Below are 72,089 nucleotides of genomic sequence, written 5' to 3'. Positions count from 1 at the left end.
AACCTTTTAGCATTTACCTCATTTACACATTTTCTTCCTTGATCAGTGATTACTTTTTTTGGTGGACCATACATATGAAAAGTGTTAACCAAAGCAGTAGCTAAAGCAACAGCAGATTTTTCAGGCAATGCCCTAGCAACAATCCATTTTGTAAATAAATCTGTTATTGTTAAAACATACTTATTGCCGTTTAATGTTTCTGTAAATGGACCAATTAGATCAAGTCCTAAAACTGCGCATCTTTCAGAAACCTGAATTGGGTGTAGTTGTGGTGCAATTGTTTTTATTTTTTCAAATGACTGACATTGTTTACATGTCTTGATCTATAATATAGACTATCTATTACTTAATTAGAAAAATATAATTTATACAACTTAAAGTGTACATTATTAATGTAGGTTACATGTCTATTTTCTTGATATTATTAGGAAAATAAACAGGTAACCTACGTAAAAAGCAAGTAATAAACATGTACTTAACCCATGCTTCCACATCAGATGTAATTGACATCCAATAGTATAAAGCTTTAACTTTACTTTGTGTTCTTACTATTCCTTGATTGCCCCACCAGTATCATTATAAGACAAGTCGTAGAGATTCATCTCTATTATAGTACAAACGTCCATCTGAAAATTTAACCATTTTTTAAACATAATTCAAACGTATATAAAAAGCTTTAACTTAAGACTAAATATTTTAAATTGAATGGAAAGTTCTCAAATATTAAGTTATGAGTACTGACTTACATATTCCTGTAAAATTCTTTGCAGATAATCTTAGCCCTCGTTTTTCACTGTTCAAAACAGTGTTTGCATACTTACCCTCTATTACGTAATGCCTTATCTCTTCAAGACGTAACTCTTGAGTTTTAGCATTGATCTTAGGAATTGTTTAAGAATAAATGTAAAAATAATATATCAGAATTTGCCAATTTATTTATTTGATAACTTTTAATCAATATCGGAATTAAATTTATGGGTGTTGTTGTTTAGTTTATATGGGTGCTCTTTAGTTTTCGGGCGGACCTCTTAAGCCAATCGGCGTGCGACTCGGAAATAAATTTATAGGGGAAATAAATTTATACAACACCGGCACTAAGTTTTTTGCTTACTCTCTTAAAGTAAAGGGTTTGAGGATTTCAGCAACTTCCTAAAGAATTACTTTTAGTTTCCGGTACCGGTATCTGCGGTAACTTGAGAACAACTAAAAGTAACTCAAGAGAAACTTATAATATACTGAAAGTAGCTTCATAACTTCTTCCGGTAATTATGTATGGTAACTAGAATCAAATTCCGCGTTAGCAATTCGTAATGTTAACAGTAACTTGCCAAATCTTAGTTCTAACATAGCATCTAAAAAATAATATGCAAACAAACAGGCCTGAAAAGAGGCTGGGAAAGATTCATTGGGTGTGTGTTTGTACAAACAATATTATTTTCATCTTACACTATTTTTGTATATTTTTTCTCTACTTTTACTATATTAACATAATTTTTCATTTCTTTAGTACTTTTATAAATAATAAATAATCAAAATTAAAAATTTCTTTTTTCGATATCCCACTTAATTTAAATCCAAAATATTGTTAATTAGCTTCTGTATTTCTGGGTTTACAAATGATCATTTAACGAGGGCTCGTCTAAAAAGGTTACTTAAAATATTTCCATACAATGCCGATTCGATATACAGTGCCGATCCGTTCCGTTCTTTAACTAGGGCTCTAAGGATAATTAAATTGTGAGACACTTCATATTTAAATAGTATATTTTAAAACTTATATTTACTTTTATTTTACTATTTTAACTTATATTTATTTTATATTTATCAAGAAATCAAAGGGACTTTTTGACAGTATTAAATCTTAGGGACCTAGCAAAATTTATCCTGCGTGGGGTTCATATTGTTTTGTTTCCTTAATATCTTAGTTATATAATTTAAAAATATATAAAACAAACATAAATTACTTTATTTTTTTTTATTAATCCCCCCCGACCCCCCCGACCCCCCCGACCCCCCTCCGTAACATTTCGACTAAATTGACTTTAATATAAGTTCAAAAGTCGACTTCGTTCGACTTTTGAAAATATATTAAAGTCGATTTAGTCGACAATCGAACTTTTTAATTGTCGTAACTACACTAGTTTATGCTATAGTTTAACTATAGTTTAAAGTAGTGTTGTTACGACAATTTTAGTTTTGAATTTGATTTTGAATTAGAAGTTCAAACTTTTCTTATTCAATATTGAATGAAGATGCTTTTAAGCATCTTCATTCAATAAATAATAAGTAAAAGTTTGAATAGTAAAAACTTAAACAATTCTACGTTTAAAATTTACATTTTAAATTGTAAACAAAAACACTTAAGTAGCTTTTGCTGTAGGCAGGTTTTATTCACTTTGAGAGTGCTAATATTTTATATGAAACATTTCATCGTGTAGATGTAAGGGGTTATTTGCAAATTATGTCACGCAAAAAACTTTTCAGATCCCTTTTCCATAAAATGTCACAAAATATCAACGCCCAATCTTATAATGAGGGTTCTAATCCCTGTAAAAGAACCTTTGTGGTTCTAATCCCTGCAAAAATATTTCGAAGTAAATTTCAGAATTTTGAAAGTGAAAAATTGTTTCGGTATTATTTTCAGAATTTCGAACTCGCTAAAATATTTCGAAACAAATTTTAGAAATTCGAAAGTAAAAAAAATGCTTTGATTTTTTTTTTTTTTTTTTTTTAATCGAAAATTCAACTTTTGCTTCCGTGAACGACCTTACTAAAAAAGTAAAACCAAGAACTTAAGAACTAAAGAATGTTTAACGCATTGCTAGGCACTTATGATTATTTAATGACAGTATACGTACTTACGATCGTTTCAAAAAAGAATAAAAAAGTTAACCCGTAATTTTAAACCTTCTGGGATTTTAAATAATTTTAAAAATGAGTCAAGTAATAACAATGATATATTATATATACTAGATTACTAACTTGCGAAATTTTATTAGACGAAAAGTGAAGCCGCTTTCTTTGTTTACAAATTGAATCTGCCATTTGTTATAAGGGCAAAAGCTATATCCGACGTGCGAAATAAAACTGAAAAATGCATGTTTTTGCCCGAATTAGAAATGGCTTCCACGGCTTCACTTTTCGGATCGAAGTTAGACATCTAGTATATACAATATATCATTGAGTAATAATGAGAAGAGTTTCATTAAAGAGTTGTTAAGAAATCAGAATTCAACAACTTTATTTTTATATATTAGGTTTTTAGTAAAAACCTAATATATATAAAACCTAATATGTAGGGGAAAGGTGCCTATGATGGCATACTTAACTTTACCGTTTCTTTGAGTCATTACCTGAAAACTTAAAAAATAATTTTTGACATGGGTGTATTTCCTTTAGCATGCAGAATAATAATGAACCTCAGAATTTTAACTACTTTGCTTTTTTATAAGTTTATACCATTAAAAAAAAAAAAATACAAGTATGCCATCATAGGCAACTAACTGCTCCTATGATGGCACACTTTAAATAAAATAGACAAACAAGAATTTTTTTTGTTTTTTATTAATCGAAACACAGCTTATCAAAAAAACAGAGTTAATAAATATTTGGTCTATAAGCATAGTTCACATATAAATTTTTTTCTACTTCTATTTATGCCTGCACATAAAAAATGACACCAAGATCTGCATTTTTGACAACAAATCCATGGTTCTTTAGAGCAAGACAGCGTATAAAGTTCATAACAATACAAAAATGCTGTATCAGATTTGAAATTCATATTATTATTACTTCCTTTAATCTCCTCACTGTAGTATTTTTCTTCAACAGTCGTCTTTCTTTTTGTTTTTCTAACAAATTTTTCCTTTTTCTTTGTTATCTTTTTCTTTTGCCTTATCTTTTAATTCTTGGATATCCGGTGTGGTATTCAGAGGTCCAGTTTTTCCACGTTTTCGTGCCCTTTTAAATTCGATTTTAGGGGTTGCTAAAGGCACCGGACACAACTTTTGTATTACAGATCTTATTCTTTTGTTGAAACAGAAGATCCAATGTATATGGAAGCTTGTGATGGGGGAGATTTCATTTCCAAACGTGTTGGTTTCTCAAACTCTTGTATTTCATCTTTGTTCTTAGCCTGATCACCTTTTTATTAGCATAAAAATTTATTTCAGGCATTTTTTTCAATTCATTTTGCAGACTTTTCAATGTTGGCAATTCCTCGGTATGCCATCATAGGAAAGAGTCACCATATTTACTAAAACAAGCTGTGTCTACCTTATTCTACACATAGCATTAAAATAAGTATTCTAATAAATGTACAAAGCCTGCAGATGAAATGCATGAAAATTTCACTTCTGTATGATGTATAATAAAATCGTAATCCTGAATATATGAGGGCATTAAAACTACAACACAACATGCGAAAATTTATGTTCGTTGATTACAAAAGCATTATTTATGACAGAGGGACGAATTTTTACCAGAAGTAATGAATTACTAATATACACATGTTGGTCTAATCACTTACGTACCAAAACTAATATTTTTGGAAATATGACCAGTATGCCATCATAGGCACTATGCCATCATAGGCACCTTTCCCCTAATATACATTGCTTGAGTAAAAAGTTTTTACTCAAGCAATGAGTTTAAACACATGATAGAATAAAAAATATTTTAAAAATAAGCAACAAATGTTTACGAATTTTCGTATATTTATAATCTGAAATACAACAATCCAATACGTCTCAAAAATAGTTGCATTTTAATATCAAAACTTATGATGACAATTACAAAAATTATAAAAGCAAATGCGACGTAATGTCACAGTATCCTCGATTATAAACTGTGCCGAACTTTCGCCAATTTTCTATGAAAGAGTTTCTATGTGGAAGTTTCGCCAGAGCAAACGATATATAAATCATAGAAACATAGAAAGCAGATAAAATCTTTCAAAATGCGTTTAATACTGGATTGAAAAATAGTTTTTTAAAATATTATTGTATAGAGGAACATGAATATATTTTGCTACAAAAATTATTTATAAAATGTAATAAATGTTTATAAAAGTAATATTTAATAAAAAATGGTCACAACAAACTTTAATAATTTTTGTTTAAGATGTTTTTTCGATGGATGGTTGTTTGTTTTTTGTATTGGGCAGCTTGGAAATGTGAAGCTGGGCACTGGAGAGCTCCTGTAAGTTTAATGCATTATTTAAAACAAATTGAAGCTTAAATATAAAGTATAAGTTTTAATGAACTTTATAAATTTCATATACTTTACAACGATTTTTCCTGTTCACAAATGAGATTTTCTAATCAAGTATTCATGATAAGATAGCGTCATGTAGTGTCGTGTCATGATAAAACAGCATTTTGTCAAGACGCTCGTAGCCAGAAATTGAAGCTAAAACGACGCGACTCGCCTAAGAGTAAAGAGGATTTTAGTATTTAGATAAAATCAGGAAAAACCTTAAAAGATATATTTTAAATGTTATTGAATACTATATTTATATTCAATATTATTTGAAATAATGATAATAACAACAATAATAATAATAATAATAATAATAATAATAATAATAATAATAATAATAATAATAATAATAATAATAATAATAATAATAATAATAATAATAATAATAATAATAATAATAATAATAATAATAATAATAATAATAATAACAATAATAATAATAATAATAATAATAATAATCATAATAATAATAATAATAATAATAACAATAATAAAAATAATAACAATAATGATAATAACAATAATAATAATAATATTAATAATAATAATAAAAATAATAATAATAATATTAATAATAATAATAATAATAATAATAATAATAATAATAATAATAATAATAATAATAATAATAATAATAATAATAATAATAATAATAATAATAATAATAATAATAATAATAATAATAATAATAATAATAATAATAATAATAATAATAATAATAATAATAATAACAATAATAATAATAATAATGATGATGATAATGGTTCATACTCAGGCAGTTGAGAATCTTACTAGGAAATCAGAATTAATCATTATATAACTTGTTTAAAAAAGGGCAGGTTTATTTTAATGGGTATCTGCTAAAAGTTTAAATTGATCTTCCCACGGACTTAATAAGTTTTTTTTCTCTCATTTCTGAGGTAGGCAATAAGATCAACAACATGGCAGACTTTCTCGTCCTACTTTTTGTTCAACAAAATGATTTTTTTTAAAACTTAGCTTTTACTACACTTGTTACTTTCGAATGCCGTAAACTTGAACCTCAATTATTGCGAAAATAGGATAAGGTTTTATTTGTCTAAATCTATGATCTACTACTTTGTGAAAATATTAAAAAGTATGTCAAACACAATATTTTTCAAAAAAAAGAGAACAAAATACGCAAGTAATAAAAAATGATATTAAAGTGAGAGAGAAATTTTCAAATAAAGTAAAGTAATGTAAAAAAGAGAGAGAAACATTCAAATAATGTAAAGTAAGAGAGAGAGAGAGAAACCCATACAACGTGAAATAATATTAAAGAGAAAGAGAAATTATAATGTAAAACAGAGAGCAGCCATTCTTGTCAAAGTTTCAATTCCTCCGGTGAAGTGCTATTTATCATGCAAAATTTTTCTCCGATTCTAACGAGTTTTATCCGGTTTTCACTATTTTCAACATCATTTACCACTCCAAAGAGCAGCTTGCTTGAATAAATTTGTTAACGACGTATTAGAAAGGGTTCCTTAATTATCTAGAATTCCAAAAACTTTGATATGACTTATATTTGTGTTTAGTTACATCTCAAAAACTAAAGGTAAGTTAGGCCATGACAACTTGATATTAAGTTAAGTAGAATTTTTGTGAAAAAAAGAAATTCAATAATTCTTTACTTTGTGCTTTATAGATAAGGGTTTAACAAAAAATTTTTTAATTTTTATTTTAAACCTTTTTTTTTTCTTTAAAATAAATATAATTATCATCATATAAATCGCTCACCGCAGAAAAGCAACAAGTCCACACAGAAAAGCAACAAGTCCACAGTTGAAAAACCCAAGTTTGAAAAAATAGTGTCTAAACAGTTTTTTTATCTTTCCTGTAGAATTAGGGTTTGTTGCCTTATACCATGTTTACACGAGCGACGTTTGGTAGAACATTATTCAGGAAGAAGTGTTACCGGAACAAAATATTCTTCAAAATTTTCCTTGCAGCGGCGTACACACATGGTATTTCACTGTAGATGGAGTAGATTTTACATTGCTAGTATAAAATATATCATTTCCGTTGATACTGGAGTAATTTAATGTGAAATAAAACTCATCATCCATGATTGGTTTATGATTTTTGAATTTCTGACATAATTGACTGCACTTAGTTCTAGCAACTGCTTTTTGTTGGTCAAAAATGTTTTGGAAATGTCATTTTTTTTCTTGGTTTAATTTTTGTCTTTTTTTAAAAACATCTTACAAATGTGTTGCTGAGTGCAGTTGAACTTTTTTTACCTGCCTGTCATTGAGAAAGTCCATATTTATGGTCAAACATAAGTTTGAGCCTTTTAATGTTTGTCTAGGTCATTTTCTTAGCCTTTCCTCCACTTCCTTGAACCAGATTCACTTTCAGCACATTTAGTTATCTTGTAGATGGTACTGTTAGGTATATTCTCAGTTTTAAAGCGGTCATAAGAGAACTTTTTACCAGCATTTTCTGTAATTTAAATAAAATTCATTCACACATTTTCTAATCTCTTCTTATCTCTTGGTTTTTTGTTCATTTTTCTATTACTATTATTATTATTATTATTATTATTATTATTATTATTATTATTATTATTATTATTATTATTATTATTATTATTATTATTATTTAAATAAAATTCATTCACACATTTTCTAATCTCTTCTAATCTCTTGGTTTTTTGTTCATTTTTCTATTACTATTATTATTATTATTATTATTGTTACTATTATTATTATTATTATTATTATCATTATTATTATTATTATTATTATTATTACTATTATTATTTTTATAATTATTATTATTATTATTATTATTATTATTATTATTATTATTATTATTATTATTATTACTATTATTATTTTTATAATTATTATTATTATTATTATTTTTATTATTATTATTATTATTATTATTATTATTATTATTATTATTATTATTATTATTATTATTATTATTATTATTTAAATAAAATTCATTCACACATTTTCTAATCTCTTATTGTTTTGAACTTTGTTTTTTAATCATTTTTCTATAAAAAAAAAAAAAAAAACACATAAAATATCTAATAACTAGAATAAAAATACTTTCTAAAACATTTTTTTCTTTTTGCTTCATATCATACCTTAAAAGAGATGTGTCTTTAAATCCCGTCTCGCTTTTCAGTTATTACTCGTTGTTATTGTTTATTATCTGTTTTATTTTATTGTTTAATAACATATACGTACTCTCTTTTTCTGAATATACATTAAGGAAGGTTAAAATTGGTATCAAGTTTTTTTATACGTTTAGTTAACAAAGAAATATTCCAGAACATTTATTTGTTCTGGGTTGGCGGTACGGTACAAAAGTTTCTTTAATATTCCGTGAATTTTTGTTCAAGTTGCGTTCACACGAGAGTATATTTGTTCATGTTTAATGCTCCATGATATATAGGGAAAAGGCGGTTCTGGCGCATGAGCATAAAATGCATGAACAACGCATCAATTTTTTTAATGAAAGTAGTGTCTAAAATGCATATTTTTCAGTATTCAAGGATGATTTTGATGAATTTTCAGTTTTAAAAAGCCTTTTAAAAGTGAGCTTTAATGTTGTTATGAAGTTGTTATCTTGTAGTGACCGATGGCAAGTGTGTGAATTCCGTCATCTAAGATAATTCTTTTGTCATCGTTAGCGCTGAGTGCGACCTTGTTGATTTCTTCGGTGTATACGTCATGATCATGGGATCGGAAAACGTTCATGGTTGCAAGCTTTTCTTCCTTATTTATTAGGCAGTCTACCACAAGGTGTTAATAATGCTTTGAAAGTCAAGACCTTCCTGTAAATTTTTCAAGACGTAAAGACACAAATGGCCACAATAAGAAGTGTCACCAAACTGAACTTGCTCGCTGTTGTAATAAACAGGGCTTTTCAAGTAGTCTACCAGCTCAACAAGAGGAGGCTGAGCATAAGAGTCGAAGCTGTATTTTTTGTCAGCGTCTTTATACCAGCACACCCAATGAAATCCGCCTGTGACTGAGTCTCCCGTGTTGACAATCCCACATTCTTTTCTTCTCGGTTTTTTTGATAAATCATCCCTCACAAAAACACCTTGAAAGTTTTTCAATTTTAACTGTTTAGCAGCCTTTATCAATTGAAAGTTAGTTAAAGCTTCATTAGGTAAAACAATTCCTTCTACGTCAATCCATTGAAAGTCGATCATTTTTTTAATTTCTTAAAAAGTTTAAATTAAATCATTTTATGATTCATGGAAAATCTGAGATTTTTTAGAGAATAGATCCTAAAATGGGTATGCTATTGAAGGGTGAATTGGGACCGAGCAGTAAACCAGAACCGGAAATAAGAGTGGTTGCAAGCGTACCGAGCAAGGGGAGTAGAGCACCGATGAAACCTCCTGTTATTTCATGTCCTTTTCCAGTTTTAGCAAAGAGTCCTTTTCCAGTTTTAACAAAGAGCCCATCGCCTTGAGTGTTTCCATTCCAAGGTTTTAAGAATAAGCCAGAGCCAAATTTGGTTATTTTTATGCCTTTTCCATCTTTGCTCAAGTAAAATGTTTTGGGTTTTTTATGATTAACACCTCGTCCAGCGATAGAATCAACCATAGCTGAACCGGCAGATGAAGCAAGTCCACCTAATAAACCTTTTGCAAGTACTGGAGCTGCACGGGATGCAAGCGTACCTAGTAAAGGTAAAAGGGCACCGATGAATCCACCTTCAACTTTTGCGTTGTGCATGAGTTGTTTTTTGCTGAGTTTGAGCGTGACGCCTTTTCCAGCTTTATAGGCTTTTGCAATTTGGTTGAGTTGGGTTTGCGTGACAGCAAGAACATGTTCACCGTTCAAGTCTTGATGAGTGAGTTTTATGCTGGTTGCAGTTTTATCATGCATCGCTTTTTTAATTCTGTCAGCTTGTCCTTGCGAGATGTTGAGTTTAATGTTTTGAAATTTCAGGAACTTGAACAGGAAGATAAATTAAATGCATAGGCCTTTCGATGATTTTGTAACCAGGGTCAACTTGTGGGTAAAAGGAGTAGATGCAGTTTAATTGCTTACCATTAACGTAGGATGATCCGATGACGTTATTAACAATTCTAATGGTATTGATGCTTAAAATTTTAGCGATATGATCTGACTCGTGTTCTGAATTGGAGTTTAATTTTCTTTTAGTAAACCCTAAAACTAAAGCAATGCTGTTATCCACGTTAAAGTCGATTATATAATTCGCTCCAAGTTTAATGGTTGATTTTAAGGTGTTGACATTTACTGCAATTTGAAGGTTGCTTGATGAGTAGCTAATTTTATTCGCAATAATATAACTTCCACGTTGAGCCTTTTGTATGGTGGATGAAATTGACCTTTGCATAAACTCATTGATGTCTTTTATTTCGTAGCTTCCGTCAGGGATGATAACGGTTTCCCAATGAGCACCATTGTTCATGCTGTATTTGATTGAATTATTTTTGCTGTTTATGTTTGGAATACTGTTATAGGTCTCAAGTCCGAGAAAAGCCATTTCGTAGCTTTTTCCTTTTTCAAAGACGATTTTGTCTAAAAAATTAGTCGTGATAACACTTGATTTATCATCTACATCGATTATAGTACCTGACATTTTTTAAAAATGGACGAAATTTTTTTAGATCCTTTTGAAACCGTGGAAATCACTAGTGATTTTTAGATCCTTTTGGATCCGTGGAAATTCTTCGAATTTTTAAGTTAGAAAAAGGCAAATTCATCCAGACCTCTTCTGTATTTTCTATTATCTTTTTCAGAGGATAGATCAATGACGGCAAATCCACGAGGTTTAGACCAGCAATCTCTACAAAACTTTCTAAATTCTTTTATGTCCATATCACATGAGGCGTGTCTTTTATAAATTTCACCAACAGTTCCATCGTCTTGAGGGAATAGACAAATAAAGTTGGCATTGGTTCTAATGGCATGTCCGTCAAGATCGAAAAAATTTTGAGCGAGATAAAAGCAGTCTGCGTTAGAGTGCCTTCCATGCGTGTAGTATTTTTCACACATGCTTTGTTTTTCTCCTCTTAAATCGTCGAAGATCATCAGATTGTTTTTTGTTCGATCAAGTTCGGAAGGGTTAGGAACGTCTTCTTCATTTTCGAAAAAATGACACTCTATACACTCGTTTTCAGAATAATTTTTTGAAAGTTCATCAATCACATCTTTAGGGTTTAAATTCAATTTTTTCATTTTGTTTTTATTGAGCAATTGGAGAATGAGTTCTTTTGGTAGTTTCTTCTCAAAGGCTTTTTTGAGTATTTGATATTCGGGTTGGAAAAGAGATTTGCCAAAGACTTGCAAGTGGTTATAATCCAGCCATCCAGGTCTTAATAACAGGTTTAACATCGATGTTGTTTTTCCACAGCCAGACTTTCCAACGATGAGTCCTCGAATGTCTCTTGGAAATAATTTGTTATGATTTCTTGTGCTTTCTTTATCATATGACAAATCAACAATGTCCATTTTTATGTTAAAAAAACTTATTTATATATGTTAAAATGTATTGTGTCAAATGCAAAAGAGAAACTGAAACCATTCACTTGAAAAAGGAGATGACAAAAAACAATAGGCCTATGTTGAAAGGGACTTGCGACTCTTGCGCAACGACCAAATGCCAATTTATTTCTTCGCATGCGCTCGATGGATCATCTTCTTCGACAACGAAAGGAAGTGATTTAGTCGAATCGATCAATAAGCTGTCGAGCAAAGTGAAGCTTCCATGGGCAAAATTTCCAGGAGAAATGCATATTCCTGGGATGAACTTTGCAGGACCTGGAACCAATTTGGACAAAAGGCTCACATCCACCGACATGTATCAAGATTGGAGCAAGCCGGTAGACAGTGTGGACAATGCAGCGTATCACCATGATTTGGCTTATAAATATTTTAACGACCGACAAAACAGGAATGTGGCTGATCAAATGATGCTTGAAGAAATGAACTCCATTCCAAACCCCACTCAAAGAGAGATGAATGAAAGAAAGCTCATTGCGCCTGTGATTAAAGCCAAAGCTAAATTTGGATTGGGTGTAAGTGATTTGAAATGGACAGACCAGCTTGCAGAGGAGCTTCATAAACCTGTCATTCATCATTTTAAAAGAAGAAGGGTGATTGTGAACGACATTGATGAGATATGGGCTGCAGATTTGGTGGACATGCAGTCTTTTTCAAAATTCAATAATAGAGTGAAATATTTGCTCATGGTGATCGACGTGTTTTCAAAGTATGGATGGATTGTTCCGTTAAAAAGTAAAACAGGTCTTGAAGTGGCTGAAGCGTTGAAAAAGATATTCCAAGAAAGAAAGTGCATGAAATTGTGGGTAGATAAAGGAAAAGAATTTTACAACAAGCATGTGAGAGCGTTAGGTGTTCAATTGTACTCTACTGAAAAGGAGGAAAAAAGCTGTGTCGTTGAGCGATGGAACAGAACGATGAAAGAGAGGATGTTTAAATATTTTTCAGCCAACAATACCAATAAATACGTTGACGTTTTGGATGAGATGGTGGAAAATTACAACAACACAAAGCACTCTTCCATCAAAATGACTCCAGTGGAAGCCAGCGATGAAAAGAAAAAAGGTAGGGTATGGTGGAATCTGTATGGAAAGGATCAAACATTACCAGCAAAACCGAAATTTTTAATGGGTGATCAAGTGAGGATTGTAAAAAAGAAGTCTCATTTTGAAAAAGGGTATACGCCAAGATGGACTGAGGAGGTTTTTACCGTATCAAATGTTCAGCATACGAATCCACCCACGTATAAAATCGCTGATGCTAACGGTGAAGAAATTCAAGGTACTTTTTACGAGCAGGAAATGCAAAAGACGCGTCAAGACATATTCAGGATTGAAAAAATCGTTCGCAAGACGAATAAAAAATCATTGGTCAAATGGTTGGGATATCCAGACTCGTTTAATTCGTGGGTGAACAACGATGAATTAATCAGTTTGCAAGATCCAAAAAGGATTTAAAATTATTTTCTTCATCTTGAAAATGCATGCTCCTCACAAGTTTTTTAGAAATGTTGCCTCAGCTGAAGTTCACAGTTTGGAATTGCAACTAAAATTTTTAGAAGAGAGGATTAGAGAGGTGGAAGAGAGAAGACCGAGTAACATTATTTTTTATACGAAAACGATGGATCATCCACCCTATTATAACGACAAAGGACAGTATGAGATTTTTGCTCAGAAAGATATTAAATTTGCTGCTCTCTCACATACAACAATAGCTTTATTCATTGGGTTGAAGTTTGAGAAAGGTATTGCAGTGATAACATTAATGAATAAGATTACTGAGCAGTTGAATTATAGAAAGAACGAAGTCATTATTTCAGAGTCTTTAGATGAAGTCATTATGGACGTGAACAGCAACAGCAAAGAGGACGTGATTGTTAAAAAAGGTGAAAAGTTCTGTACGATTACATACATTGATTTAAAATAATTTTTCTTAGTGAAAAATGGAGATATTGAATGAAAAAATTTATCCAGTTCTTCCATCAGCTCCTGTAGATGAAGGGCATCGTCTTCAGAAGATCGGCGAGATTCAGAAAGAAATAGAAACTGAAAAAGTGAAAAGAATGGCTTTGAGCAAAAAGTACCATCGCGTTTTCAGGATCATTTCGAATGTGGACAATACGATGCAAGGTTTATGCATAGCATTGGGTGCGACTGGAATTGGTCTTTTGTCTACGATTATTGCAAGTCCTGTAGCGATTGCGTTTGAAGGTGCGGCTATTGGAATGGGTTTTTTATCGATTGTCGGAGGTCAAGTGAATAAAAAGATAGCATTGAAAGCGGAAAAGCATGAAAAGATAAAAGTGCTGGCAGAGTCAAAATTGAACACGATCAGCGAGCACATTTACAAGGCGTTGGTAGATGGAAGAATAAGCGATTCAGAGTTTCAGTTGATTCTGGGTGAGCTTCAAAAGTTTAAGACCATGACGGAGGAAATACGAACCAAAACCAAAAAGGGTATTGATGAAGTGATGAAAGAGAACTTGATCCAAAAAGGTCGAGATGACGCGATTAAAGCGTTCAACAATTTTTATAAGAAATCTTGATTTCCCACGGATCCAAAGGATCAACGTAGTCGTAAAAACCAACTTATGATTTTTTTCTCACGTATTTTAAAAAGATGTTTTTCTTTAAAATACAAGACCCGAACAAGAGAGATGAGATTGTGAAGGAAGTGAATGACAGAAGAAAGGGGATTTATCAAAACAGCATCAACGACAACATTTTAGATGCTGATTTTCAAGCTAATGCGAGCAAGCTGTTCAAGCCGCTCATCGAAAGCAACGAGAAGATTTTCCATGGATCTAAAAAATTTGTGTCAAAAATGCCTTTTGAAGTGAATAAGGTTGGAGATAAAATGTTTATTGGTAAAATGGAGGTTGAAATGGATGGAGATGACATTATTGTCGGTGATGAAAGGTATGAAAGAACAAAAGGTCTTTGGGAGCTCATGACAAAGTTTGAAATACCAAGCGAGTATACGGATGAAGATTTGGAGAATTATGAAAAAATTTTAATGGACAGCGATGCTATAAGATCTGATACACAACCTCACAAACCGAAAGCTTCAAGAAGATCAAAGTATCAGAAACTTATTGCTCCTATTTGGGAAAAAATGGTGCGTATTGAGAAAGGGAAAAAAGGTCGTGGAGTGATTATTCTTCCGAGCGATCCGAATGCGTTGGTTGAAAAGCTTGAATTGAGTATTGCTGCTTGGCATGCTGGAAATACAGCATCGAGAAATGTAGCTGTGAGCATTTGTGATGAGTTGTTGAGACAAAAGGAGATTATTAAAGGGGAATACAAAGCGATAATGAAGACGATTGATAAAATTTAATACACACCACGGATCCAAAGCATCAAGGGATTTAACATGAAAGGATCTTAACGAAAAATGCTCATTGTGAACAAAAGAAGATATGTGAAAAAGAACGTTGTTGGAGGAGGTGGCATTGTAGACTTGATTAAAAATTTCATCAAAAGAGCATCTGCTTCAAGTATGTCAAGAGCAGCGTCTAATTTGGCTGGCAAGATTGCAAAAAGCGAGTTGGGAAGAGAGGCGATTACAGCTGCAAAATCTGCTGGAACAGAGTTAGCCCTTTCTGCCATTTCTGCTGCTAAAGATGTGGCTGTTGATAAAGGTAAAAAGACCATTGAGAAATTAAAGACTGGTTCATCCATAAGTAAAATGTCGAAACAGAATGCGATTCGAATCCAAGACTTAGTGAAGATGGGAAGAGGCATGAAGATCGCATAATTTTAAGTCTTGAAGGATGAGTGTGAAATGATATAAAAAAATTTTTTCTTTCTATAAAATGATAACTACTGATCGATTAAGAGTGAGTGATAAATCAGAGAATGACAGTGGCATTGAAAAAGTGGATTTTTTTGAGTACCTTCCAACCAATCTTGATTTAAATTCTTCAGGCACGATTACTTTTGAGATTGACTGTCAATCTATTAAAACATTACCATCAGAGGCTTACATTCTTATTGAAGGAGTGTTAAAAAAGAGTGATGGAACCTTTTATAAAGCCACAGACAAGATCGCCTTGGTGAATAATGCTTTGATGTATTTGTTCAACGACGTGACTTATGACTTGTCTGGAGAGCAAGTGGAAAGAGTTATTTATCCAGGTCATGCCACCACCATTCTTGGAATAGTGAAATACCCTCACGGATTTCAGATGACAGATGGTATGAAGCAAATGTGGTTTATGGACACATCAAATCTTGTTGAAAATGAAGGATTTAAAGTTAGACGAGACCATTTGTTTGCAGACACTACATCCGTTGGCGCTTTTTCGTTCAGGATACCTTTAAGACACATTTTTGGATTTTGCGAAACCTATGATAAAGTTGTTTATGGGTTTAGACACACCATCACCTTTACAAAGAAAGAATGTGATGATGCGATTTACAGAGCGGAAAGCGCTAGTATAGGAATGATTGATCTTAAAAAATTCAGGCTTTATATGCCACGCGTTGAATTGAGTGTTTCTAAAAATGCTGAATTCATGAGTTTAATAGCTCAAAAGATACCAATCGAAGTAGCTTATAAATCAAACAAATGTGAAAGACAGCTTATTCCTGCCGGTCAAACAGAATTTACCTGGTCGCTTGGAAGAATCACCGACAAAAGCGTTCCGATGTTTGTTTTGTTTGGACTTCAGACGAACAGACCATCCAGTCAAACTGTTAATCCGTCACTATTTGACCATTGCGATATTAGCAATTTTTACGTGACCGTCAATGGAATAAAGTATCCAAATTTTAATTACGACTTGAATTTTGGAGAAAAGAAAGTGACCATGGCTTATGCAGATACGTTTTCTTTTGATGAAAAATATTACGGCACAAACGAACTTGTTTGTCAATCTGGGTTAACCCTGTTTCATTATTTAAAATTGTATCCCTTGTTCTTTGTTGATATCAGCAAGCAAAAAGAAAGAGTGGCTTCAGAAACAGCTGAATTGGTGATCAACCTTAAATTTCGAACTTCAACTGTTGCAAATACCGTTATCTTTGCAGTGGTGATTTCTGATAAAATGCTTAATTTTGTTTCAAATGGAACTCACATGACTGCTGTTTATTGAGCAAGATCCATGGAAACTTTTACCGTGTTAAAAATTCGAAGAATTTCCACGGATCCAAAAGGATCTAAAAAATTGAATTGACTTAAAAAAATCACGGCGTAAATAAAATGTACTACACAAAAAAGTTTTTGAAAGAGTTGCTGAATGAAAAAGGTATTACTAAAACATCTAAAAATATGCCAACGTTGTTGATGCTTGCGATTGAAAATAACTTGATTAGTAAAGATGATCTTTTGGAGAGAGCCACAGAAAAGAGAACACGTCGACCAAGAATACATGAACCTAAAGAAAAGAAGATTGCTGATCCTGTTAAGAAAATCACTGTGAGATTGACCAACGTTGAAACGGGTGAGGTGACTGAGTACAAGTCTATGTACAAAGCGGAGAAAGAAACTGGTCATGGATGGAGATATTTTAAGCTTCGAAATGGAAAGGTTGAAAATGGAATCAAGTTTGAATATTTACACCCTTCAGAAAGGATCATGAAATGATCTAAAAAATTTTTTTTTCTTGCGTAAATAAAATGAGATATACAACGTCGTATTTGAAAAATTTGCTTAGGGAAAACGGAGTCACCAAAACCTCAAACAAATTATTAGGTCTGTTGATGCTTGCGATTGAAAATAACTTGATTAGTAAAGATGATCTTTTGGAAAGTGTGAAAGAGTGCAGACCAGTTGGTATTCAAAAATGGGAATGGCTTCGTTCAGCAAGAAAAAATCCAATCACTGTGAGATTGACCAACGTTGAAACGGGTGAGGTGACTGAGTACAAGTCTATTTACAAGGCAGTGAAAGGAACTGGACATAAATGTGAATATTTTGCTAATCGAAATGGAAAGGTTGAAAATGGAATCAAGTTTGAAATTCTTTACCCTGGTTGATTTTTTTAGCTTTTACCGTGTTAAAAAAATCTTGGTGCAAACAAAATGGGTAATAATCAAAGCAAATGTGTTGTTGAAAAAGAGTTTGGTACGAACATCGAGTCTGAGCTGTCTTCAGATCCAACAGTTCGAAAAATTCAAAGAAGGATGCGAGGACTTTCTTTGGAAGCTAGAAACCATATTTTAAGATGCTGTAAAGATTGTTCTTTTGAAGTTCTTGACATGATTGTACAACTATTTATTGATGGTGAAAAGCATGATAAGATTGATAATCTTGCTCAACTTTTTAGTTCTCGAAGATCGTATTCTAAATGAGATTCTTTTTCAAGTGAAAAAGTTTGCTGAAAAAGTTTGCTGAAAAAAAAAATTGAATTCGAGTGAAAGAAAAAACGCAGCAAGAAAAGATGGATGCATTAAATGGGCAATACGTGACAGGTCCCTCTGGTGAGCAACTTTGGGAAAGTCGATATGGGTTTAGTCTTCCTTATGAGCTTGACTCTTTCGGAAAAAGGGTCTTGATTCAAACGGATGAGGCTGGGCATCAATATGTCGTTCGCGTTGACGACTTGGGTCATCAGTATGTGGAAATGCTCCATGGTCATGTCAGCGAAATCACTGTTTTTGAAGATCCTGAATATGAATTTGAGTTTGACGAAAATGGTGAAAGGTACGTCTACTTCGACGATGGAATTATTGAATATATGATGGATAAATATGGTCATCGCTATCATCCATTTGATGGAACAAAAAGGCTTGTCGTTGAATACAGAGATGGTATTCCATATGCAATCGTCTTGAACGAATCAGGAGATCAAGTTGTTATTAATGTTCACAGTTTAACTGGAGATCCAATGTTCGGAGAAGAAGAAATTAATATTGAGTACAGAGATGGCAATCACTATCTTGCTAGTTTCACAGCTGAAGACATTGATTTGATGAACAGGATTTCCAATGAAGCAGCTGACGAACCTGAAGATAAGTCGGAAAATGATATTATTGCAAAGAATGGGAAAAATTCTCTTCGTCTTCTTGGAGAGCGGGTCCATTTTGCGCTCCTGCTGCTTGAAACATCTGACTGAGATCCTTTTTTGATTCTTTTTGAAGAATTGAAAAAAAATTGAATTCTAGTTAAGAAATTTCTTGGTATTTAAAAAAGATGCTTAGTATTGATGAATCAGGTTATCTCATTGATGTTCTTGGAAATCGATATGTGTTTGTTGACCATTATGATGTGATTGATGAATATGGCGCTTCTTATACACTCGGCTTTGATAAAGATGGAAATCCTCTTTTGGTTGATTTTGATTCTGGTTTTGAAGAATGGGAATACGATCAACAGTTTGAAAAAGATCTTTGAGACTAATGGTTGTCATGGTTTCCATCATATTTTTTTAAATTCTTTTCGCGGGGAATTAAAAAACGATGCCGACAGTTTGCCGAGATTTTTTAAAAAATTGAATTGACTTAAGGAAAGTAACGGCGGATATAAAATGAGCCGCCAATCTTCAGAAAAATTTATCGCGAAAGATAAAAACATCGAAAAATTTTTTCTTCCGTTAATAAAAATGGAAAATAAATCAAAAGTCTCAATGGCATCATTACGAAGAGATGCTAAAGAAAGGCACCTCAAAGGCTATACCAAAATGACAAGGGAACAGCTCGTTGAAGCTATAAGAACAACAAAACCTGTCATTGGTGTCAAAGAGTCTGTTAATGATCGAAAAGATCGAAATAAAATAACTGTAAAAGAATTAAGAGAGATGGCTAAAGGTCGTGATGATATCAAAGGTGTCTCAAGAATGAAAAAAGCTGAGCTCATTGAAGCTATAGGACCCATCATTGGATCTGGTCCTGCTCCTCAACATGTTGCTCGTAGACGCACGACTGAGGCGAGACCTTTGCCTGCTCTGCGTCCTGTTTCCAATGACTTGATTTCGTTTGGTCCTGCTCGCTTGCAAAATCAGGTAGCAAGAGCCAATATCGCATCCATCCTTGACACACCTGTTGCCGATTCAACAAACGTCATTGCTCCAAAACCTGTTCCTGCTCCAAGACCTGGATGGCTTTCAAGAATTGCAACGACTGTCTCCAACGGTTTTAACCAAGTGCTCACTGCCATTGATCCCTACGTTCCAACTACGGTGAAAAATGCAGTAAGCAGCGTAAAAAGCGGAGTTGAAAAAACGATCAAGTCTCTCAAAGGTGTTGCATTTGATGCTCCGGTTCCAGCTTCAGTGTCTACAAGTGCTCCTTACACCATAAAGTTTAATATGTCTAAGCATTCAGCAGAGCGTTCAACCAGAGTATTTTCTTACGAGCCGTATTCTCGGCAACAAGATATTGTTTCTTTCTTAAACTTGGTGAGAGAGTCTGTTATTCAGACCATGCAAGGAGAAAGAAACACAAAGATGAGAATGACTCTTGTCTGTGAAATGACTCGCGTAAGCATCTTAACAGGCGAAGAGACTACTCAGCTGGCAAACTTTTCATCCTTCATGGAAAGATTACTCAAGGGTACAGATGTGAGAGCGCTCATGAGTCAAATGGAAGAAAAAATCTTGGAAAGCAGTGCCAATTACAACAAGATGGGATCCAATTGCGTCTTGTCTAAGATTTTAAGAATGGACATTAGCTTTACTGATCATGAGCCTTTTAATGGATCTTCTTACATGGAGCTACCTGTCAAGTTGAAAAACAAAAAAGCCATCATCAACATGGAAAACAACGACAATGAATGTTTCAAGTGGTGTGTCACCAGAGCTCTTAACATGAAAAATAGAGACGACGAAAGAATTGATAATGAATTAATTAAACAATCGAAAGAGCTTCATTGGGAAGGAATGGAATTTCCTCTAAAGGCGACTGATGTTGAAAAGTTTGAGAAAAATAATACTGACATTAGCGTGAACGTCTTTGAGTATGAAAAGAATAAACCGCAACCTTTGCAAATATCGAAATTTCATGATCGAAAGCATAATATCGATTTGCTTCTTATCTCAAACGAAAAAAACAGCCATTACTTCCTCATTAACAATTTCAGTCGGTTTGCTCGTTCTTCAGCATCAAAACATCAACATAAAAGATATTTTTGCAGAAATTGCATGCATGGTTACGACCTTGAAGAAAAGCTTCAAATCCATCGAAAATACTGTTACGATAACGCTCCAATGAGAATCGATCTTCCAAAAGAAGGGTCAACCCTTGAGTTTAAAAACTACAACAACACCATGAGAGTTCCGTACTGTGTCTATGCCGACTTTGAAAGTTTCATCAAGCCCATCGAGGACAACACTGAAATACCAAAAAATACCAAAAAATACCAAAAGCATGTTCCAAGCTCGTTCTACTATTACATCGTAGGACCTGATGGCTTTAAAAGTAAACTTGCCAAGTACACAGCCGAAAGCGAAGACGATGACGTAGGTGAAAAGTTTGTTACTATGATTGAAGATGACTTTTTAAAAATTTATGACGACATCGAATCACGGAAAGAACAATGGGAAAAAAAGAAACCTGAGACTGATGAGGATGAAAAGAAGTTTGAAGCTGCAACCCAATGTCACATTTGCAAAAAGGATCTTAACGGTGATAAAGTGTGGGATCACTGTCATTTGACTGGAAAGTACCGTGGTGCTGCTCATAAAAAATGCAACATTGATTATCAAATTCCAAAATTCATACCCGTTGCCTTTCATAACTTGACTGGCTACGACAGTCATTTGTTCATCAAGAAATTAGGTGGAAAAAAGGCAAAGCTAACTTGCATACCCAACAGCGAAGAAAAGTACATCAGCTTCTCGAAAAGCATCAAAGTGGGAGACTTTATCAATAAGAAAGGAAAGCCAACAAAAGTGTATAGAGATTTGAGGTTCATTGACAGCTGCAGGTTCATGCAAAGCCCTTTAGAAGATTTAACTGACAATCTTGTTAAAGATTTGTGTGAGGAGTGCTCTAAATTAGACCCTAAGACATGCAAAAAGGACTGTCTTGATAAGAAAGGTAAAAAATGCAAGTGCAAAGCCAATTGCAAAGATTGCGCTCATAGAAGATTTAAAAAAGGAGACATCATGTGCAAACATCTCAATTCATTCTACAGCGGAGAACAAAGAAATTTGCTGCTAAGAAAAGGCGTTTACCCTTACGAATGGGTGGACTCGATTGAAAAGTTTTCCGAAACGCAATTGCCACCAAAAGAAGCCTTTTATTCTAGACTAAACGATAAACACATCAGCGATGAAGACTATGCGCATGCGCAAAACGTTTGGAAAGTATTTGGATGCGAAACCTTTAAAGATTATCACGAGCTGTACAACAAGTCCGACGTTCTTAATCTTGCCGATGTCTTTGAAAATTTTAGAGACACTTGCATGGAATATTACAGTCTCGACCCTCTTTGGTATTACACCTCTCCTGGTTTGGCTTGGGACGCTATGTTAAAAGAAACTAAAATTGAGCTGGACTTGATCACCGATATCGATATGCTCCACATGATCCAAAGAGGAATACGCGGTGGAATATGCATGATCTCGAATCGACTTGGAAATGCCAACAACAAATACATGCAAGACTATGATCCTTCACAACCATCCACATTTATTCAGTACTTAGACGCCAACAATCTTTATGGATGGGCTATGAGCAAAGCTCTTCCCGTTAGAAAGTTCAAATGGATGAATGATGAAGAGCTTGAAAATTGGAAATCGATGCCTTGCTTTCTCGAAGTTAATTTGAGCTATCCTAAAGAGCTTCACGATTTACACAACGACTACCCTTTGGCTCCTGAAAGATTAACCATTGGAAAAGTCAACAAGCTCGTTCCAAATTTAAACAACAAAGAAAAATACGTTGTTCATCATGAAAACCTAAAACTCTATGAACAACTTGGACTTGTCATCACCAAAATTCATCGAGGAATCAGCTTTGAAGAAGAGCCTTTTATGAAAAAATACATTGATGGCAACACCGATAAAAGAACAAGAGCTAAAAACGAATTTGAGAAGGATTTTTTCAAACTCATGAACAACTCCGTCTTTGGTAAAACCATGGAAAACATTCTAAAACATGTCGATATTAAACTGGTTACCACAAGAAAAGAAGTCTTGAAACTATCCAAAAAGGAAAGGTTTAGTCGATGCACCATTTTTGATGAAAACCTCACTGCCATTCACATGAAGAAAACACAAGTCACTTACGATAAACCTGTTTACTTAGGAATGAGCATCCTCGACCTGAGCAAGACTCTCATGTTTGAACACCACTATGACTACATGAAACCTAAATACGGTGATCGCGCAAAATTACTCATGACCGACACTGACTCGCTCATTTATGAAATTGAAACGGAAGATTTTTACAAAGACATTGCTGATGATGTTGAAGCCAAATTTGACACGAGCGAATTTCCAAAAGACCATCCTGCCATTCAAAACGTTGGCTTCAAAGTAGGCAAAAATAAAAAGGTTATTGGCATGTTTAAAGATGAGACCGGTGGTAAACAAATCACGCAATTTGTTGGGCTTCGACCCAAGCTCTACTCCTACTACATCCCTGAAGAAATTGAAAAAGAAGATCAAGAACACAAAAAATGCAAAGGGGTTAAAAAGAACGTGGTCAAAAAAAAGATTACTCATCAAGACTACTATGACTGCCTAATAAATAAGGAAGAAAAGCTTGCAACCATGAACGTTTTCCGATCCCATGATCATGACGTATACACCGAAGAAATCAACAAGGTCGCACTCAGCGCTAACGATGACAAAAGAATTATCTTAGATGACGGAATTCACACACTTGCCATCGGTCACTACAAGATAACAACTTCATAACAACATTAAAGCTCACTTTTAAAAGGCTTTTTAAAACTGAAAATTCATCAAAATCATCCTTGAATACTGAAAAATATGCATTTTAGACACTACTTTCATTAAAAAAATTGATGCGTTGTTCATGCATTTTATGCTCATGCGCCAGAACCGCCTTTTCCCTATATATTCCATGTAATGTTTCGCCAAATATTCCCTCGTGTGAATAGCATATTAGTGATTTGTATGGTTTAAAAAGAAATTTTTTTTTTAATTAGCAGTTATTTAAATTATTTTTCATTTCTATTTTTATTATTACTAGAATTATGTAATTACAATAGCACAAACTTTATTTGTTTAGCACAATCTTGTGGATTGGATTTATTAAATATAGTTAACATGATGCCGTTTTGCTTATTCTTACATTTTTAGATTTTTATTAAGGCATTCTCGTTTTGATTTTAATAACGAATTTTTCTCTGTTAACAACGAATATTAACAAAAAAAAATTTGAACCTTCTGCATCAGTTATTTGAAATAGATCGAGTTTAAAACAACTGTTATATTTAAACCTACAAAGTTACATGGTTCCAGAAAGAATTTTGCGATACCTCACATTAATTAAAGAACTGTATTTGTTTAAACCTTTTAAACTTATTTTTCAAAAATAAAAACAGTTTACATGAATATCAACTTTTTACACCATAAACTCTTGCTGTTTTAAACGTTTATGTTGTACTAAGTTCTGCTTTAACAAACCTCAGAAAAGTCCATTTACCTTTAAAAGACTGATGTAGAAGTTTTGTACTTTGTTCGTTGTTTTTCGTTATCAACGGAAAAACCGAACGTTGACGCTTATTTTGATTCAGCCGGTGTGCATAAAATTTCATTTACTTTATTGACAAAGAAAACTTATTTTTGTTTGTAAACCATTTTTTACGTAACGTTTTTTTTAAACAATGCTTTTTCTAGTAAGAAACCTTAAATTGAGGTTAAAGTTTACGGCAGCCGAAAATAAAGAGTGTAGTGAAAGCCAAATAAAAAAAACAAAAAACGTTTTGTTGAACAAAAAGGGAGGACGAGAAACTAAAAAAGCGCCTTATACTACTTATACTGCGTCATTATGAAATTTCATTTTTACTGAAGCACTATGACAGAATCAACTGCAATAAGTGCACTTTTTAAATGAGAAAAAGAACAACACATAACATACCTTATCATTAAATTTGGAATAAAAAAAGCTTTAAGAATAATTTCATCAGTAAAAAAAAATCACAGTGAACACCGTGAGAATTTTGATTTTAATCACATACCTTATTTTTTACAGCATCATCATCTCGTTTGAAATTTTCCCTTTATTGATAGTCTTACTGGTTGTATTTTCATATTCCAACCAAAATGGCTAAAGTTAAGCATTTAAAGCCACCAACACACTAGAACATTTTGATGCGATTTCAGGCATCAGTACTCAAAGACGATTTAACTAATGCAATATATTGTGAAAATAAGAGATTTTTCTTTAACTCCAGGGTGAATAATTGCAACTTTTTTCAGAGTTCAACGAACAGTTACAAGAAGAGTATCGACAACATTATCATGCGTGAAGATAAAGCAAAATCATTTTTTCAAAATCAAAAAAGATTCAAAATCAAGAGCAGAAGGAAGATTATAAGCATTTAACTGTAGGACTGAAGGAAGATTGTTGCATGAGAAAATCATGCTATGTAAATGAGGAATATCATTCCAAAACGAAATGGAATCCTATTTATCAAAGCTTGTGTGAATTATCAATTAGGTAAATTTCTAATACTTAAATGAGAAACCTATTTTTTCTTATACTTTCTACATTAGTTCTTCAAAAGTTTCCAGTCTTAAAAAATGTTTTATAAAGCATGCTTGCATAGAAGGCAGTATGAGTTTTACTTCTACGAACTTTGAAACTTCTAATTATGCGTTGTTTGCCGTTAGAACTTTGTGTTTATTTTCTTGTTTATAAACTAGCTAACATAATTTGATATGAGTTGACTTTCTTTCTAAATCTTGATAGAAACTTACTTCTAGACAAGGAAGAAATTGCAAGTGCCGCAATACAAAAAATGAAATTTATGAATGCGCATCAGATATTGTTGGTAAAGAAAACTGTGAGCATCCATGTCCGTCTATGGATGATGTTTATTGCCTTCTTGGTCGAAAATGTGTTCCTAATAATATGCGATGCGATTCTAATAACGATTGTGGTAACTGGCATGACGAGAAGAACTGCACAATAACAAATAAACATAATAAAAGTTCCATTATATCACATACAGAATTAAGAGTGTTGGGAGAAAGTAAACAGGCTTACTTTTATCATTGTTGTATTTCTATTTGTTATTGATAATGCTGTTGCTTTTGCATAAATTTATAGCGGTATACATGCATACAAGTATAATATGTATAGTTGTATCAGTTTAATTGCCCATTTATCATTTTACAACCATTTTTAAATGTTTATAGAATCCAAGTATTATGGCGATGTGTTCATTTTAAACAGACCAGTGTGCTGCATCGGGTTTAACTTGGAATCAGCAAGTGTGATTTGCAAAACTTTGGGTTTTTCAGAAAATACAAAAGCACTGTTTCATAACTATAGTTTTTTTGGAGGAATAACATTTTCCAATTATATCATGGGAAACGTAAACTGCACTGGTAATGAAAGTTACATCGGTGAATGTTATCATGAAACGTTGAACTCGTGCAATCAATATGGCGGGAATGTAGGAGTAACATGTCTAGATATGACAACTCTTAAGTTAGTTTCTAACGGTTCATCAACCGAAGGTGAAATCTATTTAATAGGCTTGCCATTTGTTTCATCTTTCGATGGACTTGTTATACCAAAATGGGACTACAAAGAGGCTCAGACCGTTTGCAGTAGTTTATTTGGAGATGAATTTGGTAGAGGTACCAAAGGCGTACCAGTTTATTCGTATAATGATTCGGAAGCATTTTATAGCCAATACTGCTTAGGATTAAAATGTCCTGATGAAAAAACGGACTCATTAATGCAGTGCCAAATAACATTGAATTCTCACTGCTTGGGTTTTAAAAAGTATTTAAAATGCGCTAAATGCACTCCAAAGAAGTTGCTAAAAATATTAGACGGGCTAAGTCTTGAAGGAAGTTACACTCAACTGGTAAAATCAGCAGCTGATGCACTATCGGAATTGGATCAATCTTGTTACTTCTGAACAGATTGCAATCTACTCGATCCACGCTATCCTGAATACTGTTTAGTGAGAGAATTTCTTGATGATATTTTATCTCCAGCATCCAATAAAGAAAAAAATAATGTGGTTATTGAGACCTCAATTAATCCGATGAAGTTACTTGAAAACAACTTTTTGAACCAACAGTTTTCACAAGTACAAGACAGAATTAATAATTTAGGAGATGCTCTGACCTCCAATCTTGGAAATTACTTTGGTAACCTTGCAGAATTCGACGAGCAAATGGGATCAGCAGATGATACGTACGGTCAAGGTGACTGGACGGAAGCGCGTGATATGTTGGAACGTAAGCAAAAAGAATTTGCTGATGAGTTAAAAGATATATTTATTTTTGCGTTTACAGTTACATCACTTGACATGGCAGAAAAAGTTGCAAAATTAGCATTATCTGCTTCTGCAATGGGTAATCCATTTGGAATGCTTATTGATGGCGCGGGTAATGTTTTGGATTTTCTAGATCGACTGGATGAAGTTTTAAAGTCAGCTAACGTCATTTCAAAACTTGCATTTCTAGTTGATAAATTCTTTCCAAGGTTAAAGAAACTCTCAGAAACAATGTCGATTAACTTTCAGAAAAATGAAGTTACTTATAAAGAAATCAAACAGTTTTTAATTCTTTTTCAAGACAAAAGCTTTACTTCAGAACATGCGAAAGATTTCCTTAGAGCTTACAACAACTTTACTCCTGCTCTTTCCGATGAATTGGTTGAAGAATATGGTGGTTTGCTAGAAGAAATAATATCTGAATGTTGCAATGTCATTCAAAATCCAGAAACAGCTGCTGGTGCCGTTCCAGCAATAGCTTCGGCGGCAATGGGTTCATGTCCAAAGGCCAGAATTAATATCAAAATAATGAGTAGTTTACTTGGCACTATAAACTCAAAGCAAACTGAAGTAATGGATAATTTTGCAAAAGTTGCCAGGGCGAAACTTGCAGCATCCAGCAAAAACTCTTTACAGAAATCTTCCGTTGATATGGTTGAGTCTAAAGTATTGGCTTTGAAAGCATATTCTCTGCTTAAATATCATAAACTATTTTTAATAGAGAAAACATGTAATTATCTTACGTATATGAACTTTGGTGCGGAGCCTCAAGAGTGTGCAAAACTCCTTCAAAATCCGAACGGGGATGTTGGACCTCTTATTAGTATGGAATCGTGTCACATGTTTGAGTGTCCCAATGTTGCATCTATATCTGGTGTTTTTAGAATTCCGGCAACATATGGAGTACTTGAAAAGGGTACCTTAGATTTATCAAGTTTGTATTCTACAAAAGATAACAAAACTGATGGAAGCACTTTACTTGTAATCCCTGATCGTGAATGGTTAGTCGAACACAAGTGGATTCACTCAGACCAAAAAGGGCCATTTTTCCTCCAAAACCTTAACATATTTCTTCCACCGATGTCATCACAGAAGCAAAATATTAGGCTGAAGATGGTTTCCTTTGCAAGTATGTTGAATGGAAAATCTTATGCAATTGATAAAGGAACGGTAATTGAAAACAGTTATTTTGAAAGCCTATCAAAGAAATGCGAGTATCCAAACCTGTACGATAGGGAGGTTTGCAATGATACATTTAGAAAATATTGTGTCGGTACACACGGTACGATTAATGGCAGACTGCTACCCCGTTTAGAGAACTCAATTTGGAAAATTTCTCTTAAAAGTGATGAGGCTTTAAATGTTCCATATCCGGCAGAAAAGTTTTATCTATATGCTGAAGCGAAGTTTTGGTATAAAGGAGTTCCAAATAAGAAAAAAGCAGCTCGACGAAACAAAATTAACCCACATAACCTAAAATGCTGTTTAAAAGAGAATAAGTATCACGATCCAGTTGATGATAGTTGCAATTCTTGTCCGGATGGTTCTGAACCACGTCTTTCCGATTACTACTGCGAGAAATGTCCGGCCGGCTTTGAAACAAGTGATGGTCCATATGGATGTCAACCATGCAAAATTGATCATTATAAGGAAACGGCTGGTCCTGGGAAATGCCAAAAGTGTCCTGAAGGTAAAGTTACTCTCGGGAAAGGATCACAATTTTGTATAAAGGAATAAGAAGAAGTGGATGCTCTTGATTTTAAAGAGCTTGTTATTTATAGAATGCGGTTTTTATCAGCAAAATACTAAAAAAAATCTTAAGTCATGGTTTTCATTTTCAGCGGTTCCCTTACGCGGGTTTAGGAAAAAATACTTACCTCTCTCAGAAATAATCAAATTTAGCGCGAAAACACTTCAACGAGGATGATTACATCAGCATGTGGGAAAGTTTTTTTTTCCTTGTTAAAAGCAAAAGGGAATCAGCTATTTTTATAAACAGCTTTGCGGATTATTATCTGAGCCGGTTTTCAAAATTATTTGATGCGCAATGTTTAAACGTGCTGTCAAGATTTTTTTTTGCATGTTTTTTGCTAGTGAGACTTTTTCTTTTGCTTGAATTTAAAGTTAAGGAAAAGAAGGCAAGTCTTCTACTTAGTGTAACATAACCTTAAAGATGAAACATGTTTTAAAACAGAAAAACACTTTTATTTGCATTATGCAAAAATGTTGTTTTTTTTTTTTTTTGGTTGACAGAGATCGACGTTTTTTGGTTGAAACGTGTTTAAGTAAGATGAAGAACTTTAATGAACCACTATGACCTCTTATATTTAGAAAGATGAAAATGAGTGGATGTAAATAGAATAAAACATTTGAAAGTATGCAGTTTTAGTATGTTTTCAACTGTGTTGTTATTTGGTGGATTATCCAAGTGTTGCTTCAAAGCATTTGGGCAACACACCATTTAAAACATCTTTATGTTCAGTAGTGTAGCAACTTTGGTTGCATTTTGAGGATTCAGAACGGAGATGACACATCTTTGTATACAAAGCATTGATATCTACAGCAATCTGATTTAAATAGAGGTTTGGGAATAAGTGTATAATATAAGTTCGTTAAACTAAAAGACTCGAATGAGGCTCCATTAGGGGAAAACATTCAACGTCTTGTGGTATAACTAAATGAATATTGTATTTATAATACTAATGACAAAAGAAGTCCATTTTAAAGATTTTGAAAGAACATGTTTTAATCTGTGGAACCGAGTTCATTGGTGAACGATTCATGCTCCAACAAGATAACGATCCTAAACACAATGCTAAAGTTGTTAAGCAATATTTAAATGAAAAATAAGAGGAAGGATTGTTGAAGGTCATGACTTGGCCACCGTAGAGTCCTGATTGTAACCATATTGGGTTTTGGGATCATTTAGATCGAGAAGTCCGAAAAACTCCACCAAGGGGTAAAAATGATCTTTTGGAGGCAATACGTTGTACATACTTTTGTGGTATGATGCTCATTAAAATTAGCTGCTCTCTTTTTACCATTTTAAATAACGAATCTTATAAGAATACTAAAATAAAATAATTAATTTGATAAAAAATGAGAAGCAAAGTTAAAAAAATTTTCTTACCAAAAATTGATAGTTCAAAATCAATCAAATCATTAATTTTTAAATCTATAGATTTGTTAACTTTTTAAAACAGAAAAAAAAAATCTTATAACACACTTAGCTTAAAAGTTTAACTAATAATGAGAATAGACAAAGTAAAAAGTAATCTTATTTAAAAATTCATTTATTTTACGATACAAGCGGATATCGCTTAAAAATGTTTCTGTTTATTTTATTTTGTAAATAATAACAAATTTAATAATGTAAGAATCCATTTCTTTTAAAAATCTCTCTATTAAGAATGTTCTCACAGTACTTTATGATGAGACCAATGTAGACACTCTTAATTAATTTTATTTATGAGTTAAAACGCGTTTTGTTTATTTTTTGTAAGGTGCGTCCAAACTTACGGACGGTAGTGTATAAATAATCTTTGAATAAAAAGTTATTTTGATATAATACATAACCAATCAATCAATCAATATATATATATATATATATATATATGTATGTATATATATATATATATATATATATATTTTAAATGACGACATCTTGTATGAGAGTTGAATAAATTTAATATATGAACTTCAATAAATACGAATTCTCTCAATACTAATTTTTTATTTTATCTAAGAAATTTTCGCTAGATTATTGATACTAGCATCTTCAGCTTTAATTACAAATATTATTAAATTAAATTACAAACAAACATTAACAGTAATGTCACTTTTTAATGGCTTCTTTAAACTTCGCTTTAGTTGGGCTTCTTTAATATTTCGTAGGTATAAAAAGTATGGCGTCCAGAATTGCGTTTTTACATATTGACCGTCATCTAAATTCATACCTCCATTTTTAGGTCCGCATTTGTTGAACTGAATTTCGATTGCCTCTCGAACTTTTCTTTCAAATTTTTTGGGTTCTACTTTTAGCGTCTTTACTTGATCCCATTTTATATTACCTGAACATTTAATTTTATGATGGCCAATTGCATATTGTTCTAATTTTTCTTCAAAAACATTTTTTTGGTGTTGTTTTGTTTTTGTTGCTATTTTCATTTTTGTTTCACCGATGTATTTTTGTTTACACTCGCATTCTATTAGGTATACTCCGGGATGGCTATTTGATGGTAGTTTTGTTTTGTTGCGCGAAGTTAGTAAAGATTTAAGATTTGCACTGGATTTAAAGACTGCCCTGTAACCTGCTTTCCTAAAGATTTTTCGAAGTTTTGGTGATAATACTGGGATCCACGGTAGTGATATAGTTGGCATAGTTGCTTTGTTGTTAGATAAAACTATTTCATTATTTGAGTGTCGTTTTTTTATAACAATATTTGCAAGGTCTTGTAATTTCTTCTTTTCGTATCCATTTTCAGCAAACACATTTATTAGGAAATCGATTTCTTTATTTAAAAATTTTTCAGAGCAAATTGATAAAGCTCTATGAATAAATCCTTTAAATATTCCTTCCAAGATTTTTGGATCGTGGTTTGAATTGGGCTTAACCTGAATATTTGTTATTGCTTTTTTTCGATGTATGTTAAAATCATATTTACCTTTTTGATTATTCGTTATTTGGATGTCTAAAAAATTTAATCTTTTATTTTCATCTTCCAATTCAATTGTGTATTTGATGGCATGATGTTGACTGTTTAATATTTGTTGAAAACGGATGGCATTATCTTTATTTGTAAATCTTGCGTGGCTATCATCTACGTACCTGAAAAACGATTTTATTTCTAACGGTGGATTAGAATGAAGCGCAATATTGATTGCTTTATTTTCAAAAAATTGCAGGAAACCTTCCGCAAGTACTACCATGAGTGAAAGTCCTATTGGAGTCCTGAATCTACAAGTTCATGAATTTCTTCATTCCATAAAAAATAACATTTATATAAACACAGTTCTATTAGTGATTTTATTTCTGAAACGCTTAGTTTTGTTAGTTTATTTAAATTTGAGAAGTGCTCTAACATATCAAGAAGAATTTTTGTAGCCTCTCCCAGAGGAATTGATGGATATAAATTGACAACGTCATAAGATACTTGTATTTCATCATTTGATATATTCCAAAGTTTAGCTGTTTTTACAAAAGTTGACGAATTTTTTAACTTTGTTATGTTTTTATCTAAGATTGGTAAAAATATATTTACTAGATATTGTGATATTCCATAACTTGGTGTCCCGATGGTTGAAACTACTAATCGCATAGGGTATGATTTTTCCGGTTTGTGCGCTTTAATTACACCATACATACGTGGCGGTACTGGGTCGCTTGGGTAAAGACTTTCATATTCTTTTTTGGTAAATCGCCCTTTTTTATTCAATTTTGATAGGTAAGTTCTAATTTTAGTAGCAAATGAAATGGTAGGGTCCTCTTTAATTATCTTTGTTTTGCCAATCTCTTGACGAATTTTGTCAATGGCTTTGTTGAGTTCTATTCTAACAAAGCCTGCTCCTTTATCAAAAGAGTATATATCAATGTTTCTGTCCTCTTTTATTTGTTTTAATGCTTCCCTCTGTTTATAATTTAAGTTATTGTTTTTTTGCGGTTTAAGCATTTTAAGTTGCCTCAACACGTTTCTGCGTAAGTCTTGTGAACTCTCAATTTTGTTGCAATACTCTAGTTTTAACGCAGTGGATTCTGTTATTGAAATAATGTCTAAATAGGGTATATTTTGTATAGTTGGAACAAATTTAGGTCCTAGTTCTAAAAGATTCCTGTGGTTTTCAGGTATTTTCGTTTCACATAGGTTTAATACAACATCTTTAAGAATTGAAGGAGTCTCAGCTTTTTCATTTAAATTTATATTTTTCAAGATATTAAATTTTTTGATCAGACGATATTTAGATTTAACAAACATTTTTTCTCGGGATTTTTCGGTAACATTTTCGACAGATTCATAATCATCTTGAGTTAATTTAATTGAGTTAAGTTAATTGGAAGGAATATTTAAAGGATTTATTCATAGAGCTTTATCAATTTGCTCTGAAAAATTTTTAAATAAAGAAATCGATTTCCTAATAAATGTGTTTGCTGAAAATGGATACGAAAAGAAGAAATTACAAGACCTTGCAAATATTGTTATAAAAAAACGACACTCAAATAATGAAATAGTTTTATCTAACAACAAAGCAACTATGCCAACTATATCACTACCGTGGATCCCAGTATTATCACCAAAACTTCGAAAAATCTTTAGGAAAGCAGGTTACAGGGCAGTCTTTAAATCCAGTGCAAATCTTAAATCTTTACTAACTTCGCGCAACAAAACAAAACTACCATCAAATAGCCATCCCGGAGTATACCTAATAGAATGCGAGTGTAAACAAAAATACATCGGTGAAACAAAAATGAAAATAGCAACAAAAACAAAACAACACCAAAAAAATGTTTTTGAAGAAAAATTAGAACAATATGCAATTGGCCATCATAAAATTAAATGTTCAGGTAATATAAAATGGGATCAAGTAAAGACGCTAAAAGTAGAACCCAAAAAATTTGAAAGAAAAGTTCGAGAGGCAATCGAAATTCAGTTCAACAAATGCGGACCTAAAAATGGAGGTATGAATTTAGATGACGGTCAATATGTAAAAACGCAATTCTGGACGCCATACTTTTTATACCTACGAAATATTAAAGAAGCCCAACTAAAGCGAAGTTTAAAGAAGCCATTAAAAAGTGACATTACTGTTAATGTTTGTTTGTAATTTAATTTAATAATATTTGTAATTAAAGCTGAAGATGCTAGTATCAATAATCTAGCGAAAATTTCTTAGATAAAATAAAAAATTAGTATTGAGAGAATTCGTATTTATTGAAGTTCATATATTAAATTTATTCAACTCTCATACAAGATGTCGTCATTTAAAATATATATATATATATATATATATATATATATATATATATATATATATATATATATATATATATATATATATATATATATATATATATATATTGATTGGTTATGTATTATATCAAAATAATACAAAGCTCTTGTACGTAATAGAGTGCTCAATATTATAATAACAGAGCAATAGGTATATCTGTTATTTAAATGGAGAAAAATAATATTTTAAAAGAACTTAAAGTTTTGTACCTTGCGGCAATTATCAACTATTAATTACAAACTAAAAACGTAAAAAACCGTATAAAAACGAATCAAATTTACGGTAGAGCGAAATCTGACGTCATGAACAAAAGACGCAATCGTTTAGTCTTCAGTATCAAAAGAGGATAGAAGGAACTTATTAGAATGTCGAGACTTAGATATTATTTTGTTTTTTTGTTGAGCAGGTTGTTTCCTTTATATGATAAAACTTCAAACTTCTCGCAAAGGCAAAAGTTGCAGGTCTTAGATTCTGGGTTGTTAGGTTTGCACCGCTTTCCACTTTATTATAGGCGTAATGGCTTTTTCTCTGGATTTCCAAATTTCCTTCGAAAGCTCGCTATCATTCTTATACTTGACCGTGTTAAAAGATTTTAGATGGTTAGCATATCAGCTTAGCTTAAATGGTGTCTTGCTAATGCCAAAATAATCTTTTTCTTTGGGTTCAAGATTTTCGGAACTCACGATAGCTTGATAAATGACATTACTTAACAAACATAAATTGTTTAAAGGACAAGCGGTTTTGTTGGTACAGTTGCAGGTGTTTGTTGATAAACTTCTTTGGCTTTGTAAAAGCTTGTGATTGTGCGAATTAATGCTGGATTTTACATTTCGCATGCAGGTATAACTTACCTTGATGGAATGTTGATAATTAAGTTTACATTTATAACCTGCTTTATTTAAAGCCTCTTCGAAAGGTGGAGTAGCATTTTTAAAAATAAGTTCGTTTGATGAAGTTGAAGATAATCTTAATGCAACAGTGCGAGGCAGTCTTTTGATAACGCTAGGTGGGTGGTTGGAATCACAGTTGACATAACTCATTTCATTATCACATTTCGAGTGGGATCGAAAAGAATTGCCATTAAGATCAAGTGTCTTATCGAGATAATTTACGATTTTCATATTGTATTTGATGGAAATAAGAAAATCATTTAAAAAATTTTCACGAAATGTTTTTTGATTTTTTTCCACCTGCTGACCGTTTTTTGTTTTTTAAATATTGCTAGTCCGCTGTCACGATATAGCCCGAAATCTTCTCTGTTGCGAAAGTTGAAATGATAGAAAGATTTCTACTAATTCACATACTTCAGCAATATTGTAAGCCCCGATTGTAACATCGAACTGGCCGCCATTTTTCTTAATCCACGCTTTATCGTTGTTAAAAAGTAGAGATTTTCTTGCATGTTTTATTAATGTTTTTTGCTCAGAGTTTATTATAAGGTGCTGCTCTGAAAAGTTGATTGCAATGTTGGATAAGGATAAAAATGTTGAATAAGGATAAAAATGTTGGATAAGGATAAAAATGTTGGATAAGAATAAAAATGTTGAATAAGGATAAAAATGTTGGATAAGGATAAAAATCATTAATGTCAAAAGTTAGAAATTTATAGAGATGCTTGCCTTTAATTTTTTTAAACCAGTCAGTAACATTGAAGGTGCTTTGCCATTGGTTTACAAGGAGCTTACTTTTGAGCTCATTGTTGATTTGAGATAAAATAGTTTTGCTTATTCTTCCTACCACGTTTTTTGCTGGATTTTAGAATCGAACAGTGGGATTGTTGATAAAGTTTTCTTATGATCTTTCAATGTGATAAAACATCCAGAAGATCCGTTTATTTTGATTTTATTATAAACATCGTGGTTATGCAAAATATTATTCCCTTCTTTATTTATTTTGTCTTTTAATTTTGTGTCAGTTTTTTTGTTGGTGGTGGTGAAAGCATTATTAAAAAGGTGGTTATATTCCTCTTTTGACAACTTGTACATATTTGACGTTTTGTCAGCTTTTGTAAGCGTTTTGTTAGTCATTTGTATGGTTTTTATGTCCTTTTTCATTTTATTTTGAAACGTGTTTTTGACTTTTCTAAATTTTATTGTCCTAATTAGATGTATTGCGTCCTTTTCGAAAGAAGTCATTTCTTTTATTTGAGGTGGACATTTTATGGAATTGATTCCGTAGCTTTTTTTACATATTTATGATCGTCTTTAGAAGTTAGTTTTCTGTTAATGAAAAAAAATGCCTCCCATCTCATCTTCTTCAAAAATGATTCGGTTTTCTCAATTAGCTTTAGTTTGTATTCTTTTTCCGATGATATTGGTATGTTTTTGATGGAGTGTCTTAAATTGAACTTTTCAATTGTACTGGACGAACTATTTGCACCCATTTTATTATTTTAAATGCCTATAAATTATATTAAATTATATTATTTAACATTTAAAATTGTATTATTTAATATACGATTTAAATTATGCGTTTTAAAACTCTAGATATGATTTGAGATCAAAGACAAACAAACATTACATTTTACGAACAATAGGCAAAAGAACAATAACATTTAACAAAAATATGACTAGGAGAGGGTGACCAATCATTATTATAAAATCTTTTTTGAAATCTAACACAACGCTATTTAATGAAAAAGTTGTTAACGTCTTGATGATGTTCATAAAATACTTTTTGTTGATTCTAAAACTACGTGAAATAAGTTGCTCTTTAAGCTAAAAAATATTTTTTTGTTTATGTTGTACTTTAAACTCAAAATTTGAAACTATGTCAATCACTAATCATGTAACAGCGTTAAGAACAAGCTGTAATTCTTTATTATAATGAGTAGTAAATATAATTATGGTTAGTTTAGTTCCGGCTGGAAAATTGATAATCTTAGTTTTCAAGATGTCACAGGATTCAAGCTAAGAGCAATGGAAAAAACTGTAATTTTAATAATTTTTATCTTTTTTTCTTCAACTTCGGATAGTGGACATTAATATCATGCTCAGGTAATCAATACGAATTTTTAAAGACAATTTTAACGTAACACATCAAGTTTTGTTTAATGAAAAACTCTTTAAACTTTAAAAGTGAATTTTCAAAGAAAACTTATCTTTCGGTCGTTTCGGTCGAAGTCACCCCCTTTGACAATTTTCTTTTTTTTCGCGTGAACCAAAAGTTTAGGTTTAAAAATGGTCAGAAGATTTTTCTTGCTTCGATTATACGATATCGAGGCAAACGCGAATAAACTCATTCGCGCACAATTCTGACTTAAATCAAAAAACTTTGAAAGTAATAACTGAACGAAGTTCTCCGTCCAAATATTTGAAAATAGAATGAAATTAAATCTTTTAACAAAATACTTAGAAAATTTTTTACTATAACTACAAAAACCATAAAAGTAAATGCCAAGGAATGTCACAATATTCCAGATTAGAAAGTGTGCCGAAAAAAATATTTTATTTTGATGGCACTTCAACGAAACTCCACTTTCTGTATTTTTCACATTCGCCCTTAATGAAAGAGTATTTTGTGGAAGTTTCTAATTATGTGGAAGTTTCCATTTTTATGGAAGTTTCGCAAGAGCAAAAGATATGTAAATCATAGATACAAATTAAAACTTTTGAAAATGCGCTCAAATTTTTTGAAAAAATAAGCATTTTGCAGATTTTTTGCTACAAAAAAAGCAAGATTAGTATCCAATTAAAAGTGATCGCAAAAAACTTTTTTTTTAACTTTTGTTTAGGAAAATGTTTTTTCAATGAACGGTCGTGTGTTTTTCGTATTGGGCAGCTTGGAAATGTAAAGCTGGGCACAAGGGAGCTCCTTTAAGTTTAATGCATCATTTAAAACAGAATGAAGTTTAAATGTAAAGTTCATTAATTTTTATACTGTTCAAAAGTGAAATTTTCTAATCTTAAAAATTTGATTAAATAACAGAACCAAGAGAATTAAATTTTGTTCTAAAGGTTTTTATGAAATCTCAACTTGAAATCAAAACTCGATTGTTCAAACAAATCATGATAAAATATGATAAAACAGTGTCATGTGATGTCATGATAAAATTATGATAAAAGAGCGATATAATTATTCGTTAAAACGACGGACGCAGTTAAAACGACATACGCGGTGAAGCGTTAAATTAAAAGAAGAACCTATGAAAAAATTTTATGATTTAAAGTTCGCTTAAAGATTGGTTTGAGAACAGTAACTTGAATCAATTACGTCACTTGATTTCAATTAAAGTTACCACAATGTTGTAATTGAAAATTGATTTACCCACAAACGATTAAAACACCAATATAATTAGGAAATCATCATGATCCCATACTAAATAAAAAGCAAGTCTTCTAAACTAAAAAAAATCAAATGAAAGTTTCGGTTCATTATGGTGGTACACAGTGGGCCAGGTGGTGGACTAAAGTAAAAAAAAAAAGTGTTCTCAAAAATGACATAATTTTATACCACTTTATAGCTTAAACATCCAGCTTTTACAAAATGTATATATTTTTGTATAATTATCAGAGCGTTTGCATTTGAAGCTGTTGATAAAAAAGTTTTTTCTAATTTTTTTTTTTCAATATATTTTTTCAAATTTGAAATTTCTTGTGCCACTAATAAACATAAAATAATTAATAGCTTTTAAACCTCTCTTTATTTTTCAAGAAATCTTCAAGTTGGTAAACAGTGCAAAAATGGCTCTTAAACTTTTTTATATAACAAGTTAATAGTTTTTTCCAGTAAAAGTGAGCTCTGACCCACTGTGTAGTGGTTTGATCCGAAATTTCGGCCGAAACAGAAAAAATAAAAGGTTGTTGAAGCCGAAAGTTTCCGTTCGCTACAATTAGCGGCAACTTTTCAGCAAACGATATTTTAACTACATAATAAGTATTTTATATTATTATAAAAGTGGACTTTCCTGAATTTTAATTGAATTAACCACAACTGTTATCACTATTTAAAGAAAAAAAAAACTTCTTTTTTAAAAATTGAATAATATTTTGAAATGCTTTTGTTTTTATTAAAAAAAAAGAAACAGTTAAATTGTCATGTATTTAATGTAAAACAACTTAATATTTAGTTATATCTGATACAAAATATTGTAAAACATCGAAAAGTTTCAAAAACCAAACGATAATTTATCGGAACGTATCGAAACTTATCGGATCACACCAATTCATATCGAAACCCATTATCGTAAAAAATATCGATATTTTTTACGATAATGGCTTCGATATTTCGATTACGATACGCAGATGTTTAATTAAAAACGACTCAACCGCTGTTTCAAGCTTAACAAAAATCATTTTCTGTTCGAAAGTTTGACATTAAAATATGTTGAGCCTACTCAACATATTTTAATGTCAAACTTTGAAATGGTAATATTAAATGCTAATTTAACTAATAGTTACTTAAAATAATTGATTTTATCTCACAATAAGGTTTTGCTAAGTTTCATTTTTCACCCAGCTTCTCTATTCTTAATTATACTTCTTTTGAAAATAACTCGGAAGGCTTTTGAAAATCGACAAAGGCTAATATATACAAGGTTACATTTAACTTATTGTGAATCAGGCTGATAACGGAAGCCAGTAAATCTAACCTTAATGCATTTTAAAAGATAATCTTTCACTGCTTTTGTTTTACAAAAACAAATGTTTTACTTCCATTTTTTTTCTATAAACTTTCTTATTTCCTAAGTTCAAGAAATTTTTCTCCTGTATCTGTTTGAGTCAAGGGTTAGAATGTAGAGTAGTGAAAAGTGAAACATTTAAAGATATCAGGATATATACCAGGTTTTACCTTTGCCCATTTGTATTATAAGCGAGTGATAAATGCCCCTTAGAAGTTAGAAGAATTGTTAAGGATCGAATAAGGATCTACAATGCTTTTCCTCGCAAAATTCGAATTGCGCAAAAAAATAAGTAAAAAGACTTGAAGAAATTACGAACATTTATATTCGAAACTTAGAGCAAGCTAAACTGTTAGTCTGTTTTTACATAAAAGCTGAAATTTAAGTAGGCTTAAAGAAAATCAATCATTCTTAAAAAGAGAAAATCTCTGAAAATTCTTCTTGCCAGTTTCCTCACATTCATGTTGAAGATAAAAACTTTTACAGAAAACGTTGTTATAGCTTATAGTTATATTTCATTGCGGTTAATTATTGTTTTTAAACCACAACAATTGCGTAAGATATACCGTACAATCTCTCTAATTCAAATCTCCTTAAATTCGAAAAACTCCACGATTCGATTAAAAGCAGTCACCGTGAAATGCGCTTAAGAAAAGTCAACTTTCTATAATTCGAAAATCTCTTCAATTCGAACTTTTGTTGTCCACCACAAAATTCGAATAAGAGATACTGTACTGTATACATAAGATATATTTTTATATCACGCCCTGGAAAATTCTGATTATACATATAAGTTGTACAGCTATGTATAAGCGGTGGAAGAGATAAAAAAAAAGAGTAATAAATGAAATATAGTTGTTTTAATTTACAGAAAATCAATCACCTTATCCAATTTTTTCAATAAGAAGAGTTTGAATGATGAAGCAAGGAAAGGATTTTTTAGTATTTTCAAAATGCACTGACGTTTTTAAAGGTAAATCTCAAAAATGCGGCTAATCATAAACCAAAAACAATCACTTAAAGAATGTCCGGAATGATAATGACGTATAGTTTTTTTTAAAAAAAATAGTTCGAGAACCACTTAATCGATTTTAGCAACCTTTTTATTTTTTAAAAACTTATTTATCTATGTTTCTAATAATTTAACGGCAGTTTTAAAAATGTTGATGGTAAACAAAGGAAATATATTTGCAACTCATTTTGGACCAGTGGCATAAAAATCGTAATGTTTTGATTCATTCGCAAGTAAAAAAAAGTATGATATTCAAAGGAAAACTGTCAGTTACATCATCGAATCGTTAGGCGAAGGTCGCGGATTGCAAAGAAAATCAAAAAACCGAGATAGAGGTTCGTCAAGTTTAAAACTTGATAAAAAAAAGTTATAAGGGGGATTGATACAAATCCAGAGTACTCGGAACATGGAAAAAAAACTAGTGCTCCCATGATGACAATCCTAGAAGTCAAAAAAAGATATGGCTGCTAGATATATTAGAAGTATAAATTCCTTAAGAGATCCTAACGATTTTTCAGCGAAGGCCGAAAACGCCCTCTAAAACTGTTTTAAGAAAATCTCGAAATGAACAAAGCCTGACGTTTTGCTAAAAGAAATTAAAAACGAAAAATTTGGCATTAAAATTATGGCTTGGCTAGTCAACTGTTCCTGTAGTTTGAAAACTCAGCCCTTTTTCATAAACGGAAAAATAGGCTCCGAAGTTTACGTTCAGGAATCTTAAAAAAAGCTTATTCTATGATTCGAAAGCATGATGATCCACCCGTCTTCTGGCCTCATCTTTCAGCTTGCCATTACTCAAGAAGTGTAATTGAATGGTATCGGCAAAATGGCATCGGTTTTGTCTCAAAAAAACCTGAGTTCAGAAAACTTTGTCCTATTGAAAATTTTGGGCCAACATAAAATGTGAGCTACATAAGAAGAGTAGAGTTGCAGCAAACCTAAATCAATTCCGCTGAATTTGGGGTGTGGCATCACGAAATTTTACGAAAAATCTTGCTCAAAAGCTCATGCGAGCTGTCTGCACGAAATTGAGAAAATCTTTTTGATCAGCTCAAAGACGATGTTTTCTAAAAGCTTCACTGTATTTGGAGATAAATTCACTGTATTTGGAGATAAATTTGCTTTAAAGCAATGAAAATGATCAAAATTGATTAAGTGGAAATATTCAAAAACTCCAAAACCTCTAAATCTGGGTCATCATCCAAAACACAACGTTTTCCTAAACACCTGTGTAAAACGCACACCTACAGCTATTAAAATAATAAAGGTTAAAATACCTATCACTAAAAACTCACTTCCTTACAAGACAAAAGCATGCAACGAAAAGTCACAGAGAAGTAAAAGCAACTGTTGTTTCTCAATGGACAAAAGACAAAGACAATAAAATTTTTTTTAACGTTCAACAATTAAAGTCTACCACCTCAGAGTTACGGACAAGTCTTCATTTTGAATCCAAATAAGATGATTTGAAAAGGATGACATCAGGCGAAGATACTTGTTAGAAGCATTTTTAACTTTATAGCAATAACTTCTTTAATTTTTTTTCTTTTTTAATATCCTGACAATTTGCTATATATCAAGCTATCAGATTAACACTTTGTGTGCTTTGCATTATAGCTTAACCATTACACACAATGCATTAAGTGAAATACCTTAAAACGTGCTTTTAAAATGCTGAATTAGCGACCAGTTCACAGGATAATTATAGACTTTCAGTTTAGAACTCTAACCGTTAAAAAAACCTGATTTTTCATATTTATTTATTTGTTTTTTTTTAATCTTTTTAGCTTCGTTTCAGTTTTATTTTTAAAATAAAAAACAAAAACGAAAAATTTTTCAAGTTTTTCCATGCTCATGAAAAAAAGAAAAAAAAAAAAATTTATTTTACTCAATACTTCATTTCATAAAAACATTATGTATTACTTTTATTGTATTATTTTTTATTTATTGTATTATGTTATATTTCCTATGTATTATTTCATTATATGTTAATCTTACATATGCATTTAGCTTATTAAACTTTTTTGCTCACTTTAGTGCCAAACTCGTCAAATTTTTGAAAAAATTTTTTCGGCGATATTTGATCTTTGACTTCTTGTTATTTGAACAGGAAAGCCCTTCACAAAATGTTGTCTGTGTTGGCGTTATCATGAAGGTAAAGATTTAAATTTTCAGCGAGTCGAATCCACGGGAGGAACTTCGTTCCTTGATACAAAAGTTGCACTGATGTTTATCCACACATGTTCAATCTTATGTTTCGCACATTCATCGATCTTCATTAGATAAATAAACCTGATACGGCGAACGTTGGTTGAAAATTGGGTGAGAAGAATTTTCTAATCTTCAGAAAATTTGTCACTATGAGCAACTGTACGCTCCAACTTGATCCCTGGTTCGATAAACTTCTCCATGAATTACCACTCATGTGAAACACTATGAGCAGTTTTTCCATCGATATCAAAATCCACCGTTCGCCGATTGAACTTTTTAAGTCTACAGTTATCGACTCCAGCGCTTCAAAGAACCATGAAGAATGTTACAATCATGATGGCTCTTCAAAGATCCATGAACATGTTTCGATCTTCTAAAGAAAAAAAGAAACAGACGCAGCTGCAAGCAATTTTTCTGAATCTTCAATTAAGAAAGTTTGATTAAATACCTGTCTATATTCTCTAGTAAATGTTTTTTGGGTTTTTCTTTCAGTAAAATATGCCTTACAGTTTTATGGCATTTCTTTCAACATTTATTGGGATATGAGCCATGAACACATAATGTCATACCGTATTCTAGCTCTGATTGACTTACCAAGAACTTTGTGCTGATGAAAGAAGACACTGAACACCTGGCAATAAGTTAGAAGTTTCATTCCATGTACCTTATTTAGCAATAGACAATTAAACTTCTTTACCCCTAAAATATCTTTCTTTGACAGCTTTTATTTTTTTTTTTTAAGTTTAACTTAAGGTGTTTTTCCACTCATTCATTTTAAGGTGAGTTTCCACTCATCCATTTAACTACGGGAAAGGGAAAGGGCGGGAAAGTTAATCACGTGAGCATGCGCAATGATCAATTATCAAAATTAAGTTACAAACTGCGTATGCTCACGTGATTAACTTTCCCATCCCTATTCCTTTCCCGTAGCTAAAACGGATGAGTGGAAATTCACCTTAAGTTTATGTTCAGTAGTATTTATTTGAGTACCGATGTTTTTTTTGTTTTTTTAAAATGGATATTGTGTTTTTTATCGAAGATAATATAACAAGTGAAAAGATCAAAAGTGAATTCAATTTTTTTTTTTTTTTTTTTTTCACTTCTAAAATAACTATTTAGGAAATAAATAACGAAAAATATTCATTTGACAGATAAAAAACTCACGTGTTGCAACAGATATTAAATTAAATTAATTTTTGGTGAAAACGATTTTTTTTAAAAAAAGAGAAACACGATTTTAAAATACTCAATGTGCTTTGAAAACAAGAAAACTAAATTGTTAGTATACCTGCCAGCACGAGATAGGTTTGTTTAAAAAAACGCTAATGACCGAAAATTCGTGGATTATGACGCGCTTGGTTGCACTTTAAAATTTGAACCAGATTTTACTAGAGAAAGAAAAAACGTTGTTTAGGCATCAACTTTTTTAAACTTGTGAATTGTTAAAATATTTATGAGCAAAATAAATTCAATTTGTCTATAAATAAATGTAAAATAAATTCAATTTGTCTCTAAAATCTCGACTTCCATTTTAAATTTTACAAGAGTATTTACATATACATATTAGGGTGACGCAAATAAATCCCCCTACATTTTTGAAAATGATAGTTATTGATAGAATCCCGAAGCTACGAAAACAAGTATATTACTTAGGACTCATATTAATGATTATCTATGAAACTGCCATGAAACATTTGACATGAAATGTTTGATTTGTTTCCTCAAGTATAAACGTATTCTTAAGGTTTTATATCAAATGCTTCCTTTACACCTCGGGAAAAAATTTCCTTTCTTTCGATTTTTTTATTTTCTTAACTCTAAACGGACTAAACGGACAAAGCACTGAACAATCGAAATTTTTGAGTGTAGGATGAATATCGGTTGTATTAAAAACTTTAATGAATAGTTCGGTTTTGTTTTAGCTTAGATTAAAAAACCAAAACCGAACTTTTCATTAAAATTTCAACAAAAACAAATGAAAATTTATCCATATCATTTATTTTCAATCCGAATTCTGATCATTTAGTTTACGCGAGCTCGAGGATAGGAACACTTGAAAGAACCAATGATCTCTGGTCAAATGGAACCAGCTTTAACGAATAAACTTGCCAGACTAAGAGCTTTTTATTTCCAAGTAAAAAAGAGCTGTTAAAAAGTAGAATTTATAATAAGAACTCAGTTGGTTTATATCGCCACGATATGAACCCTTTCTTCAATAACGTTTGCGGCAAATTTACATTTAACGTTTAACGTAACATTAACGTTTGCGGCAAAGTTGTGTGACGTAAGATATTTAAGTTACGTTGAAAGTTTATCGGAATCTCCTGTTTTCGAGTATTTAACGATTTTAAAAACACGAGCACTAAGATATAATTCTATTGCACAGCACAGTCTTCGCTTGTTTTATTGGGCGTCATAAGTCATCATCAGAGACTTATAGCTGCCTTGAAGCAACCATGTTGGCAATATATGTAATGAAAATGTTATACGTATATTTCGGTAAAGCATTTTTGTTTTAGCGTTTTTGGTATGACAGTTAACAATTTTTACTTCTGATATTTATGAATTTATCTCAGGAAGAGTTCAAGAGTCCTCTACTTTATTACAACCAGAGATAAATTTAAAATTGCCTAGAAATATTGTAATAAAAAACAATTTAACTTTTTTTAATCTTAAAAGTAGTAACTTATTTAGAAGGTAACTTATTTAGCTGTACCTAGGCACGTAATTTTACATTATTCATAAAAAAATATTTACATATATTGGCTGTTCGTATGTGTTTGTTATATGTGTATTATATTCAGGCACTAAAAAAGACGAGCTTGGACGAACAAGAGAAATCGCACGGGATGATAGGATCAGAGATGGTTCTTACGTTAGTTATAAAAAAACGCTGCTAAAACCCCATAACTAGGAAAAAAAATTTTGCAGCAGCAGCTGTAAATTGAAATGTGGCTCAAAATTGAATTCCGAAGTTCGACAAAATCTCTCTGCGGAGATTTTCTTTCAGATGCTCAATTAACTTTATTAATGAGATTGGTAAATATTTAAAATGCAACTAGGATCACCTCAGACAAAGAAACATCTTACAAATTTACATAACCCTGTTACTATTCAATAAAATACTTAACGAGTTTGCAAACTACCCTTAGAACTCATCCAAAGAATTTTCTATTACCTCTCTTCTTTTTTTTTTTTTTTTTATAGCAAAATTAAAAGTACTTGTTTAATTAAAAAAAAAATACAAGCTACTTCCTGACTACCTGTCTGCCTGTTCACTTGTGCATCAAGAATCAGATTACAAGATAATAACTTTACTACCATCAACTTAAAGCAAGTTTGAACAATTTCACTTTTATTGCACATGCTTTAAGATCTCTAATTAATTCTTAAACGTTAAATACTATAACCAAATTAACTATTAACTCATTTGCAACTTGATAAAGATATGATGAACTCACGTTTACGTCACTGGCAACATCGGTTGTTAATACTTGCCATTGCTGATCAACTTTACTGACTGAGAGACTCACATTTGATGACATCAACTGACAAGTCTTTTCATTGCTATTGAATTTTGCAAACACACAGGCTGGGCTTCTAACGCAATAGGTGCCGCAATCATTGATATTTGATGCAAAGTATGTTGAATTAATGTTTCCACTGAGGTATTTGTTTGGTGTTATATAAAAACTAGCATATGATATACAAGGCAATCTAGTTATGAATGCGCTGACACATGTTAAAAATGTCGTGCAAATACACAGCAATCTAAACGAAAGAAAAGTGTGTTTGTGTGTATGTTTTTGTGCCTAAATGTAAGCAAAACGATTAGTTTTAAATTTACTTAAGAAGCAATCGATCCATTTCGCACGATGCCGTCGGAGTATATATTATTTTTAATCTAAAAGACGACATAAACCTTTCTCTTTAATGTCAACGCAAATTCAAAAAACGCGTTTAACAGTTGTTTCAAAAAAAAAAAAAAAAAGAAACGAAGTTGAATATTTATTTACCATAATTGAGAACTGTATTATTTATGGCCAAATACATTCATATATGTATATAATATCATTCAATAATGACCGGTTACGTCGTGTATACGACCAATTTATTGTGAACCAGATAGTTCGCCAGATTTTATGTTCTCAATCCTCAATCAAAATCCTTGACTACTAGAAAAGGAGAGTTCTGGCTCATTTTGCTTTTCGCTCCCCGTTTTGATTTTTTTGGTGATTTATGGGTGTAAAAATGTTTTGGTGCCCGTTTTGATTTTTTTGGTGAGGGGTGTGAAAATGTTTTTGGTGTGTGTAAAAGGTTTTTTCATGAGAAAAGGATCCATGAAAAAATTAATGGGTGTAAAGGTGTTGAAATCGTTCGCGAAATTATGCGTAATAAAAGACTTGACCGAGAAGAAGGTAGAAGCTTCCGGATTGTCCGACTTGTGCGTCGCCAGAGTTGAGAGTGACGACGAGTCTTCTTCCGGATGAAACGCTGGGCATGGAGTCAGCTTCTCCAAAATTTCTGTAAAAGGAGATGGTGGTGGTGGATCCGATGGATGAAGTGGATTGATACAGCAGTCCAGTCGATTTGTTGTTGAGGGAAGTCACATTTGCTCCGTTCCACGAGGACAAGCAAAAATCTTCCAGTCCGGATGAGGAAAAGATGCATGTGCTGTCACCGTCGTAACCAGGAAAGTAGGTGTAATTGTTGGTGTTGTATGGAGTCCAAGGAGTGAGAACGGTGCCGTTTCCTGGAGGCAAATTTCCGTCGTACATTCTGACTCTGGATTCCCACCAGTTTCCAGAAGCGCCGATGATGTGCACTCTGATGTATTTGAGAAAGACTCCGTTTCCTTTCCCGTTGGTGTTCATCAAAACGTATTCGCTGCCATACGTTGTGTTCATATATCGAAACGATTTGCAATACAGCTTGAAAAGAGGGATGGTGGCAGGAATGGAAGCAAGAGTGGAAATGAATGGTTGAATCCAATACGTGATGGCTGTGGCATTTCTGTTGACCAGTTGAATGGAGACGTCGTTTCTGAAAGGCATGTCCAACGTGAAATATCCTCCCAAGGAAGTGGTGTTAAACATGTTACATCCCTGCAAAGAATTGGCGTAAAACGATCCGTAAAACGGGAAAAAAGCAAATCGGTGGCAAGACCGGTAGCGTCCACTCCGATTCCTTCCGTTGTTTCTGCATAATTTCCCACATTGATTTCTCCGTCAGTGAAGATTCGAATGAAAACTTGACCAGGAATATTTGTTCCAGAGGTGCTGTATAAAGCCAACCACAGCCTTCTCAGCACACTGGATTTTCCGGAAAACGCAAACACAAAAGAAGTGGTTAACGCTGCAACCGTCTGATACTTATACCCCAAACTGGTGAAACTGGATCCTGGAACGACACTGGTCAAGCTCGATTTTTGCAAAAACAACAAGACGTAACTTTTTGTCGCAGCGTCTTGCGCGTTTGAAGGATCGAGCACATTGATCAGTTTGTGAGAATTCAAATCCAAGTCCGCAGTGCCCACTGATGTTCCACCGACGTGCGTGTCCACGTAATTTTTGGTGGCTGAATCTGAGGATGAAACGGGTTCCGACAGATTGGTCAATTTGTGTGACGTCATGTTGATGTCGGTGTATGAAATATTGTTGTAAGCGACTTTGGTGTCCACATATCCTTTTGTCGCTGCGTCTTTTAAATTGGTTGGATCGAAAACGTTGATCAATTTGTGAGAGTTCATGTCGATGATTCCAGTGATTGTGCTTGTCCCGTCTGTTTTAACGCACAGACTTGAGCTGACATCGACGTAATTTTTTGTCGCGGCATGAAGAGCTGTCGGCTCGTTCAAATTGATCGCTTTGTGAAAATTCAAATCCAAGTCTGCAGCTCCAATCACCGTTCCTCCTCCTCCTCCTGTCGAATGCGTGTCCACGTAATTTTTTGTGGCAGCGTCGTGAGAGTTGGTTGGTTCTGCCAGGTTGATGATTTTTTGAGAGTTAAAATCAATGTCAGCAGTGATGGTGCTGGATCCGTCCGTTTTGATATAAACGTTGCTTGCAGAGTCTGTTGCAAGATTGTCGAGATAAACGCTGAACTCGTTTCTGTTGAATTTGTCAATCATTTTTTTAAAGGGTGAAAATTTTTTTCAGATCCTTCAGATCCGTGATCACCAAAGGGTATTGACAATGTCTTGATAGCTGTTGAGAATGTCTTGAAAGCTGTTTCCTTCATCCAATTTTTTCAAGACGTAAAGACACAAGTGGCCACAATAAGACGTGTTTCCAAATTGGACCCTTTCGCTGTTGTAAAAGACAGGGCTTTTCAGATATTGAACCAATTCAACGAGAGGGGGTTGACCGTAAGAATCAAAACTGCATTTCTTATCACCGTCTTTGAACCAACACACCCAATGAAACCCTCCGGTGCTCGAATCCCCCGTGTTGATGATCCCGCATTCTTTTTTTCTCGGTTTTTTCGGCAATATGTCTCTGACAAAAACTCCCCGGAAGCTTTTTATTTTCAGTTTTTTTGCTGCTTCCATCAATTGAAAGTCGGACAAAGCCTTGTTCGGCAAAATGACTCCTTCCACATTGATCATTTTGTTCATTTTTTTTATTTTGTTATTTTTTTTTTTTGTCTTTTTTCCCGCATTTTTTTTTTGTCACTTACCTTTTTTCCCGCATTTTTTTGTCACTTACCTTTTTGTCTGCACTCTTCGATCAACCTTTTTGACTTACCTTAAATTTCTTTGTTTTCCTCGATTATCTTTCTGCACTCTGCATCGTGTTCTGCATCGTGTTCTTCCTTGTGTTCTTCCTCGGGTCTTTTTTTGTAATGCCCATAAGCCAACGTGTGGATGCCATCTTGCAAAATGATCCTTTTGTCGTCGGCGGCGCTGAGAGAGGTTTTGTTGATCTCTTCAGTGTAAATGTCGTGCAAACGAGATCGGATGACGTTCATTTTGTTCATCTGTTCTTTTTTGGTTTCGAGACATTTTTTGTAATCGTCGTGGGTGATGTATTTTTCGACGACATTTGTTTTGACACCTTTGCATTTTTTGTGTTTTTTCTCTTGTTTTTCTTGATGGATTTTGTAAGAGTAAAGTTTTGACCGGAGACCGACAAACTCTTCAATCTGTTTTCCTCCGGTTTCGTCTTTGAACATCCCAATGACCTTTTGTTTAAACCCACTTTGAACCCGACGCTTTAAATGGCTGGATGGCTTTTGACGAAATCGCTCGTGTCGAATTTTTTTTCCACATCGTCGGCAATGTCCTTGTAAAAATCGTCCGTTTTTATTTCATAAACCAGTGAGTCCGTGTCTGTCATCAACAGCTTTGCGTCACCAGGATATTTTTTTTTGATGAAATCATAATGGAACTCGAACATCAAGGTTTTGCTCAAATCCAAAATGGACATTCCCAAATAAATCGGTTTTTTGTAAAAAATTTTTGTCCTTTTCATGTGAACGGCAATCAAGTTTTCGTCGAAAATCGTGTGCCGGTCATAATTTGGTTTGGCTGACAACTTGATTGCCTTTTCCTTTTCTGTCACCAGTCTCACGTCCACTCGCTTTTCAATGTTCTCCATGGTTTTTCCAAACACCGAATTGTTCATCAGCTTGAAAAATTCCTTCTCAAATTTGCTGGTTGCTTTAGTTCTCAATTCTGTGTTGAGGTCAATGTAAGGTTTCAACCAATCCCGTTGCTCAAATTTGATGCCTCGGTGCACCTTTGAAATTTTCATTCCCAATCATTCGTACAGCTTCAGGTTTTCGCAGTGGAGGACGTAATTTTTTTTGTCGTTCAAATTTGGAACGAGCTTGTCCACTTTTCCAATTTTCATTCTCTCTGGGGCCAACGGATAATCGTTGTGTTCATCGTGAAGGCTTTCAGGATAATCCAAATCAACCTCCAAAACGCACGGGATGGATTTCCAATCGGACATTTCGTCTTCTGTCATCCATTCAAAGCCATGAGTGGGAAGAGGTTTGCACATGGCCCATCCGTACAGGTTGTTGGCGTCCAAGTATTGAATGAATTTTGATGGTTGGCTTGGATCGAACGAGTCGCCCATGTATTTGTTGTTCGATTTTCCATGTCGATTGGAGATCATGCTTATCCCTCCGCGGGTTCCTTTTTGGATCATTCGAAGCATGTCAGGGTCGCTCAACAACTCCAATTTTATTTTTGTCAGTTTCAAACAAGCGTCCCATGCCTACCCGGGAGATGTGAAATACCAAGCGGGATCGAGCCTGTAATGTTTCATGCAAACGTCCCTGAAATTTTCGAAGACGTCGGCCAGAATCAAAACGTCAGACACGTTGTACAAATCGTGATATTCTCTGAACGTTTTGCATCCAAACACGTTCCAAACCTTCTGCGCATGCGCGTAATCTTCGTCACTTATTTCCTTGTGGTTGAGTTCTGAGAAAAGCGCTTCTTTTGGAGGCAATTGCGTTTCTTGAAATTTGTCGAATCCATCCACCCAACCGTAAGGGTAAACGCCTTTTTTTCAAAGCAAATCGAATTTTTCTCCTTCAAAATATTTTGAGAGGTTTTTGAACTCTTCCGGCTTTAAATTTTTCGACAAATCTTCCAAACTGGAGGCCATGAATTTAAAACTGTCGATGAACCTCAATTCAATTTTTTTTTCTTTGGGTTTTCCGTCTTTCCCAATGTATTCCCCCACTTTGATTTTTTTCGAGAAGCTGATGTATTTTTCCTCGTTGCATGGGATGCAGGTTATTTCTCCACCCAATTTTTTGATAAACAAATGGCTGTCGTAACCTGACAGATTGTGAAAAACGACAGGAATGAATTTTGGGACTTTGCATTTAAGATTGCATTCGTTGTGTGCCGCTCCCCGATATTTTCCAGTAAAATGACAGTGATCGCGCACCTTTTCTGCATCGAGAATTTTTTCTTCGCAAATGTGACAAACGGTGGCTTCTTTGAAATTATTTTCGTCGTCTTTTGTGAGAACCATATTTTTTTTCTCGATTTTTTCAAAGACTTCTTTTATTTCTTTTTCCAAACTTTCAACAAAAAATTGAGCCACGTCTTGGTTCTCGTTCGACGATTCGGAAATGGATGGTTCTCCGTCATAAACGGTTTCGTCAAAGCATTTGATGTGAAAGGCAAAAGAACTCGGGACGTGTCTTTGAAACTTTTTGGTGTAAGACTGGTCTGGGTTCTGTTCGCGCGAGTCCATCGGTTTGACAAAACTTTCAAAATCCGCGTAAACAATGAATGGAACCCTCATTGACCTTTCGATGTGCTCAAATTTCACGAACGAATTTTCTGGAGGAAGATCCATTCGTGTCGCGCTGTGCTCTCTGCAATAGGTCGAATGTTTTGAAAGATCCTCCTCGCTTTTCATCCCCTGCAAGCAATTTCTGCAAAAATATTTTTTTCCGTTTCTGTTGGATGCTTGTGATGAAATGAGATCGACTCAGATTTTTGATCAGACAATAATGATTTGTTTTTTCGTCTGAAATAAGCAGCAAATCGATTTCATTTTTTCTGTTCAAGCATTTCGATATTCGCAAAGGGTGAATGGATTTTTTTTCATAACCGAAAACGTTGACGCTGATGTCTGGATTGTTTTTTTCGAATTTTTTGATTTGATCAAATTTGACGGGAAATTTAATCCCTTCCCAATTTATTTTTTTTGATTTTTCGATCAAGTCTTTGTCAATCCTTTCTCCGTTTTTTTCTTTCATGTTCAACGCCCTGGTGACGCTCCACTTGAAGCATTCATTGTCTTCGTTCACCATGTTGATGATTGCTTTTTTGCTCGACAGAAAATCGTCGAGAGGGATGTACGACCGACCACCGATGGGTCTGTAGTCAATTAAATTGATGTCCATTTTCAAGATGGCGGACACTGTGCAATTCGATCCCATTTTGTTGTATTTTTCCATGTTTTCCAGGATCTCATCTTTTGCTTTTTCATAAAACTCTCCCAAATCCGTCGACTCCAAAATGATTCCCGCTTTTGACAAAAAAGGAACGATTCGATGCTCCTCCTCTCCAGTTGTAAGGCTGACTCTCTCCATATCGATTGTCAAAACGAGGCTCGCTTTTTTGTTTTTATTCTCTTGAAGAATCTTGATCGCTCCGTCTTTCGCCAAATTTAAAAAGGCAGAAGCATCCTTTTGGTTTCCTTTGACTTGATGCGAAAATTGTTTGGCAACACGTCTCAGCGCGTGATCGGTCAATTGAAAATGAATGAGGGGTTTGTAAACTGCATTGCGTACAATTGATTTGAGGACTGTTGTTTTGAGAGAGTCGACTTTTTTTTTCACTTCGTTCCCCACATTGCTCAATGTTCTTTTCACCGCCTCTGGAACGTAAGGATCAACAAACTCAAGCAAGCTATTGAAACTGTCGACGACTTCATTTGTCACAGACGTCGCAAACCTTGAAAAAACTCCAGGAACCATCACAGGAGACGAATCTGGAACAGGAGCGTCAAGCATATATTGTGATGACGGCTTTGGAGGAAGAGCTGGTTTCGGAGCGATGACAGGCTTTTGAAGAAGAGCTGGTCTTGGTGGAATTGTTGATGGTTTCGGATCGATGGCAGGCTTTTGAACAGTTTGACTCGAAGCAATCGCAGGACGCGGAGCAGGAACCGGGCTTTGAGCAATTGACCTCGCATCTATCGTCCGTCTACGAGCAACAGGATGAGGGCCAATGACAGGTCTTGTTGTTTTTATTGCCTCAACGAGCTGTTCCCTGGTCATTTTTGTGTAACCTTTTATCGATCGTTCCTTGGCTTCACTTCGCAATTTTGTCAGAGATTTCTCTTTGACTTTTTTCTCTTTGACAGTTTTGCTTTCCATTTTTTTATTCTCAAGAAAACTGCTTAGCTCAAATTCAATTTTTTCGGTCTTGCTGATTTTTTTGGTTTTTCCGATTTTTTCGGACTCGCCGATTTTTCGCATTTTGTTTTCCATTTTTATTACATCAAGAAATTTTTTTTTCAAAATCAATTTTTTCAATTCTTTTTTCTGAGAATTGAAAAATTTTTTTTTCATTTTTTGGACTTGGAGTTTTTTTTCATTTTTTTGGACTTGGAGTTTTTTTTCTGTTTTCGAGCTTTTCTGAATTTAAAATCTCAATCTTGATCCCATCCTCCACTTTTCCATCTCGACGCTCCAAATATCCCCAGCCATGTCCAGTCTTTTTCATTGCTTCGTAAAGGGATCTGTATTCAACCACCTCACCTGTTTCGATGTTGGTCGTTTTCACAGACACAGGTTTTTTTCGAATTGAGCCAAGCCTCTCGTATTTTGGGTCGATCGGTTTTTTCGCATTTTCCGTTTTCACATTTTCTTTTTTCGGTCGACCCACCGGTCTGAACTCTTTAACACCTTCCAAAAGCAAATCTTTGCTCACAAGATTGTTCTCAACCGCAATCATCAGCAAAGTCAACAAATTGTTTGAGGTTTTTGAGACACCATTTTCTCTCAGCAAATTTTTCAGATAATTTTTTGTGATCCTCATGTTTTTTTTTGAAAAGAAAAATTTTTTTTTAAATCAATTTTTTGTCAAGAATCTCATGACGCTTAATAAACAGCGTTCATGTTGTTTCCGTCTGAAGAAAATTGGATCAATTTGTCGGAAATGATCACTGCGAAAATAACGGTGTTGTCTGGCACAGCCGTTCTGAATTTTAGGTTGACAACCAATTCAGCCGTTTCAGAAACAACTCTTTCCTTTTGCTTGCTGATGTCGGCAAAAAACAACGGAAACAAATTTTTGTATTCAAGCAGAGTCAAACCTGATTGACAAACAAGCTCGTTTGTGCCATAATATTTTTCGTCAAAAGTGAACGCATCGGAATGAGCCATGACCATTTTCTTTTCTCCAAAATTCAAGTCGTAATTGTAGTTCGGATATTTGATCCCATTGACGGTCACGAAAAAATTGTTGACATCACAATGATCGAACACGGCTGAATTTGCGGTTTGACTGGAACCTCTGTTTGTCTGAAGACCAAACACGATAAATCTCGGAACGCTTTTGTCTGTGATCCTTCCAAGGGTCCAAGTGAATTCTGTGAGACCTGCTGGAATGGCTTCCCTTTCGACTTTGTTTGTCTTATATGCTACTGGAACGGTGATTTTATTTGACATCATTTTCAAAAATTCGGATTTTTTCAAAACATCAAGCTCAATCCTTGGCATGAAAAGTCGGAATTTTTTGATGTCGATCATTCCTGCAGCAACAGTTCCGGCTCTGTAAATGGCGTCATCGTATTCTTTTTTTGTAAAGGTGATCGTGTGTCTGAATCCTTTTCTATTTCGTACCGTGGTCCTTGTCTATATAACAAATTAGTATCCAAAAATACCCAACTGGAAAAATCGAATAACTTAAATACTCTGAAAACATTATTAAAAGATCTTATTTTAAACACTAACAACTTTATGAACTTTTATTAAGCCTAAAACATTCAAAACTATATATAAAACTAACTTTGTTCCGAAACCAATATCAACTCTAATAACTCTAAAAACTGTAAATAACTCAAAAACAAACAACAACAACAACAGTAATAAATTATATTATTTATCAACACTAATAAATAAATAAATTTTTATTTATCAACACTATATATTAAAAAACGACTTTATATTACCTATTTAGCAAATCGTGTACCTACTTATATTTATGTGTATTGTAATAAAATTAAAAAATTAAAAAAAAAAAAAAAAAAAAAAAAAAAAAAAAAAATTTTTTTTTTTTTCTTTTTTTTTTTTTTTTTTTTTTTTTTTGTTTTGTCTGCATTCTTTGTTTTTTGCATTTTTACTTTCATTCTGTCGAAACTGATGACATGATTTTTTAAATATAAATTTATTTTAAATTGAAGTATCCAAAAATATTAATAACGCAAAGCGGTTTCTTGATGACAAGACCATCGGTCTTCTGCAAGTTTCCCGCGTTCTTTGAAGTAATCTAACACTTTACAGTTTTATTTCATATAATATTTGTTATAACGTAATCTTGTGATTTTTAACTATACTTAAACTGTAAAGATTGTATTATATATTACGAGTTTATAAAGATTAAAGAACAAAAAAATAAAAAAAAAAAAAAAAAAAAAAAAAAAAAAAAAAAAAAAAAAATCCGTAAACGACTTTGTCGTAAGTTTCGCAAAAACCAAAAATGTGCTTTAAAGGGATCCTGAACGAAAATGCGCCAATGGATGTGGTGTCTGCAAACAAGTGGTCTCGCCTGACGTTGAATCCTGTGGTTCCAGTTGCGTTTGAAGTATCTTTGTACCACATTTGCTTCAAACCATCGGCAAGCTGAAAACCGAAAGGATATTTCAACAATCCAAGAATGGTTGTTCCCTGACCTGGATACATGACTCTTTCCACTTGCTGTCCCGATAAGTCGTAAGTGACGTCACTGAACAAATTCATGATGGCGTTGTTCACCAAAGCAATGTTGTCTGCTGCTGCGTAAGCTGTCCCGTCTTGTTTTTTCAGAACCCCTTCGACGAGGATGTAAGCCTCAGACGGAAGTGTCTGCACAGACTGGCAATCAAGCTCAAAAACGATTGATCCTGAAGAATTCAAATCGAGATTCGTTGGAAGGTACTCGAAAAAATCGACTTTTTCAATGCCTGTATCGTAGACAGGCTTTTCATCAATTATTAATCTGTCGGTGTTGATCATTTTTTTTTAAATGAGAAAAAAAAAAAAATCACGCAATCAAAAGACCGCTCCCCATTTTGACAAGATCTTGGATTCTTACTGCGTTCTTTTTTGTCATTTTCTTTTTAATGGACGAACCAAACATTTTTTTGTGCAGCTCTTCCATCGGATTAACAGACTCATATTGCTTTGCCGCCTCGTTCAAAATCGTGTTGACTAATGGATTTGGCGTTCCTGTCTTGGAGTAAACTTTTTCAATCGCTTTTTTTCCTTTGTCGATGGCAACGTCTCTGGCGGTGGATATGACCGAAGAGGCTAATTCTTTTCCGGCAGATCTGGCGGCCGTGATCGCTTCTCTTCCAATTTCGCTTGCTGTTGCTTTCCTCAATAAATGAAGAGACGACTTTGATGCGTTTGAAGCGATCATTCTCCTCAAAAAATTTTTAAACGTGTCAACGATCCCTCCTCCGATGACGTTCTTTTTTAAATATCTTCTGTTGTTCACAATTAGCTTTTTTTTTAAAGAAATTTTTTTTTTTCGTGTTTCACGACGAAATGTATTTTTGGATCGATCGATATTCCTCTTTGTTGATTTCCCCCTGCCTCAAAAGCTCATCACAAATGGCAACAGCTTCGTTTCTCGATGCGATATTTCCAGCATGACCAGCGGCGATGCTCAAACTGAGTCGTTGAACAAGAGCATTTGGATCGCTCGGAAGAATGATCACTCCATAACCTTTTTTTCCCCTCGTTTTTGTGTAATTTTTTTCCCAAATTTTTGAAACAATCTTTTCCCACTTTTCGCTTCTCGAAGATTTTGGTGCGGTTGGTCTCCCTTCTCTCTCCATTGCATGCGTTTCAACCAGTATTTTTTCATAATTTTTCAAGTCCTCGTCTGTCACCTTTGACATATCAGGTCTTGATCTTGTGATCAACTCCCAAAAACCTTAAGTCCCCTCAAACTTTTCACCATCAATAACGACGTCGTTTTCATCGGTGGTGATTTCTTTGTTCCCAATAAACATTTTTCCTCGTTCTTTTGCGTGAATTCCAAAAACTCTGTCTGCAGAAAATTTTTTGGCGGCGTATTTTGACAAATATTCCAATGCTGTGTTTCCAACATTCATTTTTCCAAACGTTTTTTCAACACTATTCGAACTTTCAAAAGACCTATCGCTTTCTGGAAAAGCCAGTGGACTTCTGTCAAACTCTGTGTATGCGATGCTTTTAATCTCGTTTTTCACTTTTTCGTTGCTCTCGATCAACAGCTGAAAAAACTTGGACAGATCAATCTGATAATTCGCATCTGAAACGTTCCGGTTGAGGCTCTCATTGCAAAGCTTCTCCCGGTTGGCCATGTATTCTTTCACAATCTCATCTCTCTTTTTCGGGTCTTGAATTTTGAAGAATTCCATTTTTGAAATGCGCAGAAAAAAAACTTAAACACAGACGAGTTTGCGTTTAAGTTTGCGTTTTGCGTTTTGCGTTCATTTTCCCTTTTTGTAAAGGTTGTTAAATGCTTGAATGGCTTCTTCTCTTCCTTTTTGGATCAACGACTCTTTGGTCAATTCGTCAATGCTGCTTTTTGCTTTTGTTCGGATTTCTTCGGTCATGGTTTTGAATTTTTGAAGCTCGCTGAGAACCAATTCGTATTCGGAATCGCTCACAAAACCGTCCATGAGCGATTTTGAAATGTGATCGTTAATCGTGTTCAATTTTGACTCTGAAAGAACCTTTAATTTTTCGTGCTTTTCGGCCTTCAACAACATTTTCTTGTTTTGATGGTTTCCGAAAATGGACAAAGCACCCAATCCAATTGCAACCCCCTCGAATGCAATCGAAACTGGAGTGGCAACAACGGTTGACAAAAGCGCAATGCCTGTAATCCCCAAACCAATGCACAACGTTTGCAACCCATCGTCTGCGAAACGAATAATTTTTGCCACTCGATGGTACTTTTTGCTCAAAGCCATTCTCTTCACTTTTTCATCCTCCATTTCTTTTTGGATCTCGCTTATTTTTTGAAGCCGGTAAGCGTCATCGGATGGTGCTGTTGGAAGAGTTGGATAAATTTTTTCTGTGTTTTTCATTATCTCCATCTTTTTAACAAAGGCAGATTTTTTTAAATTCGAATCGATGTGATTAATTTTGCAAAGCTTTTCGCCTTTTTTGACAATGACGTCATTGGTGCTGTTGTTGCTCACATCCAAAATGACGTCATCCACAGACTCTGAAAAAATCACATCGTTTTTGAAGAAGTTCAATTGGTCACTTATTTTGTTCATCAAAGTGACGACAGCGATGCCTCTGTCAAAACTCAACCCAACGGACAACGATATTGTCGTCATAGAAAGAGCTGAAAATTTAATGTCCTTCTGAACAAAAATTTCATGGTGACCTTTTACATCATAACAATTTGGATGATCCAAATTTTTTTTTGCCACGACAATATTTTGCGATGTCTTTTTTTGCAGGTTTTTGATTGTCTCCACCAGGTTTTCAAGCTCTTTGATCCTGTCCACCAAATTTTCCAAATTTTTGGTCCGGTCTGACTCTTTGAATTTTTCCAACTCTTTGATCCTGCCATCCATGTGCTCCAAATACATTTTCGAGATGTCCAGGTTCGAGTCAACGTGCTTATCTGCTGAGGCGGCATTCTTGCACATCTTGTGAGGGGCATGCATTTTTAATATGAAAAGAAAATGTTTTTAACTCATTTTTTTTTCATTTTTTTCGTGTTTTCACATCTCTTCGTCAGATTCCATTTTTTCATGTTTTCACATCTCTTCGTCAGATTCCATTTCACCCAAATCCAAATCGTTACCCATGATGCTTTGAACTGAAGACGCATTTTTTGCAATGACCACTTCTGGAACTCTAACCTGAATGGACTCGATCTGAGCTCCAACAAAAACACCTTCAATTTTCAAAGAGGCGACGACGTTGCACTTTTGCCGAACATATTCCAAAGGGCACACCTTCACCAGCTCTTTCGCTTTCTTTTTTAAAAACAAAGAAGACACTTCAATGCCTTTCTCGCTTTTCTTTGTGAACAACTTTCCGAAAAAAATGGGCGAGGCATTCGGATTATCGGATTTCTTTTTGAAAATGGACAAGTCCTCTGTCATTATTTTCTTTGTTCTCCCTCCCTTTTTCAAAGTGGGAGTCATTTCCTTGACTTTTTCGCGAAGAAATTTTGATACCTTTTCGGTCACCTCGATAAACTTTTTTTCTTTTTCGCTCATTCCTTTTTTCTCGTCGAAACCGAGAAAGGACATCGAATATCCCTCCAGCTCTTTCGTTCCAAAATTGCGGTTCTCAAACACACCCAGAGAAAACAAAACGGGTGTCCTCAAAATGAAAGGTGCTTTCCCAGAGGGGTACTCATAAAAGAGCGGAATCTTTTGGTACTGAATGGGTTTGGTTGCGGAATAAACCTCTCCAACCGACAATTTGCTCTCATCAAAATTCTCAATCGTCACGAAATTCGTCATTTTAATAAGAAAAGAAAATTTTTTTAACTCGTTTTTTCAGACGGATCAATTCAACATTGCTCACCCATGAGTTGAACGAGTCTGGATATCCTTTCCATTTGACCAGTGATTTGCTTTTTGTTCGGCGAACGATTTTTTCAATCCTGAATATGCTCTGATCAGTCTTTTGCATCTCCTGCTCGTAAAAAGTTCCTTGAATGTCTTCACCGTTGGCGTCAGTGATTTTGTACGTGGGTGGATCCGTTCGCTGAACTTTGGACACTGTGAAAACCTCCTCGGTCCATCTCGGCGTGTATCCTTTTTCAAAATGAGGCTTCTTTTTTGTGATCCTCACTTGATCACCTATTGAAAATTTCGGCTCTGGTCTTACTTTTGGCATCTTTCCATTCAGGTTCATCCAGACCATATTTTTGTTCTTTTCCTCGCTGGCTTCAATTGGTGTCATTTTGATGGACGAGTGCTTTGTGCTGTTGTAATTTTTCACCATTTGGTCCAAAACGTCAATGTATCGGTTGGTGCTGTTGGCTGAAAAATATTTGAACATTCTCTCTTTCATCGTTCTGTTCCATCGCTCGACGACACAGCTTTTTTCCTCGTTTTCAGTGGAATATAATTGAACACCCAGCGATCTCACATGCTTGTTGTGAAATTCTTTTCCTTTGTCCACCCACATTTTGACACATTTTCTATCACCAAAATCTTTTTCAACGCTTCAGCCACTTCAAGTCCGGTTTTGCTTTTCAACGGAACGATCCATCCATACTTTGAAAACACGTCGATCACCATGAGCAAATATTTGACACCATTGTTGAACTTTGAAAACGATTGCATGTCAACCAAATCAGCAGCCCATATTTCGTCGATGTCGTTCACAAACACTTTTCTTTTTTTAAAATGACGAATGACCGCTTTGTGAAGCTCCTCTGCAAGCTGATCCGTCCATTTCAGTGGAATTTTTTTTTTTTTGAAGAGACACCCAATCCGAATTTGGCTTTGGCTTTGATGATGGGCGCGATAAGCTTTCTTTCGTTTATTTCTTTTTGAGTGGGGTTTGGAATGGAGTTCATTTCTTCAAGCATCATTTGATCCGCCAAATTTCTGCTTTGAACGTCGGTCAAATATTTATATGCCAAATCGTGATGATATGTCGCATTGTCCACTCTGTCCACCGGTTTGCTCCACTCCTGATACATGTCGGTGGATGTGAGCCTTTTGTCCAGGTTTGTGCCAGGCCCTGCAAAATTCATTCCTGGAACATGCATCTCTCCTGGAAATTTTGCCCACGGAAGCTTTATTTTTTTTGAAAAATTGTTGATCGATTTGACCAAGTCACCCCCTTTTGCCGTCGAAGAAACAAACTGGCATTTGGTCGTTCCACAAGAATCACATGTTCCTTTGATCATGTTTCTGTTGTTTTTTGAGACCTCGTTTCTCAAATGGATCGTTTCTGTTTTCCTTTTGCATTTGACACAATACATTTTTTTTTCAAACAAAAAAAAAATGGAAGTGACCGATTTGTCATGGAATATTGGGAAAAGCAAAAGAGACAACAACCCGCTTTTGCCGAGAAGCATTCGAGGAATCATTGTTGGAAAGTCCGGTTGCGGAAAAACAACGCTGCTTCTCAATTTGTTGCTCAAGCCTGGATGGCTGGATTATAACCACTTGCAGGTCTTTGGAAAATCTCTTTTCCAGCCCGAGTACAAAATACTCAAAAGCTCGTTCGAAAAAAATTTGCCAAAAAAGATCATCCTCGATTTGTTCAAGGTGCAAAACGAAATGGAAAAATTGAATTTAAACCCAGAATGTGTCATCAACGACCTTTCAAAAAATTTTTCCGAAACCGAGGACATGAATTGCCAATTTTTCGAAACGGCTGACGATGTTCCTGAACCTGAAGATCTTTATTCGTCCAAAAACAATTTGATGATCTTTGACAACCTTCAATTGACCAAACAAAATAAGTGCGAAAAATATTACATCCGAGGAAGACACTCCAACGTCGACTGCTTCTACCTCGCTCAAAATTATTTCATGCTCCCACGACAAACGATCAGAGAAAACACCAACTTTATTTGCCTCTTTCCTCAAGACTCAAAAAACGTTGATCACATTTATCGAGACCACGTTTCGAGCGACATGAAAAAAGATGAGTTTAAAAAGTTTTGCAGACATTGCTGGTCTGAACCTCACGGATTTGCGGTGATTGATTTGTCGTCAAAAAAGCACAATGGAAAATATCGAAGCGGATTCGACGATTTTTATTTTCCGAAAGAAGCCATATGAAAAATTTTTTCGCCCATTAAAAAAAAATGTCAGGCATCATCATCGATGTGGATGGAACATCCAACATAATTCAAACAGAATTTTTGGACAAAATCGTCTTTGAAAAAGAAAAAAAATATGAGATGGCTTTTCTCGGTCTTGAGACGTACAACAGCTTTCCAAACATCACCAGCAAAAACAATTCTTTCAGGTACAGCATGACCAACGGTGTTCATTGGGAAAACGTCGTCATTCCAGAAGGAAGCTACGACATCATCGACATCAACAATTATTTGCAAAAAACCGTCTCAAACACAATCAAAAATTATGCGTCTCAGAGCTCAAGTTACGTCACCACAAACAAAATCATTTACTCCCCCGAAAACATCAAAATTGGATCCAATTCAAACACTTTGAAATCAACCGTCAAACTCGGAGTAAATTATTTGATGGACCTGAACGTCGAGAACAGCATCGCCTCTCTTTTGGGCTTCACAAAAAGACAATTGGACTCCAATTCCGAATACGAGTCCGACGACATTGTCAGAATCACAAACGTCAACACGATCAGAATCGTCAACAACGTCATCGGGTCAGCATACATCAATGGCTCACAACTCAATTGCATTTACTCCTTTTACCCCTCTGTGGGTCCTGGATTCAAAATCATCGAAAGACCCACCCATTTGGTCTACCTCCCTGTCAAAGTACCAGAAATTTCCACGATGATCACACGCGTTGTCGATCAAGACGGAAATCTAATCGACTTTCGCGGAGAGGACATCACGATCCGTTATCACATTCGAGAAGTGAAATAATTTTTTCCGATATTAAAAAATGAGCAATTACATTCGTGTCAAATTAAATGTGTCTCAGGGACAGATCGACAAAATAAAAAAATCAGTCATTGAAGGAAAACCCGCGAGCATCCGCATTTCACATGAAAATCTTCACGGAAACGACATTTTGCTTTTAACAGAAAGACAACACAAAAAAATATTTGACGCTCTCAATCGAGGAGTTGGAGTCACCATAAAAATGAGCAAAACTCAATTGGAACACAACGCAAAAGTTGAAGGAGGATTTCTTGGTGCTCTTTTGCCTTTATTGGGAAGGGTTGCAGCCAAAGCCGTCCCAGTTTTTGGAAAGGCCGCTTTGGGCGGTGTCGCCTCTTCTCTCGGTTCCAATATGATCGACAAAATTTTGGGAAGTGGAATAAAATCAGAAGGAGGGTTTCTTCCTTTTCTTTTACCTTTATTGGGAGCTCTTGCACCCACTTTGATCGAAAAAATTGTCGGAAATGGTATTGGTTACCTCAAAAGCAATGGAAGAGGAATGAAAATTGCCACATACAAAGGAGACGGACTGTTTTTAACACCCTGGGTCACAGGAAGCTCAATCAAAGATGGATTATACTTCAAAAGAGACAGAAAATATGTGCCCATCTTGTCTTAATTTCTTCTCAGACCCATTCTCAAAAATCATTCAAAAAAAATTTTTTTTTTTCTTGACATAATAAAATGAACGGAAAAACGAGAATCTTGAGACATGACGACGGAAAAATCAGAAGCATAAAAACACTTAACCCCATTGAACACTTAAGGAGCAAAGGAGTTGGACGGCGCGAAATTGAAATTTGCAGATCAATTCTCGAAGAAAAACAAGAACAAGAGCATGAACAAAGAAAAAAAGAAATTTTTCGCGAACGATTTCAACACCTTTACACCCATTAATTTTTTCATGGATCCTTTTCTCATGAAAAAACCTTTTACACACACCAAAAACATTTTCACACCCCTCACCAAAAAAATCAAAACGGGCACCAAAACATTTTCACACCCATAAATCACCAAAAAAATCAAAACGGGGAGCGAAAAGCAAAATGAGCCAGAACTCTCTTTTTCTAGTAGTTCCTTGTTTCTTGTTTGATGATGATGTGTGTATAATGTTCACTTAAAATCATTTTTCAGATTCAGGATTTTAGAGTATTTTGTAACTTTTCACATGCATTCAACATTCATCTTAATTATGAAAAACTCGTTGGTTTCTATTTTAAATATTGGTATTATATAAAGCACACTTTTCAAAAAGGTTTTTTTTAGACATGTATCCAGTATTTTTTTCTATACCCAAAAGTTGTTTTTGTGCTTAATGTTTTGGTCTCCATGGTGACATCTCAAAACTAATCCTGGAATATCTTTTTCTTCAGCTAACTCACGTTACTGTTCGTTGACGTAATAATACTTTTTTCTTTTTTATAGTCAGAGTTTCTAAACGTAGTTGCAAATTTACAATAACAATGACAGTAGAATCAGAAAATGTAACGTTCCGTCACTAGTTTTTCCACAAAATTAACGTACTGGGGTCACTACTATAAAACTCATTGCAATCGGAATTAAAAAAATCGTAAACCCGATGAATTTCTTCGGATTCGACAAAATAGGTGTAAACCCAATAATCCCAAATTGCCTCTACTATAAACATTTTTTTTCGTATCGTAAAAACTTTCCAACGAGAATATTAGCGGATTCATAAAAAAAACAAAAAGATATTATCTAGTTAATCCATTGTTTTTTTGCATTTTGTTTTGTTTATATTATGGACAGTTGTGCAAATTTTCAACTAAATGCCACAAGAAAAACAAATTTCAAAAAAGAAATGTAAGTAAACCCAATATCCTTATCTTAAATACACATTATACTTATTTCCAATTACGAATCTTTCTGTGAAATTACCACAGTCCAACGTTCATATGTTTTAGGAGTTTTAAGACGTTCTTTATCAATTTACAAGGCCAGCTAATCAATGTTTTATTAAAAGATTAAAACCATTAAATAGTTAAAAGTAATTTTTTCACTGTAATTTTCCTATGTTAAAGACATACCACAAAGGCAATAATTATATGTCATAGAACTTCTGATTAAAAAAAAAAATTTTCTAAGGCATAACAAAGACAGGCACACAGCTACAATTAAATAGTAATTTTAATGTAGTGACAACACCAAACAAATGACTACAAAGAAGGTGACAGATTCTAACAAAAGTAGTATGGGGAATCAAAAGCTAACACCACTGGATGAAATTGTTTTTGACATTAGACTCAAATAGTTCTATAGAATATAGTATAACTATTCTAGAATTAAATTCTGAGTTTTTATATTCAAATTCACTGTGTTCTACTGTAATATAAAGAAATCTAGATAAAAGTATTTGTAATTGACAAAGCAGTTTCTTTCATTATTAGTGACACTAACCTTAATAGTCTCTTTTTTTGCAAATAATATTTAATGATAACCTTGGTGTTTGATATTTGTGGAGAAATTCATATGAAAATAGAGTTTGGTCTGAAAAAAGTAAGAAATTTATTCGTGCCCAAATTCATATTTTAAATTTCTTACCCACTGTTGATTATCTGTTGTCGAGGTGGACAGTGAAAAATGAAATGTGGAACTTATTATTCTAATTTTGTCAATGAGAAATGTTAGAAATTGAGTTTGATTTCTGTTTTTGTTTTCAAAACAAGAAACTGTTAAAAAAAAGCTAGCTCAAATTATCGGATTTACGATTTCCGCTACACAAAGATCGCCTAAATTTTAATTGGGTTTTTACGCTGAAATTAGCGGAAATTACGAAAAAATATTTTGATTGGACGCTTTGTTCTTGCGAATCGTGCCGACAAATGTGAAAACATTAGATAGCAGTGACCGTGCCATATCAAAATCTGTAGAGTAGTTATCACAGGTAGTGAACGGAAACTTTCGGCTTCGGCCGAAGTTTCGGCCGATGCCGAAACCGGAATTTCTGCTTCAACAATTTTTTACTTTTCCTGTTTCGGCCGAAATTTCGGTTCAAACCACAACCGAAATGAACCGAAACTTTTATAAGATTTTTTTTAAAGTCTAGATAACTTTTTTTAAAATTAGAGTGGGATCATAACGATTTCCTAATTTTAATCTTTTGTTATTAATCAATTTTTAATTATAACAATTGTAGAAATTTTAATTGAAGTCATGTTACATAATTGATTCAAGTTACTATTCTCAAATCATTCTTTAAATAAGTTAACATTTAAGTTAAGTAACCAAAATCAATAATTTAATCAAAGTTTCTCAGTGCTAAATTTTACAATGGAAAATAATCGAAAGAAAAGCTATTTGTGGAATCATTTTACCGTAACAGTCAGTGATTCCAAATACGCAACTTGCAATATCTGCAATTTGAAAATATCTCGTGGATCCCACAATCCAAAACTTCAATTACTTAGCGGACTTTCATCACATTTAAGAAGTCGGCACACACAGCTTACTCTAAAAAATCTCCAAACTGAAAAAGCAATACTCACAACTACCGACAATCCTGAAAAAATACCAACTTCAGATCAGCTTGAGCCTCTTACAACTAAAAAAAGAACAATACCTTTATTTGACACCAGATCAAAATGCCAGAGGACTGAAATCTTGCAATTTACAATGCCTGGCAGGGTTGACAATATCTCAAAAATTGATTCAAATTCCGAAGAAGGTCTTAAGTTTCATAGATCTATATTTGAAATGATTATCCTCTACTTACAGCCTTGGTCAATTGTGAATAATCCGGGGTTTTTACGCCATCATGCAGTTTTTACACCACACTTTGACATCGGAAGTGAGAAATACTACCGAAGCATGCTCAATCCAGCCTATGAAAAGATTAAGCTCGCAACGAAAGTTATGCTTAACGAAAAAAATGCTGAAACTATCTCCATCTCTATGGACGCTTGGTCATCCTTTCATCATGAGTACTTGGGCATGATGGCACACTTCATTTCAGACAAATGGGAGCGGATCAAATTCTGCCTGTCATGTTTCAAGTTTGATGAAAAAAATACTGCTTCAAACATTTTTCAAAGACTTGAGAATGTTGTGAAAGAGTGGGAGCTAAAGGAAAAGATCACAGTCTGCTTAAGAGACAATGCTGCAAATATAAAAGCAGCTTTCAAAGAACCACAGTGTGTTTACAAGTCTGCTGGGTGTCTAAACCATTCACTTCAACTAGTGATTAAAAAAGAACTTTTTTCACTTCAGAGTGCTGTAAACTTGATAGAAAAATGTCGAAAGCTTTGCACTCATGCTTCTTTTTCAAATTCCTTCTTTGCTAAGCTTTACAAACAACAAGAGGTTCAAATGAACAATTTTGACAGGCTCGGACTCAAAAATGATGTCCCAACACGCTGGAATTCAACATATTACATGCTTGAAAGAATTCTGTACTTGAAATCAGCAGTCATTAGAAACCATTGATCATTTTGCAATAGCAACACTTCTTGATCCCAGATTCAAGCACCACTTCTTTAGATCCCAAGAAGCCTTTCAAGCTGCAAAAAAACAAGTTCTTTTGGAATTAGACAGTTCCATTTTGAGCCAAAATGAAACTACTCCTGTGATGAAAACTAAGTCTATTGAGAACACTGGGTTTTCTTCAATGATGCAAAATATAATTGCACAGTCACAAAATACAAGGTCCAAAAATCCAACTTCCAAATTAGCAAAAGAAGTTTTAAACTTAGAAAGCCCAACATCTTCATGCTGTTTAGAGTTTTGGAGAGAGAATGAAGAAAAAACAACATTAAAAGCAAAGTTTGGTTTGGCAAAAATGGCAAAGAGATTCCTTACACCTCCACCAACATCTACCAAAGTTGAAAGGTTGTTTTCAACTGCTGGAGACATTCTTTCAAATGAAAGAAACAGACTTTTGCCAGAAAACATGGAAAAAATTTTATTCTGTAGAGAAAATATTTCAATTGTTAACTTTAATTATTAAAATGTCTTGACATATTCTACTTTTTTTTTTGACATATCATAGTTTTTATCAAATTATGTTACAAGGTGATTGCTTAGATATACGTAAAATAGTTTTTTTTGCTTTAACTCGGTGATCACAAAAGGTTCAGGGATTTTTAATATTTTTTTACAAATTTCGGCTGTTTCGGTTTCGGCTACGGCTTTACTGAACCGAAATTTCGGTACTTTCGGTCTCGGCTCAAATTTCGGTTTCGGTCAATCACTAATCACAGGTATTATTCCGGTTGCTTCTAAACTATAATCTAAAGTACAAACAAAAATCTCACCATTAAAAACGCCAAAAGATTTAGTAACTCTCACTTTTTTGTAACAGAAATGTAAATACCACGCATGTAGTAATAATTACGCAATATTTACGCAGTACACAGAACAAGGAAAATAGATAAGTAAAAAGTATCTTATATGCCAGGATATGTATGGGACACGTACGGGATACGATGGAACCATGTTGGCCGACTACGTCACTAAAAATAAAGAACCATTTTAACTCTAGTATACAGCTTTGTGGAAAACTTCACATATACTAAAAAATTTAAACTATAATGTTGCTGCAGAGTTCTAATTTTTTCAAAATATTTACACAACATGAAAATGTTACAATGCATCGCAGGAAGAGTGCATTTGACTCCTGTTGGCCGGAAAAGGGTGATACTATTGCTAGAAAAATTTCCACGCTTTTTGATAGAGTTCTTAGTGGTTTGAATGCTACCCAATCCAATACCACAAATTTACCAACTTTGTCAACAAATAAGGATAATAAAAAATACTACTTAATATTCAATGGAAATAGTTCTCAAAGATTTTTTTCCTCGATAAATCTAAATCCAGCTTCTGGTACACAGAAAACTGGACACAGAAAAATGAAATTTGTTCAAAAAAGAAATTTTATCATACATGAATCTTCATTCTTCGCTATTTGCTCTATGGGAAAACCTTGTCGATCCATTTGAATGACAACATAAAGATTTTATATTCCAATTTAAAGATTATGTTTATAATATATTTGAAAACTATATCAAAGTGTCAAATTCATCAGTAAATTTTAGCGGTGACATTTCGATGAAAATAATTTCAAAGGCTTCATGCAAAAACTATTTTAGAGACTGTAACTGTAGCATTTTACCTTAATAATAATTTACTTATGGATCTATCCATTAGATTTTAAGAATGTGCAAAAGAATTATTTAAACCCTAAAGTCATGGTACATTATTTACTATAGTTAATATAACAATAATATAACACATGTATCCTTTGGATTTAAAACAGCTATAACAGCTCCATCTTATTCTATCATGCTTACATTCTTAGCCACAAAGAGAAATTTCGGGCCCTGGGGAAGTTTTCTTAAGGGGCCCTCATTATGATCAATCATATTCCCAGGACCAATAGAAGCGTGCTCTAGTCATTGAAAATTAAAAATCAAAGTAATTAAATCTTTTAAAAATCAAATCTGTTTAAATCTTTTGAAAATTATTTTAAAAAATTATTTGTACACACACGGGACCCTGGGAATCTTCCCCGTCCACCCCTCGGTGTCCATGCTTACATATACTAACTCCACCAAATGCTTCACATACCCATCTTAATTTTTGCAGGTTTACCATCAATCAGACAATCTCTAAATAGTGTTATTGTCCCATGCTCGCACGTATAATTGTCTTTTGGTGTTCCATTTTTCCTACATAGCAATACAAGTCCTCATTTATTTTTCATGTATCATAAGTTGTTCAAATTTTTTAATCTTCTTGTATCTAGGGCATTTTTTTTTTCCATTTTATTATGTAACAGAAACTTTTTTAAATGATTTTTTTCAAATCTAACGATCAGTACCTTACTTTGGACCTACATTGTGAAACTTTACCATGTGTTGATGGTTGCTTAATGGTTGCAACAAAAATGTTAATAAGTTCTGTTGCAACTAAAAAAAATGGATGAAATTTGACTATGTGTTGATGGTTGATTATATGGTTGAAATGTGCTAATGTATATTGCGACTTTTTCAAGTCATTTTTTAACTATGTGTTTATGGTTGAAAAATTGATTAAATTGGGTTAAGCCCTCTCCCGCCTTGTAAAGATGATTCAAAAAATTTGACCACTATTTAAACATGTTAATGATAATTAAAAATGAGGGTGAGCCAACTCCCTGCTTCTTCTGCTACTCAGATGCTATTTCTATACTTACAAAAATTAAAGATTATTTATTTATCATATACATTTTTTTCTTATTTTCAGTTCAAATTAAAAACGAAAAGTTCTATGTAGATATACTCGATGTTATTAGTTTCAACATTTTTTCAGTATTTTTGTAGCATTTATTGTTAAGTTTCTTTTAACTAAAAAGATATGTCTTTTCAGTTGTTACTTTTACAGTGGTTTCAAATGTTCCATCCCTTCATTGGTTTCTTTTTTTGTAAATTTGAAGTGTTCATGCTTCATGTTTCCTCCCTTTAGCAGCCTTTGCTTGTGGTTTTAGGTCTTTGTTCTTTAAATTATCACTCAGACATTAAAATATTAACACCATTCATTATTATAAAACATTGTTCAGTTTTGCGATTTGTCGCGTTTAATTGGTTTGACCTTAGTAATGATAAAATTTGCTGGTCAAATTTAAATTTAAAGTTGGTAAATCTATGTGCAGACATGAGCAAGGGATCACTTATAGTATTGCAATAGTTTCAATGTTTTCTTTAGATTTGCATTCCCAGTTTTCAATATTTTGAGGTGTGGATCAAAAGGTTCTTTTAGATAACTTGTCTGTCAATTAGTAATTTTCCAGTTGATCTAAATCAAGAAATTGTATCATCTGGTGTGATTCCATGGTCAAATATACAACAAAGAAAATCAACAAAAAAGTTCCTTTGAAATTGTTTCTCAGTTCAAAGATATTCCAGCATTCAGCGAGCAAAGTGTTCCTTTTTGGTGGTCCATTACAACAAACATCGAATGAGTGAGTTATGCTTTCTAAAAGGGTCAATCATTAACCTGGCTTCAAAACTCCCTTACTACGTCAAGAATACTTCCGCAGTCATCCAACTGTTAGCATTAATTTTGTTTATGGTTTACAATAGAACGTTTTCCAAAAATGAAAATCATTTCTACTGAACACTCTTAAAGGATTTAAGACTCAGATGCAAAACATGTTGCCAAAACTATAACATTTTCACACCCAGCACCATATGTGAACTCAGGCTCCCCTATAGGTGCAAAGACTTTGCAACGATTCAGATCTGTAGAAAATCCCAACTCCATACTTCTTCAGGGTTTAACCATTTGATGCATCTTGAATAATAAAATAAAAAAACAATTTGAAATTTGAAATTTGAAATTTGGAACAAAACATTTGAAAAGTTCATTGTTTTAATTACCAACAGATCAAGAAGGAATTTTTTTACTGGATCAGTAACAACTAACTCTCTCAAATAATACATTTTTTCTTTTAACTTTCGACGTTTACCGAATATACGCTGATAAAGGGAGAATAACATTTTTAAGTGTTAAAAGTTTTGAAATTGGTGATGCATTTTTTATGCCCAGATAACAATATAACAATCTCTCTAAAACTTTTTAATAAATAAAGTTATTTGAGACAACGTCAATGGTGGATTTGAACTATGCCCAGATGACAATCTCTCTAAAGCTTAATCCGTATTTGACGCTTTGAATTATTCTGAAGAACCGTAAGCTACCGTTCCATGAAAATCTCTCTTCGGAAATCCCTTTCAAGGTTGCGAAAGTTTCGTAGTCTTTGTCATTGTAGCTTGCTTGTACTAAGCAGCCACGAACTCTATAGGTGTGACTGTAATC

The 72,089-nt window shown here is 33.5% G+C and overlaps 3 protein-coding genes across 4 annotated transcripts in view; 2 read left to right on the top strand and 1 right to left on the bottom strand.

The window, feature by feature from the left end:
* Window positions 1-25,136: 25,136 nt before the first annotated feature.
* Window positions 25,137-28,979, top strand: LOC149881565 (uncharacterized). Its single transcript, XM_090067154.1, has 4 exons — window positions 25,137-25,360; window positions 25,627-25,895; window positions 26,062-26,786; window positions 26,817-28,979. The coding sequence occupies exons 1-4, from the start codon at window positions 25,272-25,274 to the stop codon at window positions 28,893-28,895; spliced, it is 3,162 nt and encodes a 1,053-aa protein (XP_089923280.1). The 5' UTR covers window positions 25,137-25,271; the 3' UTR covers window positions 28,896-28,979.
* Window positions 28,980-66,569: 37,590 nt separating this feature from the next.
* On the top strand, window positions 66,570-67,721 carry LOC149881564 (zinc finger BED domain-containing protein 4-like). The gene has a single exon (XM_090067152.1). It carries the CDS (start codon window positions 66,570-66,572, stop codon window positions 67,719-67,721), a length of 1,152 nt encoding a protein of 383 aa, XP_089923278.1.
* Window positions 67,722-70,415: 2,694 nt separating this feature from the next.
* The window catches only part of LOC149881563 (uncharacterized), a 5,066-nt gene continuing 3,392 nt past the window's right edge, over window positions 70,416-72,089 (bottom strand). Inside the window, exons 3-4 of one of the 2 annotated variants that reach the window (XR_016444724.1) lie at window positions 71,651-72,089; window positions 70,416-71,564 (exon numbers count right to left, since the gene is read on the bottom strand). The exon at window positions 71,651-72,089 is cut by the window's right edge and continues 200 nt beyond it. Coding sequence is in view for 1 of the 2 variants with exons in the window: in XM_090065778.1 (XP_089921904.1) it covers window positions 71,895-72,089 (195 nt within the window). In the remaining variant the exon portion in view is untranslated. The other variant, XM_090065778.1, reaches the window with a different exon arrangement.

This window comes from Hydra viridissima, unplaced genomic scaffold, assembly GCF_058129835.1.
Source record: "Hydra viridissima isolate aposymbiotic clone 2 unplaced genomic scaffold, HvirCarnegie_v1 scaffold_11, whole genome shotgun sequence".
NCBI lineage: Eukaryota > Metazoa > Cnidaria > Hydrozoa > Anthoathecata > Hydridae > Hydra > Hydra viridissima.
Note: the sequence above shows the minus strand (reverse complement) of the source record. Positions and strands in the feature narration are given on the sequence as shown.

What these genes read in the sequence shown, in the direction of transcription:
- LOC149881565 (XM_090067154.1), top strand. Translation starts at nt 25,272, where the DNA reads ATGAGAAAATCATGCTATGTAAATGAGGAATATCATTCCAAAACGAAA. An exon ending in TTGTGTGAATTATCAATTAG is followed by an intron (nt 25,361 to 25,626) that starts GTAAATTTCTAA and finishes ACTTACTTCTAG; the next exon opens with ACAAGGAAGAAATTGCAAGT. An exon ending in ATTAAGAGTGTTGGGAGAAA is followed by an intron (nt 25,896 to 26,061) that starts GTAAACAGGCTT and finishes AAATGTTTATAG; the next exon opens with AATCCAAGTATTATGGCGAT.
- LOC149881564 (XM_090067152.1), top strand. Translation starts at nt 66,570, where the DNA reads ATGGAAAATAATCGAAAGAAAAGCTATTTGTGGAATCATTTTACCGTA.